General features: G+C 38.2%; 1 protein-coding gene across 3 annotated transcripts; it reads right to left on the bottom strand.

The window, feature by feature from the left end:
* Positions 1-3,255: 3,255 nt before the first annotated feature.
* COPS4 (COP9 signalosome subunit 4) lies at positions 3,256-59,128 on the bottom strand. Of its 3 annotated transcripts, XM_037154818.2 has the most exons (10): positions 58,843-59,125; positions 41,476-41,555; positions 35,045-35,196; positions 34,160-34,263; positions 29,715-29,868; positions 29,403-29,553; positions 21,272-21,442; positions 12,437-12,552; positions 11,132-11,216; positions 3,258-3,760 (listed from the first exon to the last, which is right to left on the bottom strand). In XM_037154818.2, the coding sequence occupies exons 1-10, from the start codon at positions 58,914-58,916 to the stop codon at positions 3,627-3,629; spliced, it is 1,221 nt and encodes a 406-aa protein (XP_037010713.1). In that variant the 5' UTR covers positions 58,917-59,125; the 3' UTR covers positions 3,258-3,626. The 3 variants fall into 3 exon arrangements, with proteins under 3 accessions (XP_037010715.1, XP_037010714.1, XP_037010713.1); XM_037154820.2 differs by lacking the exon at positions 11,132-11,216 and having other exon boundaries at positions 3,256-3,760; positions 58,843-59,128; XM_037154819.2 differs by lacking the exons at positions 11,132-11,216; positions 12,437-12,552 and having other exon boundaries at positions 3,257-3,760; positions 58,843-59,128.
* Positions 59,129-60,228: the final 1,100 nt, after the last annotated feature.

Raw genomic sequence — 60,228 nt, 5'->3', positions numbered from 1 at the left:
TTATTTCTCCTTCATTTTTGAATAATTTTGCTGGATAAAATCCTTTATTGAAGGGGTTTTTATCACCATCTTAAGTATTTCCACTCTGTTCTTGTTTGCATGATTATTCTGTTCAAATAATCCAATATAATACTCATCCATGCTCCTCTGTAAGTAAGGTGTTTTACCCTCCATGGCTTAAGATTTTCTCTTCATCTTTGGTTTCTGCAGTTTGAATATGATATGCTTAGGTGTAGATTTTTTGGTATTTATAATACACAGTATTTTCCAAGCATCCTAGATTTATGCTTTGGTGTCTCTCATTTTGGAAAATTGTCAGCATTTACTATTTCAAATATTTCTTCTGTTCCATTTTTTTTCCCTCTCCTTCTGGTATTCCCATTATATCTGTTGTTATACTTCATATATAATTGTCCTATATTTCTTGGATATTCATCTTTTTCTTTAAATATGTTTATTGATTTTAAAGTAAGAGGAAGAGGGGAGAGAGAGAGAGACAACAATGTGGGAGAGAAACATCGACTGGTTGCCTCCTGTATGCACCCTGACCAGAGATTGAAACTGCAACCTAGATATGTGCCCTAACCGAAAATCAGCCTTCAAACATTTGGTGTACAGGATGACCCTCCAACCAACTGAGCCACACTGGGCAGGGCTCATGGTTCCCTCTTGTATGTGCCTAGATGATGGATCAGACCCATAACCCAGGCATGTGCCCCATCCAGAATAAAACCCACAGTCCTTTGGCTATGGGACAGCACTCCTACCATCTGAGCTACAATGGCCAGGGCTGTTCCTTCTTTTTTTTTTTTCCTATTTGTATTAAGTTTAGGAAGTTTCTCTTTTTAAAAATTTTATGAGAGCTTATTTTGGTTTTAGGAACCAATGTCACACCAATAAATTCAATTTAAAAAAAAAGTTTATTTGAGTCAAGTTTTTGAGGACATGCTCAGAAGCAAGATCTCAACAGACTGAGAAAATGTCGAAAGAAGTATCCAAACTTTTGGCATCTCTGGGCCACATTGGAAGAAGAAAAGTTGTCCTGGCCATATATTAAACACAGAAACAATAATGAAAACTGATGAGCAAAAAAAAAAAGGTTTTAAGTAAACTTACAACTTTTTTGTTAGGCCACATTCATAGCCATCCTGGGCCACCTGAGGTCTGTGGGCCATGGGTTGGACATCCTACAAATGGCAGTTTTGAGTTCCTTTTATGCACTTAGAATTAAAGGAGAAAACATAAGGAAGATACATGAAATCCATTGGTGGTAGATTAAAGAAGCAGGAGAAAGCAAAGTGTGGAAATCTCTAGAACTGAATAAAGAGGAAATGGAGAAACTCACACTTTTTTTACAGTGGCAGATAAGGATCGTTATTAACATCTATAATACACAGACATGGTGTGGGGGTACCGGTGGGGAGGTGGGGAACAAGATAATGGTGCATTCTGTGGTCTGGTGCTCTGGTGGTTTTTACACTCTGGTGCCTGCAGTTTTGCCTTCAAGAGGTCTGGAAAAGAAAACATCCTGACATCTCAAAGATACGTTATCTTAGATGTAGGGAAGTTTCTATTCACGTATCTTCAAGCTCACTGATCTTTCCTCAGGCATATCCGGTCTAATGATGCTCAAAAGCATCTCCATTTCTGTTGTGGTGATTTTTTAGTTGGAGCATCACCTTTTAATTCTTAGTTTTCATCTCTCTGCTTATATTACTCACCTGTTCTTGAATGTTGTCTACTTTTTCCATTAGAGTCTTTAGCAGATCAAGTTGTTTTAATCCCCTGAGCTAATAATTCCAACATCCCTGCCATAGCTGACTCTGGTTTTGATGCTTAATTTGTCTCTTCAGATTGTCTTATGCTTTGTAATTCTTTTGGATTAAAGCCAGACATAATGTATCAAGTAATAGAAACTGAGGTAACTAGGCTTTAGTATAAGGTTTCATATTAATCTGCGTAGTTGTGCTGCACTTAATGTTTGCTACAGCTGTTAAGTGGTGTTCTTGTTTCCTCTATTTCCCTTTTTTTCCCTTCTTTGTTGTGTTGTTTCTCTAAGAAATCTTACTTAAAAGGTTTTGCAGCTCTGTCATAACCCACTGACTATGCTCTACAGGGTAAGTACTCTATAATCTTATGATTATACTTCTATTTTAACTTTTTTGTCTTCAGCTGAGGACATTTTTTTTCATTGTTTTTTTAGAGAGAGAGGAAGAAACATTGATGAGAGAGAGCAGCATTGATTGGTTGCCTCCTGCACAAGCCCAGACCAGAAATTGAATCCATACCTTTTAGTTGCAGGATAACAGTTCCAACCAACTGAATCAGCCACACAGGCCAGGGCTATACCTCTATTTTTTGTTTTTATTTGTTCTGAGTCCCTGGGCTGAGACCTTCAAAAGTGTTTCCTAGCCTTTTGCCTCCTGTTGATGTGATGCAGAAATGCTAATGGGGCCTGGACTTATCTAACCACCTTTTCCCTAGGTCAGATAAGGCTCTGAGAAAGTAGTTTCCCTTACAGCCTTTATCATGGAACATGATCTGAGTGTATTTCAAAAGAGTTACTTTCTTCTCCCCTGCTCTAAAACACAGAGGAATCCCTAATCTTAATCATGAGAACTTATGTGGTTTCTGAGGGTAAATTCTAGAAAGTATGGGGACTTCTCCAAGAGTGGGCCCTTGGGGTTTTAACTGTTAAGCTAGTTTATAGTAGGCTTCCTCCGGTAATCTGTCAGTTACCATTTCACTGTTCACCCCAGTTACTGGCTCAAGTAGATTCTATTTCTAGAAAGATAATTGCTACTGTGATTCTATTTGCCTGTCTCTCTGGTTTTCGGAGAAGTGCTTTGCTCTGTGACCTCAATTCTCTGGTATAGCTAACAAAAGCCATTGACTTTCAGCCTATTCAGCTATCTTCATATTGTGTGGAGTGATCATTTGCAAGCTCTTTATGTGCTGGAGCTGAAACTGATAGTCGCCCACAAACTTTTTTGAAAGTCTTTTCCCAATTTCTCTATAAAGTTAGGGTGAAATAATCCTCTCTGAGGAGTCTTCCTTGATCTTTCTCTGCTAAATGTGCTGATACTTCGTACAACTATTATAGAAGTATTATGCTTATTATCTATTGGCTTAGTGATTGAGAATTCCTAGAGAAAAGGCATAATGGCTTATCTTTGCATTTCTAGAATAAGGTATAATTATCTGCTTAACTGAAAGGAAAAAGGAAGAAAAACCACTGCTCTCTAATTAAAAACAAAGTACTACTTTAATTTGGCTCACTTCTCCATTTATTAGAATAACCACATTTGGAGAGGCACAAAGCACTTAAGTTTTACATGACTACAAAGTTATCACAAATCCCAAACTTTTTAGCCACAGATATTTTCACTTACTCTGTTTAAAGTAAAAACTTTCAAAACATCTGAGTTAGCTTGATACGCAGAGACCCTGAATGTATGGGAACTACATATTTTTAAATGTTTGTATGTCCTGCTCTAATAATGTCTTCTTTAAGAGGAATCCAGCATAAAAGGGATTGAAATAGATATGCAAATATTTTAGAGATAGTGAAATTAATCTGTATAACATGGAAAAAGGCGTAGTGTGCACAGAAGTTCTGCAAGGAGTCACTGAGCCATCTGGGCTTCCATGGCTTGTGCTGTCCATTCTGGTGCTGTCTGACTAATTTTCTCCAAAAGGTTATTCACTTGGAAGCAAAGTGATTGGATCTGTTTGTCCCATGTTGGCAGGGCTTCTCGAGCTAAAAAAAAACAAAACCAGAAATAATATAAAAAACTGCAATTACTCCTTTGTATTCGCAGCAAATATAACTTAAAAAATAAATATAGAAATATTACCTTTTTAAAGAGTTTACTCCAAAAATCTTGGCTAATAAAATTAAGCTAATAAGCTAAAAGTTAAGAAAACTACTTAAATCACTGGCACAAAATGATTTAAAATAAAAATGTGTACACATAATTATTATTCATGAAAACTAAATAAAACCAACCTCAACCACCACAATAAAGATAGCTTCAGTGAAGCTATCACCAATGACTCGTAAGACACTGCCATCTACTGGGGAAAGTAAATCTAATATATATTCCAGGATGCCTCGCCTTGACTCTCAAGAATATTTTAATATTTAAACCCAAAGCAAACAACAAATAACAACTCATCATGAATCTGGTCTCTATACAAGCAATATCCAGTTAGAAATGAAAATTACAGAGGAGGGTTCCATATAAAATAATGGAACTTTACAAAAAATGGGCACAGAATCAATGAAGAATGAACTGTAAATCTTCATCAAGAACATAAAATAACTTAACATAAAATAACTTGCCCTAGCTGGTATGGTTCAGTGGATTGAGCACCAGCCTGTGAACCAAAGTGTCATTGGTTTGATTCCCAGTCAAGGCACATGCCTGGGTTGCAGGCCAGGTCCCCAGTAGGGGGCGCTCAAGAGACAACCACACATTGATGCTTCTCTCCCTCTCTGTCTGCCCCTTCCCTTTTCCAAAAATAAGTAAATAAAATCTTTTTTATTTATAAATTTATCTTTATAAACTTAAAAAAGGTTTATTGGTCCTTTTCAATTGATATGTAAATTTAAAGAGATTGCAAAGACAATCATCCTTTTATTTGTTTTACTTTCTAAGCAGGACAATATTATAATTTTGAAAATAAAAAACACTGGCAGGATTTTGACATATCTATACAATGCAATATTATCCAGGCTTAAAAAGGAATGAAATACTGACCACATGCTACAACATGAATGGAACTTGGAAACATCACGTTAAATGAGAGAAGCCAAAGGGTCGCGTATTGTATTATTCCAATTATATGAAATATCCAGATTTGGTAAATCCATAGAGACAGAATACAGACTAGTGGTTGCCAGGGGCTGGGGAGAGGGAGGAATGAAGAGGAACTGCTAAATGGGCATGGGATTTCCCTTTGGAGAGATGAAAATGTTTTGGAACTAGGCAAAGACAGTGGTTACACACACTGTGAACATACTGTGAACCTGAATTGTTCACTTTAAAATGATTAATTTTAAGTTATGTGTACTGTAACTTGATTAAAAAAAATAGTAGTGACAAGTTAAGAGTTGCTTTATGAATAGTAAAATTTACGGTAACTTTATTACCATAACGATACTTGCATAATTGGCTATCTATCCTTTAAAAAACAACCAGATCACAGCTTAAAATTATACACAAAAATGAGCTATAGACAGATTAAATTTCTAAATATAAAGCAATAAAAAAACATTATAAGAATTTTAGAAAAATATTAGTTTTGCCCCAAGGTTTAGGAGACCTTCTTAATCAATACGGGAAACTCAAAAAGCCATAAAATGAAAAACAGACATATTTGGCTATAAGACATTTTTTTTAAATGTGTTTATGGTATGCTATTGCCTTATAGAAACACAATTGACAGAACAAGAAAAATATCTGTAACACATATAATGAACACAGTTAAAATTATCATTAAACCAAAAGTTACGGCAAACTGATTTTGGGAGAGGAGTGGGAGGAAGAAGACATGAAAAAGTAACATCAATTAACAGAAGAGAAAATACTAATGGCCAATACATGGAATGATAGTAAATTTTTCACCAGTGTCAAAGAAATGCACAATAAAACAAGAATACACTGATTTGCAAAATACAAAAGAGGAATAATACCTAACTGTTGAAGATGCCATTTTCTCATAGTGGTGGAAGTATAAATGGCTACATCACTCCAGAAAGCAAATAACAGCTATTAAGAATCAAAATACATATATCCTTTGACACAACAAAGGATACAACTTTTTAGACACTTCTACAGAACTAAGTGTACCAATATACAAAGATATCCACAAGAAAACCAAGTAAATGTCCATCAACAGATGAATAGTTGAAATCCATTAAATACTATACATATATTAAAATAAATGAGACATATCTACTGACTTAAAAATATGTCCAAGGTACATTAACTTTTAAAAATAATTTGCAGAACAGTATTTACTTTAAAATACAATGCAACTTAAAAAAAAATCTCTGTATGGCCCCTGGCTGGTATAGCTCAGTGGATTGAGTGCGGGTCTGCGAACCAAAGGACTGCAAACCAAAGGACTGCGATTCGATTCCCAGTCAGGGAACATGCCTGGGTTGCAGGCCAGTTCCCAGTGGGGGACACACGAGAGGCAACCAACCATACATTGATATTTCTCTCCCTCTCTCCTTCCCTTCCCCTCTAAGACAAATAAATAATAATAAAAAGTTCTTTTAAAAAAATGTATGTTTTTACTCATCTGTATAAGCATGTAGAAAGACATACAAGACTGTAGACTAATATTAGTTATGTCAGTGAGCTGAGATAGAGGAATATAAGTAGAAGTAAAAATATCTTATTAATTCTTCCTTTATTTTTTTTATTTTTTAAAAGATTTTATTTATCTTTAGAGGGGAAGGGAAGGAGAGAGGGAGAGAAATATCAATGTTTGGTTGCCTATCATGCATCCCCCGCTGGGAAGAGGCCTGCAACCCAGGCATGTGCACTGACTAGGAATCGAACCGTGATACTCTGGTTTGCAGGCCCACACTCAATCCACTGAGCTACACCAGCCAGGTATTTATTTTTATAATGCTTTATTTGTTACAATGAGCATATATATCATTGTACTTTTTTAATCTAAGAAAATTAGAAAAATATTCCATATTCTAACAAGTTGGTATACATTAAGTTGTCTATTCATTTGGTGACTGGTTAGAGAGACTGTGGAAAGGAGTGAATACTTCAAAATATTTGATGTGGGAAAGAATTTACAACACTGGGGAAGAAAGCAAAAAGACCTGTTCACTTGTATTGGAAAGAGAAAGCTGTAAGAAAAAATATAGACAACCTCTTGGAGACTTTGTAGAACTTTGTTCTATAAGCAATAGGAAGCCATTCATTAGAGTGTCAAGAAACAGAGTAACAATTTAATAATTCTTTTAATTTTTTTGTTTGCATTTTTAAAAGATCATAATCACTCTGGCTGTACTAGGGCAACTACATTAGAAAGGAGCAATTATAGACATGAGGAAAAAAATGTTAGGAGCTTTTTCCCCCTCATATCTATATCTTTTCTCATAACCTTATTTCTTAAGCCCAGAAGTGGTTATGGGGATTCAGAATAAGCTGGTGAGAGTAAGAAATGAAGGAAAGTTTGTGGGTTTCATTCAGATACACCTAGGAGATAAAACTGAAAGAATTCTGGCCAACAAAGAAGAGGAAAGGTGAAGGTGAAGGAATGCTGGAGAAAGTGAACAATGTGGTTTCTGGATGGCTGGTGGGTTGTTTCGTTGCTGTGGGAGGCAGGCAGAAAGGAGACAGAATGAATTCATTTGGGGATGTGTTCGTGCTGAGCTGCCCATGATGCAATCAGATATGAAATGCCTGGAAATCAATTAGAACCACTGCATGTGGGACTCAAAAGAGAGATTTACTCTAGAAAAGTATATGCAAGTAATGCCTGCATAGGGATGGTAACTGAATCAATGGGAATAGATAAGACTGCCTAGGGAAACAGTACAGTGAGAAGAAAAGGCCAAGAAGCCCCAAGTAACCTCAATATTTAAATTTAAAGGGCTTATATAATCTACTATAAAGATGACTAGGAAGAACACCTGGAGGAGTAGGAAAGAAATCAGGAAGAGATGGAGATGAAGGACAGGACAAAAATCGAGATGATGGGGTTGGGGAGAGAGGCATCAAAAGGGAGTAAATGATCAACTCTAATATGTTTAAAAGTCAAGATGAGCCTGAAAGGTAAAAGAATTTTTGTTAAAACCCAAGTATGTTTAAAACTGATGAAAGAGCCCTGGCTGGTATGGCTCAGTGGACTGAGTGCTGACCTGCAAACCAAGGGGTTGCTGGTTTGATTACCAGTCAGGACACATGCCTGGGTTGCAGGCCAGGTCCCCAGTAGGGAGAGCATGAGAGGCAACCACAAACATTGATGTTTCCCTCTCTTCCACCCTTCCTCTCTCTCTAAAAATAAGTAAAAATCTAAAAAAACAAAACGGCAACAAAAAACATGCCAACTGATGGAAAGAAGCCAACAGAAAAAGGATGAAAACAAAAAATAACTGCTAAGCTCAGGTTCCTAAAAATGTTTGTTTAGAAAGGAGGAATAATGGCAGAAGAAGAGAAGAGATACAAACCACAAGTGGAAAATTGGAAAGAGGCTCTGGCCAGTGTAGCTCAGTAGACTGAGCATTGGCCTGCAAAGCAAAGGGTTGCTGGTTTGATTCCCAGTCAGGGCACTTGCCAGGGTTGCAGGTCAGGTCCCCAGTAGGGGGCACTCAAGAGGCAACCATACATTAATATTTCTTTCCCTGTCTCCTTTCCTTCCCCTCTGTCTAAAAATAAATAAATAAAATCTTTTTAAAACAATATATGTTATTGATTATGCCATTACAGTTGTTCTATTTCCCCCTTCATTTCCCTCCACCCTGAACACCCCCTCTCCCACCATTTCCCCCTTTAGTTTATGTCCACATGTCTCAAGTTCTTTAGATTCTATATTTCCCCTACTATTCTTATCACCCCATCTATTTTCTACCTACCATCCATGCTACTTATTCTCTGTACCTTCTCCCTCCTTCTCCTCCTCCCACTCCCGTTGCTAACCCTCCATGTGATCCTCATTTCTGTGGTTTGGCTCCTGATCTAGCTGTCCTGTTAGTTTGCTTTTGTTTTAGGTGTGGTTGTTAATAACTGTGAGTTTGCTGTCCTTTCACTGTTCATCTTTTTTTAATCTTCTTTTTCTTAGATAAGTCCCTTTAACATTTCATATAATAAGGGCTTAGTGATGATGAACTCCTTGAATTTGATCTTATTTGAGAATCACTTTATCTGCCTTTCCATTCTAAATTAAAGCTTAAGCTTTGCTGGATAGATCAGTCTTGGTTGTAGGTCTTTGGATTTCATGACTTGGAATACTTCTTTCCAGCCCCTTCTTGCCTGTAAGGTCTCTTCTGAGACATCTGCTGACAGTCTGATGGGGACTCCTTTGTAGGTGACTGTCCCCTTAGCTCTTGCTGCTTCTAGGATTCTCTCCTTCATTTTAACCTTGGCTAATGTAATGATGATGTGCCTTGGTGTGTTTCTTCTTGGGTCCAACTTCTTTGGGACTCTCTGAGCTTCATGGATTTCCTGGAAGTCCATTTCCTTTGCCACATTGGGGAAGTTCTCCTTTATTATTTGTTCAAATAAGTTTTCCACTCGTGGCTCTTCCTCTTCCCCTTCTGGTACCCCTATAATTCGGATGTTGGAACGTTTAAAGATGTCCTGGAGGTTCCTAAGCCTCTCCTCATTTTTTTGAATTCTTGTTTCTTCATATTTTTCTGTTTGGTCATATTTTTCTTCCTTCTGGTCCACTCCCTTGATTTGAATCCCAGTTTCCTTTCCATTACTATTGGTTTCCTGTGCATTTCCCTTCATTTCAATTAGTTTAGCCTTCATATGTTCCTCTAATTTGTGACTAAAATCAACCAGTTCTGTGAGCATCCTGATCACCAGTGTTTTGAACTGTGCATCTGAAAGTTTGGCTATGTCTTGGTCACTTGGAGTTATTGGCTCTGGGGCTTTGAGTTCTTCTTGAGCCATGTTTTGCTCTGTTCATGCCTGTTACCTTTGAGGAGCGGAGCTTTAAGTGCTCACCAGTGTGGGGCCACCCAGGTCGCTGGGTTGTGACACTGTATGTGGGGGCAATGGCAGTCCCCTCTGCTGCTTCCCGCCACTGGGGCCTGCATGGTCAGTCTCACTGCTCACTCCTTTGCCTGGTGTATCTGTGCGGGAATGTGTGACTGAGGTCAACCTGTCGACTTGGGCCCTCACTGGGTCCACCTGTTGCTACCCCACGCCTGGGGTCCAACCACGGCTGCCTGCACGCCTGAGTTGGTCAGACAGATCTTTCCTTCCCAACCCTGCTCACCTGCTGGCTCTGCCCCTCTCACCAGTCTGGCTGAAGGGTTGTTGTTGGACTTCCGTATAGTTCAATTTTCTGTCTTTTGTTTGCATTTTTGTTACTAAAACTTTGTTGTCTTTAAACTTGGTTGTGCAAGGAGGCACAGTGTTTCCACCTACGCCTCTATCTTGGCTGGAAAAATAAATTAAAATCTTAAAAAAAAAAAAAAAGAAAAAAAGCTGGAACAGGAGACAAAAACCATCTCCAGGACAACATGAAGGAAGAAAAAGACAGAATTAGATTTATATTTAACATTTATAAGTTTATTAATCTTATGAATCTGATAAAGAAGATAATCTTACACGGACAGCTTTTTTTCTTCTGTGAAATATGAAACAAGGGCATCTGCTGAGATGAAAGAGGAAGCGGCAGAGACTTAAGAAAAATGAAATCTGATATAATCATTGCAGAGTAGGAAAAAGAATAGAGTAAAAAATATAACAAGAATCCCAGGTAGTGTTGAGGACCCTTGAGCTCGAATTGGCAGTGGTAGTCAATTTGTCTGGTGTTCTGACTCTTCGACATCAGTTAGCTACTCAAGTATAGGCCTGGGAAAGATGGAGAATAGGTCCGTTCAAGGTAAAGTTTTGCTGGACAGCCAGAACAGGACAGACAAGTGTTTTAGGGCATGTGCAAAAGAGTAATGAAATAATGAGTCAGAATCCAAGCTGGATAAGAAGAATGTTAAAGATAAAAAAGGGCTGGGCTAACTGAAAGAAGGTAAAAGGGTCAACAGACGAGAGGCTGCAATCCAATCAGGCAAGAGTTGAAGGGCAAATAACTGAGACATACCTCTAGAAAGAGAGGAAAATGGTTATGGTCAGGGTGGGTTATTTCAAATTAAAATTTTACAGGTGGGTTTTGGGCACAGCAAAGTCCATAATGTAAATGACATAGGAATAGAGAGGCTGAGGAGGTATTAGAAAATGAGAAATGAAAGAGATCTACTTACCTGCCTGCCTCCATTAGAAATATATTTTAAATTATTTATTTCAGTAATAAGCCTATTCCAGTAGTAAGATTCTAAGTCCAAGGAAATTGTTCAACATGTTTTAGTCACAAATGTATAACACCTCACTGATATTTCATTAGGACAGAAACAAGCAAAACTTCTTACTTTCAAAATGAACTATTCCATCAATCTGATCAATAAATCCATTCATTCGTCCTTCTGTTATCATTTGTGATGCTATCTTTTCTGCCTGTTTAAATAAAAAATAAATTCATTCTCAGACACTTTATTTACCTTATCTAACACATCATATTTGATAAGACAATTGAAAGCTCTTGGTTTAAATAACCATCACTCAGCTTACAAATGTATTTATCTGCCATTCATTACAAGAGTAAATTTTATAAATCTTCCTATTATATCACCTCAATTCTTTCTGGGAACAATCCATTATCATTATTTTAAATTAACTGGCATATATTTTGCTTGTGAGATTTTGAACAAGTACTAGCCTTCTGACCAATTTATATCTCTGCTTAAAATTAAATTAACAACTGTTTTTCTCGCTGGGACCCTCACCTCAAAAAAAATCCTAGTTTTTCTTATTTTATTTTATTTCATTTCAATTTTCACAGCATTTATCACCCAAAAACTCTTTAAGAAAGTAGTATTTCTGCCCTGGATGGTGTGGCTCAGTGGATTGAGCACTGGCCTGTGAACCAAAACACTGCAGTTTTGATTCCCAATCAGGGCACATGCATGGGTTTTGGGCCAGGTCCTCAGTTAGGGGTGTGTAAGAGGCAACCAATCAATGTTTCTCTCCCTCTCTTTCTCCCTTCCTTCCCCCTCTCTAAAAGTGAATAAACAAAAAAACTTTTTTAAATATAAAATTAAGAGAATGTTTTGTAAGTGATACTGGAAATACCATCTCAATACTATTGCTACTTTGTCTGGATTTGTACACAGCCAACTAAAACCGCTGTGGTTACAAAGAATGAAATTAATTCTCTAATAACTCAGTCAACTTTTTAGGTTAAATCAAACACAGAAGTTACAACATGGTGTATTACCATAGTCATTCTCTCAAAGAGAAGAAATATTTAACCAATCTAAGGGCAGAAAATAGAAGTAATAGGCATCTATCAAAATCTTTAGTTAGTCATAAATCAGAAACAACTATGAAATTTCAAGACTCTAAGCAAGGATATTCTCATGAAATGGTTATTATAATCTGGAAACCTTTTAAAATTTTGATTCTATGTCACTTTATCATAAAATATAAACAAAAACAAGGACAATTCCACTATAGTACTATTTTAACATTCGAATAATTTATTTCCATTTATCTCAGGCTTTTTATGTGTATTTTTGTTGCAGTTGCCAATATCTAACAATTATATATTTTATTTTCTCATTACATCAATAATTTAGTCTCTTAATTTCCCTTTTATTTATTGGAAACAAGAATACCTTAGCAGCAGGGATCTCTAAAAGAGCTCCAAGTTCTTCAAAGGTAATATTATTATATAATTTGCTTGCAGACAACAAATTGTGCTCAATTACAGCTCTATCCAAGATGCTAGAACCTTAAATAAATATAAATAAGACAGTCATAAGTTTGAAACTAGTTTTATACTCTTAAAAAATGTACCCTTTTTTCTGAAAATTTCTAAGCAGTTAATAAATCATAATCATTGTTATTCCCATAAAAACTTTATTTTTCTTAAGATTTATTTATTTTTAGAGAAAAGAGAAGGGAGAAAGAGAGGAAGAGGAACATCCATATGTGAGAGATACATCAACTGGCTGCCTCTTGGACACCCCGCAATTGGAGACCCAGCCCGAAACCCAGGCATGTGCCCAGACTGGGAATCAAGTTCGCGACCCTTTGGTTCACAGGCTGGCACTCAAGCCACTGAGCTACACCAGCCAGGGACCATCAAAACGTTAAACATAACTCAAGTGCCTTATTTGATACAGCTTGAACAATATGCAATTAAATATAAATAACATATTTGGAAAATGAGTGATTGGCAAGTAAATACTAACTAGCTGAATTGATTTAACCTTTGGAGTTTGAAGGTCTGCTACCTTAGGCTAGCTAGCAGATTTATAACTTTTCTTGCTATAAGCTAACTCTTATTAACAAACAGCAGCAAAAACAATCATGCAACCTGTTCTGTAAGCTTAATAAAGTCAATACATATCGCTCAATAGAAATATCTCTATTCTTTTGGGCATTCCACTTTTCATATTTTCTTATTCTAAAGCAAATGTGAAAAATGTGCAGAATGTAGAAAAAGCTAACCCTTCATGTATAGCATCTTCCCTTAAATGAGGTAATACAGGGCCTGATGAAGTTCTGGACCTAAGGCCCCATCCTGAAGATGTTAGACTGCTGGGTTCACCCAATTCTTTTTTCTTTCTTTACAGTTTTATTGATATTTAATTGATATATAACATGGTGTTAGTTTAAGGTGCACAGCATAAGTTAATATAGTTGTATGTTGCAAAATAATTACCATAATAATTTTTGGTAAGATCCATCACCTTACCTAGTTACAGATTTTTTTCTTATGATGTGAACTTTTAAAATCTATTCTCTTAGCACCTTTAAAATATAATTACCTAAATATATGGGAAAATGTGAGAGATTTGATATTGTTAAGATACTAATACTCCCCAAATTGTTCTACAGAGTCAATGTAATCCCTATCAAAAATCCAGCTGGCATCTTCGCAAAAATTGACATGCTGATCTTAAAATTCACATGGAAATTCAAGGGATCAAGAGGAGAAAAAAAACAATCTTCAAAAAGAGCAAACTTGGAAGACACACTTCTTGATTTTAAAACTTACTACAAAGATACAGCATCCAAGCCATTGTGGTTCTGGCATGAGCACAGGCATACAGAATAGTGGAACAGAACTTAGAATACAGAATAATCTCTCACATTTAGTGTCACCTGATTGTCAACAAGTATGCTAAGACAATTAATTCAATGGAAAAGCAAAAGTCTTTTAAAAAATATTGCTGCAATAAACTGGATATCCATATAAAGTGAGACCTTATCTTATACCATATATAAACATTAACTCAAAATGAATCAAAAACCTAATATAAGAGTAACAACTAGAAAACTTATAGAAGAAAACAGAATCTTCATGACCTTGGATTAGGCAATGGTTTCTTAGATACAACACTGAAAGCACAAGCAACAGAAGAAAAAAAACAGTTAAGTTAGACTTCAAAATTTAAAACTTTTGTGTTTCAAAAGACACCATCAAAAAAAAAACACAGTGAGAGAATTTTAAATCATTTATCTGATAAGGATCAGATCTAGAATATATAAAGAATTCTTACAATTCAGTAATAAAAGGACAAATAATCAAATTTAAAAGTAGGCAAATGATCTGAATAGAATTTCTCTAAAGATACACAAAAAGGTGCTCAACAACATCAGCACTGAAGGAAATGCAAATCAATACCACTTCATACCCAGCAGGATGGGTAATTAAAAAACATAGATAATAACAAGTGTGGGAGAGAATACGAAAAACTGAAACCCTCGGACACTGATGGCAGTAACATAAAATGGAGCAGCCACTTTGGGAAACAGTCTGGCAGCTCCTCAGAAGACTAAACAGAGTCACCATTACCCCTAGCTCTACTCCTAAGTATATACTCAAAAAAATTAAAACCCTATGGCCATACAAAGACTTTTATATAAATGTTTATAGCAGCATTATTAATAGACAATAAGGTAAAAAGTAACCTAAATATCTATCAACTGATAAAGAAATGAAATGTAATATATTCATATAATAGAATATTACTTGGCAATAAAAGGGAATGAAGAACTGATGTATACTACAACAGATAAACCTTGAAAACATCATGCTAAATAAAAGAATTCAGTCACAAAAGGCCATGCATATGAGGAGGGACCCAAAAAACCGGAATTATCTCCTGGAGGGGGGGCCCCTTGTAGTACAGGCTTCCCCTGCTAGGTGAATGTTGTGGTAACACATCTGTATCAGTGTACCAACTGGCATTGTTGTGAGAGGCTGCATTCAGCTTCACTGAATTTTCTTTTAAACACTCTTTCAATGTGTTTGCCCATTTCATGATGGATGATTTACAAGCTCACATGCCCATACCATGTGCGGAGTTGAGTGTTCAGCAGTTTTTGGCTAAAACCAGCATGACTCCATGCCCCACCCTTCCTATTCACACAATCTTCCCCAGAACGACTTAATTTTACTTCTTTTTGTTTCCCCAATGAGAAAGGTCCTCAAGGGAAACATTTTGCCCATGTGTAAGAGATGAAACAAAAAAAAGCAGAAGAACTAAAAGGGCATCAAAATAGACAAGTTCAAAAACTGTTTTGAGCAGTGGAAACAAGTCTTAATAGGTGTACTCTCAATAGATTGAGAGTACTTTGAAGCTGCCTAAAGTTTAAACATGAAAATATACAAAATTTTTAATAAATAGATTGGGGTTTTTTTTGGGGGGGTCCTCCCTCATATACATGATGCCATTTATGTGAAATATCCAAAATAGGCAGGTCCATTCAGTGGAAAGTATATAAGGGGAAAAAGGGGGAGGGATTTTGAGGAACAAGTATGAAAGACACAGAGATGAGGACTGGCGGGGGGGGGGGATGGGAGGGAGGGGGGAGACCAGGCGGGGGAGTGGGGTGGGATGGGAGAAATAGATTTTAAAAAATGTACTTGAAAAGTAACTAAATAAAATTTAATATTAAAAAAAAAAAGAAAGTATATTACTAGTAATGTTCCACAACTCTGGGAATATAATATGTCTCAAGATTGCTAAACTAAACCAATACAAAATAATAATGAAGGCAAAAAAAAGATTGCTAGCCCAGAGTTGTAACAACAGTAAATAAAAATGTCCAAGAAAAATAAACAAGAAAAACAATAGGATCTCAAATGAAAGAGGAAGAAAAAACATCTGCCATATTTCTATAGTCCCATGTGACATATTTGAGAATCATTTCCATTCTCAGAATCTAGTGAGTATCCCTTTTTTTTAAAAAAAATTATCTAATTACTTACATTTTTTCTCTTTTTATGGCTGGAAAGCTCAAAGTCAAGTTGGAAGCTCAACTATATCAATTATGAAAACTTTTTTTTATTTATCTAGCTTTTAACTTTTTTGTCAGACAACTTCTTACAAAAAGAATTTAAAGCTGCCTAAAAGAATGTACAAAAGAGCCCTTAAAAGTAAAAAAGAGGTGATGAACACACACTGCAATATACAAATGATATAATATTGTACACTTAAACCTTACATAATCTTATTAACCAATGTCACCCCCAATAAATTTAACAATTTAAAAAACAAGAAATCTAGAATTCCGCAAAGATGGATGCATAGGTGGAGACGCCGTGCTTTCCCACACAACCAAGTTTAGAGACAATTAAATATTAGCAACAGAAAACACAGCCAGAACACAGAAAACTGAACTTTTCAGAAGTCGGATAACAAATTCTTCAGCCTGACCGGTAAGAGGGGCGAAAGCAGCAGCTGGCAGAGCGGGGTAGCACAGGAAAACTCGGTCAGACAGACTCAGGCGTGCAGAACACAGGCGCAGGGTTGGACCTAGTGAGAGACACAACGAGCGACCGCAGGGAAACAGCAAGGGAGAAGGGCTGCGGGTTGACCCATTCCTACGCTGACAGAAAAGTGAGGGAGTGGGCGATTGGACGGGACCCAGCGGGTCCCGCCTCCATTTCCCTGCTCTGACCCCGCCTCCACATACAGCATCACAACCCAGCAACCTGGGAGTCCAAGGCTCCGCTCCTCATACTTAACTGGCATGAACACACCAAAAATGGCTCAAGAAGATCTCAAAGCCCCAGAGCCTATAAATTTAAGCGATGAAGAAATAGAAAAACTCTCAGATGCACAGTTTAAAACATTGGTGATCAGGATCCTCACAAAACTGGTTGATTATAGCCACAAATTAGAGAAACATAGGAAGGCGAAACTAATTGAAATGAATGGAACTGCACAGGAAACCAACAGCGATGAAAAGGAAACTGGGACTCAAATCCCCCCAATGAAAAGGAAACTGGGTCTCAAATCAAAGGAGTGGACCAGAAGAAAGCAAATAATGGCCAAACAGAAAAGAGTGAAGAAGCAAGAATTCAAAAAAATGAGGAGAGTCTTAGGAACCTCCAGGACATCTTTAAACGCTCCAACATCTGAATTATAGGGGTACCAGAAGGGGAAGAGGCACAGCCACCAGTGGAAAATTTATTTCAACAAATAATAAAGGAGAATTTCCCTAATCTGGCAAAGGAAATAGACTTCCAGGAAATCCAGGAAGCTCAGAGAGTCCCAAAGAAGTTGGACCCAAGAAGAAACACACCAAGGCACATCATAATTACATTAGCCAAGATTAAAATGAAGGAGAGAATCCTAGAAGCAGCAAGAGATAAGGGGACAGTCACCTACAAAGGAGTTCCCATCAGACTGTCAGCTGATTTCTCATTAGACACCTTACACCCAAGAAGGGGCTAGAAAGAGGTATTCCAAGTCATGAAATCCAAAGACCTACAACCAAGATTGCTCTATCCAGCAAAGCTTTCATTTAGAATGGAAGGACAGATAAAGTGATTCTCAGATAAGATCAAATTTAAGGAGTTCATCATCATCAAGCCCTTATTGTGTGAAATGTTAAAGGGACTTACCTAAGAAAAAGAAGTTTAAAAAACATGAACAGTGAAAGGACAGCAAACTCACAGTTATTAAAAACCACACCTAAAACAAAAGCAAACTGAAAGGACAGCTAGATCAGGGGTGGAAACATAGAAATGAAGATCTCAAGGAGGGTTAGCAACAGGGGAGTGGGAAAAGGAGAAGGGGGGAGAAGGTACAGAAAATAAGTAGCATAGACAGTAGACAGAAAATAGATGGGGGGGGCAAGAATAGTATGGGAAATATAGAATCTAAAGAACTTGAGACGCATGGTCATAAACTAAAGGGGGGGGGGGTAATGGTGGGGACAGGGGGTAGGGTGGAGGGGAATGAAGGGGGGAATAGAACAACTGTAATGGCATTATCAATAAAAATTAAAAAAACCAAGAAATTTAAATTTAAAAAAACAACAGTAGCAATGACCAAAAAACACACACTATTTATAGGAGGATTACAAGTTAATTTTAAACTTTTTAGCAGCCAACCTAATTAAGAATACCAATCAGTTTATCAACTCAGAGCGTCTTTAAATAAGACAAAAATCCAAGCTCAGGAGAATTACAACTAATTCTAAAACAGGAATTTTCCCTCAGGACTGCATGAAGAATAACCTACAGAAAAATATATATCCTTTAGCCAGAAAGATAGAAATCAAATGGTTTCTTGCCCTGACTGGTGGAATTTACTGGTTGGGCATCGTTCTGCAAAGTGAAAGGTCTCTGGTTCAATTCCCAGTCAGGGCACATGCCTGGGTTGTGGATTCAGTCCTTGGTGTAGTGCATATAAGAGACAACCAATTAATGTTTCTCATGTTAATGTTTCTCTCCATCTCTTCTTCCCTCCTTTCCCCTCTCTAAAAATAAACATATAAAATCTTTAAAAACAAAAAAGATCAACTGGTTTCCTTCTTTGTTTTTTTTTTCTGTAGAGAATTTTTATTAAGAGTTTATTTGAGCCAAAATGATGACATATGCAAGGGAGCAAGATATCAAGTACTCTTACTGGTTACCTTCTTAAAGTAAAATTAAATTACAGAAATTCAACAGAAGGTCAATGGAATCTCTTCAATGATCTGGATTAACTCAGGGAGTAAGATTGGGTAAAGAGTATACCTTTCAGCCAAATCTTACAAAAATGACTTACTACAGATAAATTCTCTTTAACAGGAAAAAAGTAAATCCAAAGCAGTGAATTTAACAGATCTCCATGTTTATTTTAATTTCTTCTACATTTCTGAGTCTATATCTATATTTTTATAATGTTATTGTTATAAGCTACTTTAAAACCTATAACTCGTTATGAATAAGCATCTATTAAGATTTTTTCCTTTTTTAAATATATTTTATTGATTATGCCATTACAGTTGTTCTATTCCCCCCTTCATTCACCTCCACCCTGAACACCCCCTCCCCCACCATCCCCCCTTTAGTCTATGACCAGATGTCTGAAGTTATTTAGATTGTATATTTCCCATACTATTCTTGCCCTTTCCCCCATTTTCTACCTACCATCTATGCTACTTATTTTCTGTACCTTCTCCCTCCTTCTCCTTCTCCCACTCCCCTTTTGCTAATCCTCCATGTGATCTTCATTTCTATGGTTCACTCCTGATCTAGCTGTCCTCTTAGTTTGCTTTTGTTTTTAGGTGTGGTTGTTAATAACTGTGAGTTTGCTGTCCTTTCACTGTTCATCTTGTTTATCTTCTTTTTCTTAGGTAAGTCCCTTTAACATTTCATATAATAAGGGCTGGGTGATGATGAACTCCTTGAATTTGATCTTATCTGAGAAGCACTTTATCTGTCCTTCCATTCTAAATGAAAGCTTTGCTGGATAGAGCAATCTTGGTTGTAGGTTTTTGGATTTCATGACTTGGAACATTTCTTTCCATCTCCTTCTTGCCTGTAAGGTCTCTTCTGAGACATCTGCTGACAGTCTGATGGGGACTCCTTTGTAGGTGACTGTCCCCTTATCTCTTGCTGCTTCTAGGATTCTCTCCTTCATTTTAATCTTGGCTAATATAATGATGATGTGCCTTGGTGTGTTCCTTCTTGGGTCCAACTTCTTTGGGACTCTCTGAGCTTCCTGGATTTCCTGGAAGTCCATTTCCTTTGCCACATTGGGGAAGTTCTCCTTTATTATTTGTTCAAATAAGTTTTCCACTCGTGGCTCTTCCTCTTCTTCTTCTGGTACACCTATAATTCGGATGTTGGGACATTTAAAGATGTCCTGGAGGTTCCTAAGCCTCTCCTCATTTTTTTGAATTCTTGTTTCTTCATCCTTTTCTGTTTGATCATTTTTTTCTTCCTTCTGGTCCACTCCCTTGATTTGAATCCCAGTTTCCTTTCCATTACTATTGGTTTCCTGTGCATTTCCCTTCATTTCAATTAGTTTAGCCTTCATATGTTCCTCTAATTTGTGACTAAAGTCAACCAGTTCTGTCTGTCAGCATCCTGATCACCAGTGTTTTGAACTGTGCATCTGAAAGTTTGGCTATGTCTTGGTCACTTAGAGTTATTGGCTCTGGGACTTTGAGCTGTTCTTCTGGAGCCATAATGTTTTCCTCTTTTTGCACCTGTTAGGTATGAGTGGTGGAGCCTTAAGTGTTCACCAGGGAGGGGACACCCAGGCCACTGGGTTGTGACACTGTATGTGGGGGTGGGGTCAGAGAGGGACAATAGTGGTCCCCGCTGTTGCTTCCCACTGCTGGGGCTTGCTCAGTCTGTCTGAGTCACACTGTTCGCTTTGCCAGTTATCTGCGTGCGCATGTGTGACTGCGGTCAGCCCTCAGTGCCACTTCCTGCTGCTACTCCACACCTGGGATCTGCCCACTGCCTGTGTGCTTGAGTTGCGTGCCCTGGTCGGTCCGATGGATCTTTCCTACCCGACCCTGCTCTGCTGCTGGCTCTGCCCCTCTTACCAGTTTGGCTGAATGGTTCGTTGTTGTCAGACTTTCGTATAGTTCAATTTTCTGTGGTTTGGCTGCATTTTTGTTGCTAAAACTTTGTTGTTTTTAAGACTTGGTTGTGAGAGAAGGCAGAGTGCTTCTACCTACTTCCCCATCTTGGCAGAAGTCCCTATTAAAAATTTCTTTCCTGGCAAACACTGTCTAACTTAAGCAAGCACATTGCTTAGCATGGAAACATGACACCAAGTTCTGTTCTTATTGGAAGCAATTTCACCCTGAATAATCTTAGTTAAGCTACTGTGCCAAATTTTGCTATATATCTAATATTAGGCCGGATAATTATTAAGCAAACTAATGTTTAAGACTAATTTAGGTACTTACCAAATGGTTTAAGTTTTTTAAAAAAACAGGCACAATAAGCCTGGTCCATAATTCTACTTCCCTTACAGTTTCCCAAAAATACGTAATTCCACAAAATGCTTTCCAATAGGGCTATTTTTATACTTTAAACGCCTGTCTGTGCATGATACTCAGCTTCAGTCAATATGCTTTTTTAAATCAAGTGTTAAGTTAAAATGTTACAGAAAGATACCAAGATGCTTAAAATTAAAATGCTTTCCACTAGCATGTACCTAAATATTCACTACCACATACTTCTAAGATATGATCATTACCATCAGCTGTAGTTGCTTTCTGGTGAGGCATCAGCATGGCAGCAAATTCCTGAAGTTGATTTCCTCTGATGATCCTATCCAGGTACATTTTCTCTAGGATCCCATAAGCAGCAAGTTGCTGGCACCTTTCATCCTTAAAAAGAGTAGCTAGCATTCGAGAACGCTGTTGTCCTAAGGAAAACAAATGAAAATGAACATCAAATATTCTCACAATCTATTTCATCAATGAAAAACAATCTTTCTTATGACCCCATTTTGCCTACTAAAATAAACAATTTTCATTATTTGTGGCAGTTTTATAAAGTTGAGCCCAACACTAAATTAGTGAATACTGCTATTCCTACGGGAAATACGGGGTTAGGTTCCTATGAGCTTCTGGTCACATGTTTGTCAGCTAATCATTATGCAGCCTTGTTTTATGTTACTAATACCTGAATGACACTTATCTAATACATGCATTTTCTCTATCAGGCACATCACGGACTTCCTTCTCCTCAGAACACAAGAGCGGTACACTTCAGCACTATGTTTATGGGCCACTTTAAGCATCAAACTCACCATCAAAAAGCACAAAATTGTGAAAGATACACTATTAGCAGCCAAAAAAAAGGAACTTTACAGTATGAAAGTGAAACCAAGAAAGCAGAGCACTGCCTTATTCAACTCCAGCTGAAAACACACATTGGGGTGATTCAAATCTTTTCCTTCTCTGTGAGTATTTGCAAATGATGTAAAAAGCACCAATGCTGATTTTGGGGTGACGAATAAATTTTAGCAAGTAGGGAAATTCACAAACAGGTATAATGAGAAACAATGGTATACTTATTTGTGATGAATAGGATATACACCAAAATCCTACAAGTGGTTCAAATTATAGCTAATTGTTATTTTCTTCTCACTTATTTGTATTTCTACAATGAACATGCATTTCTTTGGCAGTAATAAAACAATTTATAAAAAATGAACAAATATTTCTCTAATGGGAAGCAACATTCATAAGTTCAATTTCGATTTTCAAGGATCTCCATTTTTTAAAACTTTTACTGACTTTTTAAATTTATTAATTTTAGAGAGAGAGGAAGAGGGGGAGAAAAAGAGAGAAAGAGAGAGAGAGAAACAATGATTTTGTTGTTCCAATTACTGATGCATTTACTGGTTGCTTCTAATGCCCTGACTAGGAATCAAACCTGCAACTGTGACATATTGGGATGACACACTAACCAACTGAGCTACCCATCCAGGGCTCAAGGATCTTTAAATGGTGAAAAATTACATGACAACTGATGACATTAAAAAACTGAAAGGGTACAATGAACAAATTTTGTTTTTAAATACGCTTTTAGTTCTGTATTCTGAAAGGGCCTAACACAACAACATCCAGTGGCAATGAGCATATCTACCACCCTGATCTTGGTATGCCCATTAAAAGAAACTAGTGATCCTTGAAAAATAGCTGATTCCAAGTCTGAGGCAGGAAAAATACAAGATAAGCCTAAAGCATCTTTTTATGCTGCAATGCAGGCAAGTATTCCAAGATTAATGGGGCCATGTAAAAAAGACAGTATTTGGTCATATTGGGACAACTTTGAGCATCAAAAAGGACGATAATTAAATAACACACTGAATAAATAAAAAACAAAGTCAAATATACATAAATGTTCATAGCAGTACTATTCCTAACAGCCAATAAGAAACTACCCGAAGACAATAGGATAAATTGTGGCATATTCACACAGTGAAAATGAAGAAGCTATTGTTTTTATTTTATTTATTTAAATTTAAATAAAAAAAAAGAACCTAGTGTGTGTGGGTGGGGGGTGGGGGGTGTGTTGGTAAGACGGATTGGGGGTGGGGGGGGAAGGGAATATTTTTGTAAAAAAACCACAAAATTTTTTTTAAAAAAAAAAAAAAATTTTTAAAAGGGGTTTTTTTTTTTAATTGATTTTTTTCCCCACTTTGCATGCCTGAACATTAATCTAATCATTTTTGACTTCCACTTTAGAGGAAGTAATTGGGATTAAGGAATGAATAAAAAATATCAAACAAATCTAAGAATGAAGAACATTCCATACAACTTCAAAAAATCAGTACTTTTTTTAAGTGAGAAAACTATACAATGTTGTATGTTAATTATATTGTATCTCAGTAAACTTGTGTTGAGGGTGAGGAATCTATTCTAGACTAAAAAAATCTGAAGAGTTAAAAGATGATCAACAAATACCACACATGAATTTGTTCCTTGTTTAGCAGAAAAAAGGCAGGTATAAAACATATTCCTGAGACAATTAGGACAGTGACAGACCAAATGGTAAATTCTACACTGGAATCATCATTAATTTTTTAAGAGATGATAATGGTATTACACTTATGTTAAAAAACGTTCTTATTCTTAGGAGATGCATGATAATATATAAGAAGGGGGACTTCCACCAAGATGGAGGCGTAGGTGGGAACACTTTTCGTCCTTGCACAACCAAATCTAAAAACAACAAAGTTTTAACAACAATAAACACAACCAAACCACACAGAAAATCAAATACGGAGTCTGAAACAACGGACCACTCAGCTAAACCCGTGAGAAGGGCGAAACCAGCAGCGGAAGTCGGGCAAAAAAGATCCGGGCAGTACACAGGCAGCCGGGGGCAGGGATCCCAGGTGCAGGCTTGCTACGGGTAGAACCCAGGGAAGGGGCGCTGCTGGCTGTCTGCTGGCTGTCTGCGGTCTGTCGCGCATTTGCAAGCAGATAAACCAGTGAAGAGGCGAGCGTTGAGACAGATCTCACAGGCCCCAGCGACTGGCGCAGGGTGGCAGACTCGCATATTTGCGCTGAAATAAGCGGGCGGGGGTGAGCGGTGAGGTGGACTGGACAGGCGGAGAGGACTGCCATTGCTCCCTCCCTGACCCTGCCCCCACATACAGCATCACAAACCTGCGACCTGGGTGGCCCCGTCCCGGGAAACACCAAGGCACCTCTCCTCGTACCTAACAGGGCACGAACAGATCAAAACATGGCTCAAGAACAACTCAGAACCCCAGAGCCAATAAATCTAAGCAATGAAGAAATAGCCAAATTTTCAGATGCACAGTTCAAAACACTGGTGATCAGGATGCTCACAGAACTGGTTGATTTTAGTCAAAAATTAGAGGAACATATGAAGGCTAAACTAATTGAAATGAAGGGAAATGCACAGGAAACCAATAGTAATGGAAAGGAAACTGGGACTTAAATCAAGGGAGTGTACCAGAAAGAGGAAAAAAATGACCAAACAGAAAAGGATGAAGAAACAAGAATTCAAAAAAATGAGGAGAGGCTTAGGAACCTCCAGGACATCTTTAAACGTTCCAACATTCGAATTATAGGGGTACCAGAAGGGGAAGAGGAAGAGCCACGAGTGGAAAACTTATTTGAACAAATAATAAAGGAGAACTTCCCCAATGTGGCAAAGGAAATGGACTTCCAGGAAATCCATGAAGCTCAGAGAGTCCCAAAGAAGTTGGACCCAAGGAGGAACACACCAAGGCACATCATCATTACATTAGCCAAGATTAAAATGAAGGAGAGAATTCTAGAAGCAGCAAGAGATAAGGGAACAGTCACCTACAAAGGAGTCCCCATCAGACTGTCAGCAGATGTCTCAGAAGAGACCTTACAGGCAAGAAGGGGCTGGAAAGAAATGTTCCAAGTCATGAAATCCAAAAACCTACAACCAAGATTGCTCTATCCAGCAAAGTTTTCATTTAGAATAGAAGGACAGATAAAGTGCTTCTCAGGTAAGATCAAATTCAAGGAGTTCATCATCACCCAGCCCTTACTATATGAAATGTTAAAGGGACTTACCTAAGAAAAAGAAAATAAACAAGATGAACAGTGAAAGGACAGCAAACTCACAGTTATTAACAACCACACCTAAAACAAAAGCAAACTAAGAGGACAGCTAGATCAGGAGTGAACTATAGAAATGAAGATCACATGGAGGGTTAGCAACAGGGAGTGGGAGAAGGAGGGAGAAGGTACAGAAAATAAGTAGCATAGACAGTAGATAGAAAATAGATAGGGGGAGGGTAAGAATAGTAGGGGAAATATAGAATCTAAAGAACTTGAGACATGTGTTCATGAACTAAAGGGGGGAGAATGGTGGGGGAGGGGTGTGCAGGGTGGAGGGGAATGGAGGAGGGGAAATAGAACAAATGTAATGGCATAATCAATACAAAAAGTTAAAAATATATATAAGAAGGGAAGGTCATAATGGTTCACAAGTAACTTTAAAGTGATGTATCAAAAACATGTGTGTGTGTGTGTGAGAGAGAAAACAAACATGATAAGAATTCAGAAAAAAACTGGAAAAAGAGTAATAAAGGGAGAGTATGTCTACTAGATAACGAAACATGTTATGAAGCTATAGTAATTCAAAGAACATAATACCAGTATGTTCATAAACAGGCTAATTAAAGAAACAATACTATGGCTAGAAATCTACTATAATGTGCTTCAAATCAACAGGGGCAAAAAGATGGATTGTTCAATAAAGGATGTTAGGTCAAACAACTAGCCTTTTAAGAAAAAAAGTTAATTTCCTTATCTCATCCCTGCCACTAAAACAAATCGAAATGAATTAGGATTTACAGATAAATTTAAGTAAGAAGTAGACAAAACTAATCTATTACTAGTGATTACTCTTTAGGGGCAAGAGCTGGAGGCAGTGACTAGAAGGAAGGATGAAGATAAAAAAATCAAACCCTAAATTTAGCAGAAATGCTCAAAGGGTGTCCTTAAGACCTTTCAAGGGATCAGTGAGATTAACACTTTCTTTATAACACAAAGACACCCTTTGCCTTTTCCACTAGTTTGACACCTGCACTACTGGTACAAAGGCATCGGTGGCTAGCTAAAACTACTGGCACCACAGCACCAATCAAGGCAGTGGCATGGGTGCCCAAAACATATTGTGTCACACACTCAATAGTCAAAACAGAAATATAGTTTCACTTTAAAGTGTCCTGGCAGTAGTAAAAATTTATTTATATTAAATCTAGATAGTTGAAAATGTGTCTTTTTAACATTTGTGTGACAAAATGGAAAATGCACATAAAGCAGTTCTGCTGCAAAAGGAAGTGCAATGGTTGCCGCCAGGAAACACTGCGAGCTGAACTAGTCTTCTTCTTCATGGAACACCATTTACATAAATTAATGACTGACAAGTTACAGCTTTTCAGATGTGGGTATTTGGAAGACATATTCTTAAAAATGAGCAAAGTGGGCCTGTCACTATAATCAACAATATTTGTTGTCCCTGATACCATTCAAGTTTTCAGCAAAACAATAGGAATTTTTGAAAACTTCAATCTGCCACCATGAGCTTGACAGCTTTCCAATAATTAAAGGTTTTTCTGATGAAATCAGTGGTAATATATTTAAATATTTTTTTATATTGTATAACAAAGTAAGTATATCAATATTTGGAAGCTCTGAGTAACTCGGTAAACCACTATTTTCCAAACAACCAATATATAACGGTGTAAAATCTTACATGTGTAAAATACACATTCAAAGTGCAAGACAGACCCTGAGTGGTGTGGCTCAGTTGGTTGGGCTTCCTCCTGCAAAGTGAAAGGTTGCCAGCTTGATGCTCTATCAGGGCACATGCCTGGGTTCTGGGTTCAGTACTGGTTGGGGTGCCTGTGAGAGGCAAACGATTGATGGTTCTCTCTCTCTTTCCCTTCCTCCCCCTCTCTAAAAATAAATAAATAAATAAAATCTTTAAAAAAACAGGCAAGACAGATCAAGACTTGATCCTAACAGAGTGCAAAAAGTTCAATGTTATGGTTTCAGATGCCACATTACAACTAACCTGTAAGAAACTATACTACATGTCTAGTTAACATCAAAGTTATCAAAGAATAATATCCACAATTATCTGAAAAAGCAATTAAATATGCCTATTTTTTCCAACTACATGTCCAAGGCTAGATTTTCTTCATTTACTTCCACTAAAACAACATATAACAAATAGGTTGAGCACAAAAATACCTTTAAGAATTCAGTTTTGTCTTTTAAACTAGACATTGAAAAGATTGTTTAAAATTAAAACAATTCCATTCTCCTAACATTTTTTGGTCTGGAAAATATGGCTATTTATTAAAATATGTCATTTATGTTTCTATACAATTGATCTATTATTACTACTTTGAGTAAATTAGTATTTTAAATTTCTCATTTCAATTTCTAATACAGCAATCAACAGATATCACCTACATAAACAAAAGTGCTCTAGTGTAAAAAGGGTCCTGAGACCAGATGATTTGAGAACCTAAAGTACTGAAAGAAAATATGTGGAAATATAAAATATGTCAATTTCAGAATAGGAAAGATTTTTCCAAGCAAGTCAACAAAACCCAGAGACCATTAAAAAAAGATTAATATACTTAACATTATAAAAATTTAAAGTCTCTGCAAAACAAAAATTCCATATACGAAGCCAAAAAAGAGGACAATAAATTGGGAAGAAAATTTGTTAAATTTCTTATAGAAATGAAGAGGTGGGTTTTTTTTTTTTAGATTTTATTGATTTATTTTCAGAGAGAGGGAGAGAGGGAGAGAAAGAGAGGGGGAACATAGCTCAATTGCCTCTCCCATGCCCCCAACTAGGGTCTTGGCCCACAATCCAGGCATGTGCACTCATGGGGAACTGAACCAGTGACTTTTTTGCTTTGTGGGATGATGCCCAACTCACTGAGCCAAGCTGGTCAGAATTTTGTAAGTCACCAAGAAAAGAACAAAAACTCAAAAAGAAATTACTAATGGGCATAAATAGTTAATTCACTAAAAAAAAAATTTTCATCAATAATGATTTTATAACATGAAATAATGCTCAAAAACATTCAAGGTAAATTAAACACAAATTAAAATTAGGATGAAATACAATCATCTACCAGATTAGCAAGCATAAATATATGTGGTAATACACATATAAGGAATCAAGTACACACAGACGTTGTTGTTTGGAGTATAAATTAAAGGGCAACATAGAATTTCTGTCAAATTTTAAATGTATATACCCGCGGACTCAAGAATTAACCTATACATTTACTCATATATGTGCATAATCCTGATAGCACTGTTTGTAACTCACTAAATTACAAAAAGCCAAACAACAGAAAATCAAAAAGAAGAGCTATATGTATTGACATACAAACACCACTATGATGTATAAGTACATAAATGAGCAAGCTGCAAAAGTGTGTATATCACTTTTACATAGAAGGAAATATAAGAAACTGGTAATTATTGTTCAGAACAAGATGTAGTACCATTTTATATATTGTCTTTTCAGTAACAAAAATATGATTACTGCTTCATACAGAAAATGTGTAGTCTAACCATGTCATTCGGCTCTCAACTAAACATAATTCAAGAATAAACATTCTAAAATGATTTAGAAGAGTATGGCTTAGAATTATCAGCATTATTCTCAATGCCCCTTCTGCTTTGTAAGTTGAGTGATTTTATGCTACAATTTAGAAAAAAAAGAACAGTTCATTATTGGCATTTATTGAAAAAGAGGATAAATGCCAGGCCTAAAACTAAGGCTTGAAGATTAAAAAAAATCTTGATGCTGGCTAGGTAGCTCAGTTGGTTAGAGGATTGTCCCACTATGCCGAGACTGACTGCAGGTTTGATTACCCAGTCAGGGCATATATATAAGAAAAAATAAATGTATAAATAAGTGGAACAACAAAATTTCTCTCTCTCTCTCTCCCCCTAAAATCAATACATTTTCAAAAATCCCTAAACCAATGCATTAATTATCCTATCAGCTATCTATAGATTTTAATTTTTTAACACCCTCTGTGTAATTTTCACTTAATTTGGTATCCATTTTTTTAGTGATATTTTAGGAGAACTAAACGTCACATTATCTCTTAATTATTCCTAATACCTGTGGGTAATAGAGCATAATTAAAAAAATTTACGTTGGTAATCCATTTTTATTGCTGTTTCTGTTTAAGTGTTTAAACTAAATATACCATAACTGCATTAATAAGACATCCCCTTGCTAAATCCTCAGGTAGTAATAAGCCTAAAATATTAAGCAAATTACAGTCGTTCATTAACCATAAATGACATGTTTACCTGCTGACGCTAAGATGGTACAGTGCAAAGCATGTTTTAAGGCCTCTAGTCTTTCACTTTCATGCACTATTGTCTTGTAAGAGAGCTCGTTGTACCTTTGTGCAGCTTCAATAAACTTTCTTCTGTAATCAAGAACACGTGCATAGCATACCTATAGAAGGGAAAAGGTTTCAATTGGGGGGGAATTAAAAAGCAAAAGCAAAAAATAAGGAGAATTTCTAATATATAATAGTATTTATGACATTCTAGAGCATCTTAGTATAGGAGGATTCTCCAATACAAAATTAATTCCAAATCAGCTTAGCTGCTTACCTTATAATGTATCTGTAACTGTTCGTTGGTTGATTCATTCTGAAGCAATGATGCTCGATTTATGTAAGCTTCTGCCTGGACTGGATCATCATCCTCTAGATATAGCCTAGCAATCTTCAGGTACGTCTCCAGTTTATAATCCACATTGTACTGTCTAGGATATAACAGAAAAAGAAAGAATAACTAATTCTTTTATCAAGAAATGATTGGGGTGGAAAAAATAAGTTATCTTTTCTATATCTATTGTGTTAATACAATGAAATAAAAAACTTTTTAATGCATTATACACAAAAGCTAAGAAATATTTCCAAATTGAGTTTTATAGAATTTTTATCATCATTGTTCATGTTACATTTTATCTTCTAATTGTCAGGTAATCTCACAAGTCAATGATCTTACAAGTAAAAGTGCCCAGTTCAGGGATATATATATATAAATATATATCACTGATGAGATGATAAATAAGTACTACCATACGGGGGAAAAAATGGCAACGTGTTCTCTAACCACCTTTGACTCCTTTAAATTATACTCCTTTATTTATAGTGGGTACTCTTCACTCATTATACAGGTGGGACAAAAGTAGGTTTACAGTTGTGAGGATGTGAAACAAGTTTATTCTTGTGTTTTTATTTAATTACTGTATTTTCCACACAAACAACTTTAAAATTCCTTTTGCCCTACCCTGTGTTTTACCTCTAGAAAATAAATCCCAAGATAATAATCATGGATGTGCACATATATGTATATACATGGATATTCATTTGTAAAATGAATATCCATAAGTATCTGTAATAGGAAAAAATAGAAATCACCAATGATATTTATAGTAATCAACTGAGTTGTGGTATGTAAAGATGGTAGAATACTATATAGTTATTATAACAATCACTATGTGGTAATAGTCATCATGTATTTTTGCTAAGTGAAAAACTAGATAAAATACAATTAAAATATATTTCTTCATACATATATCAAAATAATAGCAATTATCTCTGAGTGGTAAGATTACAAGCAGTTTTCATTTCTTCTTTATCACAGTGCTCATAAGATTACAAGCAGTTTTCATTTCTTCTCTATCACAGTGCTCATAAGATTACAAGCAGTTTTCATTTCTTCTTTATCACAGTACTCATATTTTATGCAGAAAATATATAACTGAGGACCCTACATAATCCAAAAAAACCACACATAATTCAAGATTAATCCTCACAGAAAAATTAATCCCATTTACCAGCAAAGTCCTGGTAAATGGGATTAATTTAAATAGAGAAGAGAATTATATATTACTCAGTTCTCTTCTCTATCTATATTCCCTGCCTTAGAGCTCTCATCCAATCTAATAGCTTTAAATTCCACCTATACATATCCATAACTCCCAAATGTGTATCTCTAGTCCAGACTTTTCTCATAAACTCCAGACTAACATATTCAACTCTCTACTATATATATTTCCAGTTGGTTTTCACATGCATGAAACAAAACTTTTCATCCTCCCTCAAAACATATTCTTCACCAGTCAGTAGATGGCAACTCCATTTTTCCAGTTGTTTAGACCAAAAATTAGGACTTATCTTCATTCTTTTTCTTACACTCCATTATCCAGCCATCAGGAAATCCTTAGCACTACCTTAAAAACATATCCAGAATCCAAAATTTTTCAAAATCTCCATTTCATCCGCAGTAGTCCATAAAGCCTCCTAACTAATGCCCCTATTTCTATCATTGCATGCCTACAGTTTATTCTCAACTCAGTCATCCGAATAAGTCTTAAAAATACAAGTCAGATCATGTCAGTCTTCTGTTTAAAAAAAAAATGTTCCGGACTTCTGCCAAGATGGAGGTGTAGGTGGAAACAATGTGCCTTCTCACACAACCAAGCTTAAAGACAACAAAGTTTTAGTAACAAACAATGCAGCCAAAACACAGAAAATTGAACTATACAGAAATTAGAAAACAACGAACTGTTCAGCCACACCGGTGTGAGGGGCGGAGCAAGCAGCCAGGGTTGGGAAGGAAAGATCCTCCGACCCAGGCTCCCAGGCTCGCAGGCAGCCGGGGGCGGATCCCAGGTGTGGGGTAGCAACAGGTGGACCCAGTGAGGGCGCAAGTCGGCAGGCTGACCTCGGTCACACATTAGCGCACAGATAAACCAGCAAAGGACTGAGCAGTGAAATAGACCTCGCAGGCCCCAGTGGCAGGAAGCAGCAGAGGGGATCACTATTGCCCCTCTTTGACCCCGCCCCCACATACAGCATTACAACCCAGCAACTGAGTTGCCCCACCCTGGTGGACGCATAGGGCTCTGCCCCTCATATGTAATAGGCGCAAACAGACCACAACATTATGGCTCAAGAACAACTCAAAGCCCCAGAGCCATTAACTCAAAGAGACCAAGAAATAGCCAACCTATCAGATGCAAAGTTCAAAACACTGGTGATCAGTATGTTCACACAACTGGTTGATTTTAGTCACAAATTAGAGGAACATATGAAGGCTAAACTAATTGAAATGAAGGGAAATGCACAAGAAACCAATAGTGATGGAAAGGAAACTGGGACTCAATCAAGGGAGTGGACCAGAAAGAGGAAAAAAATGACCAAACAGAAAAGGATAAAGAAACAAGAATTCAAAAAAATGAGGAGAGGCTTAGGAACCCCCAGGACATCTTTAACGTTCCAACATCCGAATTATAGGGGTACCAGAAGGGGAAGAGGAACAGCCACAAGTGGAAAATTTATTTCAACAAATAATAAAGGAGAACTTCCCCAATCTGGCAAAGGAAAGAGACTTCTAGGAAATCCAGGAAGCTCAGAGTCCTAAAGAAGTCTTGAAGGAACACAACAAGGCACATCATCATTACATTAGCCAAGATTAAAATGAAGGAGAGAATCCTAGAAGCAGCAAGAGATAAGGGGGCAGTCACCTATAAAGGAGTTCCCATTAGACTGTCAGCGGATTTCTCAAAAGAGACCTTACACGCAAGAAGGGGCTGGAAAGAGGTATTCCAAGTCATGAAATCCAAAGACCTACATCCAAGATGACTCTATCCAGCAAAGCTTTCATTTAGAATGGAAGGACAGATAAAGTGATTCTCAGATAAGATCAAATTCAAGGAGTTCATCATCACCAAGCCCTGATTATGTGAAATGTTAAAGGGACTTATCTAAGAAAAAGAAGATAAAAAATATGAACAGTGAAAGGACAACAAACTCACAGTTATTAACAACCACACCTAAAACAAAAGCAAACTAAGCAAGACAACTAGATCAGGAACAGAACCATAGAAATGGAGATCTCATGGAGAGTTAGCAACAGGGGAATGGGAGGAGAAGGCGAGAGAAGGTACAGAAAATAAGTAGCATAGATGGTAGGTAGAAAATAGATAGGGGGGAGGGCAAGAATAGTATGGGAAATATATAATCTAAAGAACTTGAGACACGTGGTCATAAACTAAAGGGGAGAATGGTGGGAGAGGGGTGTTCAGGGTGGAGGGGAATGAAGGGAGGGAATAGAACTGTAATGGCATAATCAATAAAATATATTTTTTAAAAATGTCCCAATGGCTCCACCTCATTTTACTTAAAGAAAATCTAAAAGCCTTACACTGGCTTACAGGACCCAACATAATCTGGTCCCTAGTATTCTGATCTCATCCTCCACTGCCCTCTCCTTTATTCACTCCATTATGCCCATAATGGTCTCCTTGTTCTTCTTCTTCTTCTTCTTTTTTAAGATTTTATTTATTTATTTTTAGAGGGGAAGGGAAGGAGAGAAACATCAATGTGTGGCTGCCTCTCACTCGCCCCCAACTGGAAACCTGGCCCACAACTCAAGCATGTGCCCTGACTGAAAATCAAAACTACAACCCCTTGCTTCATAGGCCCACTGAGCCACAGCCAAGGAACAAGGCCCAGCCAGGATCCTTGTTCTTCTTAAAACACTCCAAGCATGCTCCCATTTTAGAGCCTTCACACTAGCCATCTTCTCTAAGAGGATCTATAAATACTGTTCCCTCAGAGAGCTCACAGCCACTCCCTTACCTCCTTCAAAAGTCTGAGAAGGTGGTAACGGTGTCATCTTACCACTCCATCACCCTATTTAATGATACAACCTCTCCCCCACTTTGCCCCTTACTTTTTCTCCATAGCCCTTATCACCTTCTAACATATTGCAAAATTTACTTCTTAAATTGTTTATCATCTGTTTCCAACACTAGAATGTAAGAAAAAGCCAAAAACAAACAAATATACATATCCTTTGTGTGTTAGGTGTATATATCTATATCTATATCTATGTATATATCTATACATATAATATATATACATACAAGTATGTAGGTATACATGCATAGCTATACATATATACACATATGTATTTATACCTATATATAAGTATATAGAGAGAGATATACATATCTATCCAATATCCACTATTTACTATACTTTTGTCCTGTTTCCAAAGGAATTCCCACCAACACTTGAGCTGCATTTCTCCAATCTTCTTCTTTCTCATATATGGATGCAAGATGCTGTCTTATGGAAGCAACCTGAAATAGTAGGTATATGTGTTATATCAACTGACATCAGTTAATTAATTATATAAAATAAATAAATAAGTTTATCTATTATGCAACAATGCTCTAATTCAACATATCAAGCTGGCAAGTATAAACAGTAAAAATTTATCTAGACCACCCAAATTTTTCTATGAATTTTGTAACAGAATAGCAAAATAGTAAACTGAAATAACACACCATTACAATGCGGATTATAGAAATACCTTAGTTTATTAAGTTTTGCTTTTATGTCACTGCACAGATAATGCGGCAGTTTTCCTGTTATCAGCATTATTAACTATTTAACTGATTTTTAAAAATTGTCTGTAAAGTAATATTTGATATATGAAATCAAATTGTAATTAATAACCAAACGCCAGACAGTTACACCCTAATATTTATTTTATTACATATTGTAAAATGCTGTTTAGCAGTTTTGATAAAATGAAACTAAATTATAATCTCCTTTAAAAATTTAGTATCTCTCTCCCTGGCTGGTGTGGCTCAGTGGATTGAGCACGAGACTGTGAACCAAAGTGTCACTGGTTTGATTCCCAGTCAGGGTGCAGGGCTGGGTTGCGGGCCAGGTACCCAGTATAGGTTGCTCAAGTGGAAGCCACACACTGATGTTTCTCTCCCTCTCTTTCTCCCTCCCTTCCCCTCTTTAAAAATAAATAGATAAAATCTTTAAAAATAAATCAATAAAAATGTAGTATCTCTCAAAATAATTGTTGCTTTTTCAAGTTAAAAAATCACTGCTCCAGATTTTTACCTGCTCTTCAAATGAAATGACTCTGGGCTGGATCTTTTCCAGGGTGAAGTGATAGATTTCTTTGGCTGTGCTATCAGGCAAGTTGGGAAGATGGGTGCAAAAATCAGTCAGCAACTGTCGAGAGATCACGAGGCTGACATTCTCGTTTACCACTTGTTAATAAAAAAGAAAGATAAAAACATGAATAATTTATAAAATTTTTATTAAGCAATCAATCTTTACCTAAAATTAATACTAAAAGCAATATATATTAGTGCAACCTACAATGCATTATTCCTGGATTTTTAAAATAAGTTTTCCTTATACCTAATTATTTGATTACATAATAAGAAACTATCATAACTTTTCTAAGAAACTGAAATAGTTGGCAAAAAGTTTTAACAGCTGGGAATTTATATTATTCTTTTCTTTATTTTTATACAAAGCAAAGGCACAGAAACACTTATATTTTTATTTATGTCCTTACATCTCATCTAACTACAAAAAAATTTAAAGAAGAAAGCAGTGAAATAATTTCATGAAATTTAAATAAAGCAAGTAGTGACAGTTACTACCACTTTCCAATAAAAGCAACAAAAATGAAGTTACTTAAGCACTAAATGTACTGACTTAATACATAAAATAATGTACTTTATAACATTATTTATAAACATTTGTGAGGTTATTATTACACGATTAAGAAAAACTTCTGTAGCCACACTGCTTCCACCACTCCTGATTGTACACCCTCAGACAAGAAACTTCCCCATGCTTCTGTTTCCCCATCTGTAAAATGTGGACAAGATTGTTGTGAAGTTTAAATGCAGTAAACATAAAGCACTTTGAGTAGCACCTGGCACGTAGCATTCAACAACTATTATTATTAATACAATTATTACAACTGTTTAAATGCATCATGCTTGTGAACCATGCCGAACTGTCTTAAATTAGCAGTTACTATGAAAACACTATGATGGTTCAAGAAATGTTCAGTTGAAATAAAAAATTTTTAAAATTTTTTTAAATTTTATTTTTATTGATTATGCTGTTACAGTTGTTCTATTCCCCCCTTCATTCCCCTCCACCCTAGCCACCCGTCCCCACCATTACCCCCCTTTAGTTTATGACTATGTGTCTCAAGTTCTTTAGATTCTATATTTCCCATACTATTCTTGTCCCCCCCATCTATTTTCTATCTACTGTCTATGCTACTTATTTTCTGTACCTTCTCCCCCCTTCTCCTCCTCCCACTCCCCTGTTGCTAACCCTCCTTGAGATCTTCATTTCTATGTTTCCACTCCTGATCTAGCTGTCCTTTTAGTTTGCTTTTCTTTTAGGTGTGGTTGTTAATAACTGTGAGTTTGCTGTCCTTTCACTGTTCATGTTTTTTAAACTTCTTTTTCTTAGTAAGTCCCTTTAACATTTCATATAACAAGGGCTTGGTGATGATGAACTCCTTGAATTTGATCTTATCTGAGAATCACTTTATCTGTCCTTCCATTCTAAATGAAAGCTTTGCTGGATAGAGCAATCTTGGTTGTAGGTCTTTGGATTTCATGACTTGGAATACCTCTTTCCAGCCCCTTCTTGCCTGTAAGGTCTCTTTTGAGAAATCTGCTGATAGTCTGATGGGGACTCCTTTGTAGGTGACTGTCCCCTTATCTCTTGCTGCTTCTAGGATTCTCTCCTTCATTTTAATCTTGGCTAATGTAATGATGATGTGCCTTGGTGTGCTTCTTCTTGGGTCCAACTTCTTTGGGACTCTCTGAGCTTCCTGGATTTCCTGGGAGTCTATTTCCTTTGCCAGATTGGGGAAATTCTCCTTTATTATTTGTTCAAATAAGTTTTCCACTGGTGGCTGTGCCTTTCCCCCTTCTGGTACCCCTATAATTCGGATGTTGGAGCGTTTAAAGATGTCCTGGAGGTTCCTAAGACTCTCCTCATTTTTTTTGAATTCTTGCTTCTTCACTCTTTTCTGTTTGGCCATTATTTGCTTTCTTCTGGTCCACTCCATCAATTTGAGTCCCAGTTTCCTTTTCATCGCTATTAGTTTCCTGTGCAATTCCATTCATTTCAATCAGTTTCGCCTTCATATGTTTGTCTAATTTGTGGCTATAATCAGCCAGTTCTGTGAGGATCCTGATCACCAGTGTTTTAAACTGTGCGTCTGAGAGTTTTGCTATTTCTTCATCGCTTAGATTTATAGGCTCTGGGGCTTTGAGATCTTCTTGAGCCATTTTTGGTCTGTTCCCACCCATTAAGTACAGGAGGGGAGCCTTGGACTCCCAGGTCACTGGGTTGTGACTCGGGAAGTGGGGGCGTGGTCAGAGCAGGGAAATGGCGACCTCCTCTGCTGTTTCTCGCCGGTGGGTGAGGAGCAGAGACTTAGGTGGTTCACCGGGGCGGGGCCACTCAGGTTGCTGGGTTATGATGCTGTATGTGGAGGCGGGGTCAGAGCTGGGAAATGGCGGCGCCCTGTGCTGCTGCTAGCCGTGGGGCCTGCTCAGTCCCGTAGTCTCACCGCCCACTCCCTTGCTTGTCTATCTGCGCAGGAAAGCGCGACCACAGTCAACCCGCAGCTCTGCTCCCTCCCTGTTTCCCCGAGGTCGCTCCCTGAGTTGCCCACCAGGTCCAACCCTGCGCCTGGGTTCCACGCGCCTGAGTCCATCTGACCAAGTTTTCCTGTGCAACCCCGCTCTGCCAGCTGCTGGTTTTGCCCCTTTTACCGGTCAGGCTGAAGAACTGGTTGTTATCAGACTTCCGAGAAGTTCAATTTTCTGTGTTCCGGCTGTGTTTTCTGTTGCTATTATTTAGTTGTCTCTAAACTTGGTTGTGTGAGGAAGCACGGCGTCTCCAGCTATGCCTCCATCTTGTCGGAAGTCTCGAAATAAATGATTTTAACACAAGAGTGTTTTTGTTGATGGTTCTTGGATTCAAGTTTACATAAAGGTCAAAGTTTACAAAAAGCACTATTCTTTTGCTACTTCTGTGCAATGTTCTCAATAAAGCCAGTCTTGACAGTTTTTCTGAAGCCAGTTCTTCTCACATCTCAAGTCCCAATTTTTTGAGGCAGTAACTTATAGGCCTTATAATTAATCAGTTTATATTCATTGGAATTCTTTTTTAAATACTGGTTATGACTTAGAAAACAGTTTCATTGTATGGTCTATTGGATCAATAAGTGTTAGAAAGAAATTACTACATAAACTAGCACTTCTCAGAGAAATATAAGTATTATAAACAAAGACTGTAAGTCGGAAAAGTTAGTTTCCAGTCAGGGCTCTGCCACTCGCTAACTGAACGTCCTTGGGAAATTCTTGAGACTCATTTTACAATATACAAGAATATCTATTATCAATACTATATAGTCACACAGTTATTAAAAAGAACGTGTGGGATAGATATAAAAAGCATCTATAAATTATAAAGTACTATCAAGTATCACTGATACTATTTTTTCGTTCTTTTTTCCTCCTTCTATCTTTGATGTTAATTCAGTATCTACTCAAGCCTAGATTTTTTTCCTTGAAGATTTCTCTTTTCTTTTTTTAAACACATTTTATTGATTATGCTCTTACAGCTGTCCCATTTCTCCACCTTTATTCCCTTCTGCCCTGCACACCCTCTCCCATCTACATTCCCCCACTTTAGTTCATGTCCATGTGTCACAAGTTCATTAGCTTCTACATTCCCCATACTATTATTGCCCTTTCCCCTATCTATTTTCTTTTTTTTTTTAAATAACCATCAGCACTCTTTTTTTTTTTTAAAGATTTTATTTATTTATCTTTAGAGGGGAAGGGAAGGAGAGAGGGAGAGAAACATCAATGTATGGTTGCCTTTCGTGCGTCCCCTGCTGGGAACTGGCCTGCAGGGAACCTGCCTGCAACCCTGGTATGTGCCCTGACTGGGAATCGAACCGCGATTGTCTGGTTCGCAGGCCCGTGCTCAATCCACTGAGCTACACCAGCCAGGGCTTCCCCTATCTATTTTCTACCTACCATCTATGCTACTTATTCTCTGTACCTTTTCCTCCCTCTCCTCCTCCCATTCCCCTGTTGCTAACCTTCCACGTGATCTCTATTTCTGTGGTTCTGTTCCTGTTCTAGTTGTTTGCTTAGTTTGTTTTAGGGGTTTTTTCACGTTCAGGTGTGAATAGCTGTGAGTATGTTGTCATTTTACTGTTCATAGTTTTGATCTTCTTTTTCTTAGATAAGTTCTTTTAACATTTCATATAACAGGGGCTTGGTGATGATGAACTCCCTGAATTTGATCTTATCTGACAAGCACTTTATCTGTCCTGCCATTCTAAATGAAAGCTTTGCTGGATGGAGCAATCTTGGATGTAGGACCTTGCCTTTCATGACTTGGAATACTTCTTTCCAGCCTCTTCTTGCCTGCAAGGTTTCTTTTGAAAAATCAACTGATGGTATAATGGGAACACCTTTATAAGTAATTCTCTCCTTTTCTTTTGCTGCTTCTAAGATTCTCTCCTTATCTTTAATCTTGGGTAATGTAATTATGATGTACATTGGTGTGCTCCTCCTGGGGTCCAACTTCTTTTGGAGACTCTGAGCTTCCTGTACTTCATGAAAATCTATTTCCTTTGCCAGACTGGGGAAGTTCTCCATTAATTTTTCAAATAAGTTTTCCATTTCTTGCTCTTCCTCTTCTCCTTCTGGCAACCCTATGATTCAGATGTTGGAATGTTTAAAGAGGTCCTGGAGTTTCCTAAGCTTCAACTCATTTTTCTGAATTCTTGTTTCTTCATTATGTTCTAGTTGGATGTTTATTTCTTCCTTCTGCTCCAAACCGTTGATTTGAGGTCAGTTTCCTTTCCATCACTGTTGGTTCCCTGTACATTTTCCTTTATTTCATTTTTCATAGCCTTCACTTTTTCCTCTAATTTGGGAGCATATTCAACCAATTCTGTGAGCATCCTGATTACCAATGTTTTGAACTGTGCATCTGATAGGCTGGCTATCTCTTCATCAATTAATTGTATTTTTTCTGGAGCTCTGATCTGTTCTTCCATTTGGGCCATTTTCGGGGGAAGGGGGTCTCCGGGTACCTGTTACATAGTAAGGGGAGGAGCCTGAGGCGTTCACCGGGTAAGGGTGAACCCACTTCGCTGCATTGTGATGCTGTATGCAAGAGAGGGGTCCAAGAGGGAACAGTGCTGCCCGCTCTGCTCTCTGCTGGTTTTCACTCACTTCCCCTGCTACCCACAATCAAACTGGGCCCTTCTGATGCTGATTCCCAGGTGGGTGGGCTTCTGTACATTCTAGGACCCTGTGGGTCTCTCCAATGAACTCTTCAGTGAGGCTGGGAATTTCACCTGCTGCCACCTCAACTCCCACAGGTGTTTTCAGTCAGAGGCTTTGAGGCTTTATTTCCCTGCACTGAAACCCTGTGTTCCGAGGTCTATCTCCCTCCCCAACAGTTCCTCTCTGTTTATATGCACCTGACTGTGGAAATGCCCAGTCTGCAAGCCACAGCCTCTCCTGGTCTTCCAGCTGCAGCCTTGCTGCGAGTCCTCTCTACCTGGCTGCCCATCTCCACCCCTCCTACTGTCTGGACGAATGTTTCTTCTTTAACCCCTTGGTTGACAGACTTCCATACGGTTCAATTTTCTGTCAGTTGTTTGTTTTTAAATTTTTTGTTCTACTTCTTTTGGTTGTGCAAGGAAGCACAGTGTGTCTACCTATGCCTCCATCTTGGCCAGAAGTCCGAGCCTGGATTTTGAGTAATTTTCTAGATAACTGAAGTCAGGGAGTGGGGGACAGTGTCTTAAAGACTGAATATTTTTAGTTCCTATTCAAAAGGAATGATCTTAACAATAATAACAGTTCACATTTATATAGCACTTATTATATGCCAGGTACTCATTCTGAGTACTTTATAATGTATAGTAACTCATTTAATCTCCCAACGATTTTACAAGGTATGTACCATCTCCTCACTTTATAGATAAGAAAAGGAAGCACGGCACAATGAGGTTAAATAACTTAACCAACATGACATAGCTAATAAAATAGTGGACTGGGACTTAAATTCAGACTATTTTTGTCTTTATTCTATATTGTTCCCCATCAGTCACTATTATCGGAAACTATATAAAATCTTACTTGGGAATGTAACTCTGAAGACAATTCATGACAAATATCAAGTTGTAAATAGTTTAAATTCTGAAATAAACCCATCGATTTCAACGTGGAATGTGGGGCAAAAGTAGATTTAGTTGTTTCTATGGAAAATAAAAGTTATAAATAATAATAAAAGTATAAACTATGTGTTGCATACTCAAAACTAAACCTCCTTTTGTCTCACCCTGTATATTAAATTTAATCTAATACACTTATATTGATGATTTGATATAAAACAAGGCTTAAGCAAGCTTTATAGTCCTATTCAGTAATACAAAGCAAACATGGAATTTTCATTCCACTTACTTGCTTCCACAAAAGCTTTCAAAGCTTCTAGCTGTTCTGCCCCAGATAGCTGAATGGCTTTTTCCAGGATCTGACGATACCTAAAATGATAAATAAAAATGTTCAGAGGCCACTATATATTCTAATGTTAACTTTAACGTTTATTCATTTCTATTTACCCTGGCCTCTTTCGTAGTGCTCTCATTCTGTATTTCTTAGTAGTTTACCACAGATTTTTTTTTTCTTTTCAAGTTTTAGTCCATGACAAGAATCTATTAAGTTACTGGATCTAAGATATCACTTTTGAAAGTTTGTTTTGAATTAAAACTAAAAAGTCAGTCTATAATTCTAAGATGCCACTTCTAGTTTGCTTTACCATACACTATAACTTTTAAAAAGTTTTCAAGCCCATCATGAGAAAAGGTAAATCTATAACTTCCTAGACCCAAGGTGCCACTTTTGCGTGAAAGCTGTAGTTTTGAATTTAAACTAAAAAGCCAATTCCCTTTCAAATGCCTTAAAAGATAAGCCCTTATTTTCTTTAATTATGTATAATACAGACACACAAGAACATTACTCAAGGAGACCCAGAACCCCTTCCTCTTGTGGATCTAATGAATCTAAGGGTCCAAACAATAGAATAATGCCAACTAGGCAATGAAATTCAATATCAGAAACAGAATGTCTTCGTGTACAAAATTAACTCCACCAAGCCAAATACATTCATACAATACCATTTATGCTGTCATTAGTGCCTATTAATTCTTTACTTGCATTCAGTTCTAATAACTATTCTGCCTAATTTTCATGACCATTTAAGATTCAAATTACCATTCTTAAAAAGATGGCGGAAATGCTAAATACAGAAACAGTGATAACTATTAAGCAATGGCAAATTCCTTCCTACAATAAAAATTCCATGAGGGCAGAAATTGTTCTTTGTTTTGATCACTGCTATATCTACAAAACCTGGAAAACTACCTGACACATCAAAAGCACTCAAATATTCAACAGTACTGGTAACGTTTTATTGGTTTATTTCATTTTATTTGTTCGTAAGTACATGACTATATACTATTTTTACTTCTTTTATTTGTTTTAATCATAATAATAAAAGCATTAGTTAATGCATTTTACAAACCTAATAGCATTGCAATTATTCAGAATGTCATCCAGAATATAGTTAAGAAATAAAGAATTCACAAATAGGATTCAAATTCATTCAAGTTTATGATTTGTATTTTGTACAGCATATCCTCAAGCTACCATTCATCATTTATTGATTCTCAATTCACACAATATTGTTATAATTTTGACTATGATTTCCCAAAACAACAATGAACCAAACTGACTTTGTAAGACAGCAGGTATAGTGACAGAAAAGATAGCAAACTCCAAAACATATGAACTATTCTATGAAAGCAAGGAACTACTATTAAATTTTAAAATAAAAAATGTTACTGTAGAAATTGCTACATCTGGACTCCAAGGTGGAGACTTAGGTGGACACACTGTGCCTCCTCACACAACCAAAAAATAAGGAAAACAAAAACTTAGAAACAAAAAAAAACAATGGACAGAAAATTGAACTGTACAGCAGACAACCATTCATCCAGATTGTAGGAGGGGTGGTGTCAGGGGCCAGAAGAGCGGGACTGGCGCACAGGCAGTGGCTAGCAGACCCAGGGTGCTAAGGAGCAGACCCAGTGAGGTGCGCAAGGCAGCCAGCAAACTGAGTTCACACATTCCCATGCAGATAAACCAGGCGAAAATGGGTACTAAGGCAGACTGCACAACCCAGGACCCCAGCACTGGGAAATAAAACCTAAAAGAACTGGTAGAAAACACTTGTGGGGGTTGAGGTGCCGGGAGAGGCGCCAAGGAGAATTTGTTGGAGAGATCCACAGGGTCCTAGAATGTACACAAGCCCACCCACCTGGGAACAAGGACCAGAAGGGTCCAGTTTACTTGTGGTAAGTACCAGAGGGGACTGAAATCCGAGAGAGAGCAGAGCAAGTGCCACTGTTCCCTCTCTGACCCCGTCCCCACATACAGCATCACACCCCAGCCATGGGGGCGTTGCCCCACCCAGTTGAACACCTAAGGCTCCGCCCCTAACTACATAACAAGCAGGACAAGACCAAGAAAAAAAAGGCTCCAATGCAAGAACAAATCAAAGCCCCAGACCCAATACATCTAAGCAACAAAAAGATAGCCAACCTATCAGATGCACAGTTCAAAACACTGGTAATCAGGATGCTCACAGAACTGGTTGATTTTGGTCACAAATTAGATTTAAAAAATGAAGGCTACAGTAAGTGAAATGAAGCAAAATGCACAGGGTACCAATAGTGATGGAAAGAAAACTGGAACTCAAATCAATGAAGTGGACCAGAAAGAAGAAATAATCATCCAAATAGAAAAGAATGAAGAAACAAGAATTCAAAAAAATGAGGAGAGGCTCAGGAACCTCCAGGACATCTTTAAACATTCCAACATCCAAATTATAGGAGTACCAGAAAGGGTAGAGGAACAGCGACAAGTGAAAAACTTATCTAAACAAATAATAAAGGAGAACTTCACCAATCTGGCAAAGGATATAGACTTCCAGGAAATCCAGGAAGCTCAGAGAGTCCTAAAGAAGTTGGACCCAAGGAGGAACACACAAATGCACATCATCATTACATTAGCCAAGATTAAAATGAAGGAGAGAATTCTAGAAGCAGCAAGAGATAAGGGGACAATCAACTACAAAGGAGTTCCCATCAGACTGTCAGCTGATTTTTTTTCTGCCTCATTTTTTAAAATTTAATCATTGTTCAAGTACAGTTTTCTGTCTTTTACTCTCATCCCAGCCCACCCCCCAGTGCTCCCCACCTCCCTCCCATTTCCCGCCCCACCTTAGTTTTTGTCCATGTGTCCTTTATACTTGTTCCTGTGAATAAAAGAGACTGCAGGCAAGAAAGGGCTAGAAAGAAGTATTCCAAGTCATTAAAGTCAAGGACCTATACCCAAAATTGCTCTATCCAGCAAAGCTTTGATTTAGAATGGAAGGGCAGATAAAGTGCTTCTCAGATAAGGTCAAGTTCAAGGAGTTCATCATCACCAAGCCGTTATTGTATGAAATGTTAAAGAGACTTATCTAAGAAAAAAAGATAAAAAATATGAATATGAACAGTGAAAGGACAGCAAAAACAATTATTAACAACCACACCTAAAAGAAAAGCAAACCAAGCAAACAACTAGAACAAGAACAGAATCACAGAAATGGAAATCACATGGAGGGTTAGCAACAGGGAGTGAGAGGAGGAGAGAGGGGGAAAAGGTACAGAGAATAAGTAGCATAGATGGTAGGTAGAAAATAGACAGGGGGAATGCAGAAATGTAGAAGCTAAAGAACTTATCACACATGAACATAAACTAAAGTAAGGGAGTGTAGGTGGGAGCAGGTGTGCAGGGTGGAGGGGGGAAATGGGACAAATGTAATAGCATAATTAATAAAATATATTAAATAAATAAATAAAATTGCTACATTTGAGGCATAAAATTCAGATATCGATCTCATACTCTCACACTCACACACACACACACACACACACACACACACAATGTTCTCCATAAATGTATTTATACCCTTTCCTTTTTGCCCAGGGAACATTTTAAGTTAATATAATCAATGGTTTATTTTTTTTAATTGGCTATTTTTTTAAATTAGAAGATTTTGCATATTTATTTCTAAGAGACAGGGAGGAAGAAAGAGAGAGAAACATGAATTTATGGTTGCTTCTCACATGTCCCCACCTGGCCTGCAACTCGGGCATGTGCCCTGACTGGAAATTGATCCAGCGACCTTTTGGTTTGCAGGCCGGGGCTCAATCCACTGAGCCACAAAAGCCAGGGCTGATTGGCTTGTTTTTCATATTCATTTAAATAAAAGGTTATGGCTGAACTCTTATTCTTACATCCTCATAGATTATTTTGTACTAATATTATAATATTCAAAGATGACAATGTCTTACTTAGTGAAATTCGATGATTAACCTGTTTCAACACATGGTTTCATAACTCATAAAGCAACTAATGTGTAGTAGGAATACACGAAAATAAATTTAAAAACTGACCCCGGCAGGATGGCTCAGTTGGTTGAAGCATCCTCCTGGGCACAAAATGGGGGGAGGGGAATTGGGTACTTAGTTGGGTTGCGGTTTGTTATGGGGGGATCATGTTGCTCTCTCACGTTCATGTTTCTCCCTCTCCCCCATTCTCTCTTTCTCGTTCTCTCTCTCTCTCTCCAGCCCTCCCCCAAGAAATCAGAGGGCATAAACTCCAGTGAGAATTTAAGCAATAAAAATTAAAAATGAAGTGATGAAAAGCTTTATATCAACAAATTATAGGATGGAAGCGTAGGTGGGAACACTGTACCTCCTCCCACAACCAAATTTAAGGACAACAAAGATTTAGAAACAAAAACACAATCAAAACAGACAGAAAACTGAACTGTACCGAAGTCCGACAAAAACAAACCATTCATCCAGACTGGTAAGAGGGGCAGTGTTGGCAGCTGGTGGAGAAGAGTTGTGGCACGGAAAACTTGTGGCTCCCAGACCAACTCAGGTGCGCAGGCAGCGGTTGGCAGATCCCAGGTGTGGGGTGGCAATGGGTAAAGCCAGTGAGGGTACAAGGCGGCTGACTGACCGCAGTCACACATTGAAGCGCAGATAAACCAGGTGAAAAAACGGACCGTGAGACAGACCACATGACACAGGGCCCCAGCGCTGGGAAATAAACCTAAAAGCACCAATTGAAAAATCTTTCAGGGGTTAAGGTGCCAAGAGAGGCTCCCAGCCTTACAGGAGTTTGTTGGACAGACCCACAGGGTCCTAGAATGTACACAAGCCCACCCACCTGGGAACCAGCACCAGAAGGGCCCAATTGGCTTGTGGGAAGCGGCAGAGGGGACTGAAATCAGAGAGAGCGTGGAACAAACGCCATTTCTCCCTCTCTGACCCCATCCACCGTCACAACCCAGTGACTCTGTAGACCTGCCACAGTCAACACCTAAGCTTTTGCACCTAGTATGTAACAGATGCAAACACACCAAAACATTATGGCTCAAGAGGAAGAACAAGTCAAAGCCCCAGACCCAATACATCTAAGCAACAAAAAGATAGCCAACCTATCAGATGCACAGTTCAAAACACTGGTAATCAGGATGCTCACAGAACTGGTTGATTTTAATCACCAATTAGATGAAAATATGAAGGCTACAGTAAGTGAAATGAAGCAAAATGCACAGGGTACCAATAGTGATGGAAAGAAACTGGGACTCAAATCAATGGAATGGACCAGAAGGAAGAAAAAAATGACCAAACAGAAAAGGATGAAGAAACAAGAATTCAAAAAAATGAGGAGAGGCTTAGGAACCTCCAGGACATCTTTAAACATTCCAACATCCAAATTACAGGGGTACCAGTAGGGGAAGACGAAGAGTAACAAGTGGAAAACTTATTTCAACAAATAATAAAAGAGAACTTCACCAATCTGGCAAAGGCAATAGACTTCCGGGAAATCCAGGAAGCTCAGAGAGTCCCAAAGAAGTTGGACCCAAGAAGAAAAAAACCAAGGCATACCATAATTACATTACCCAAGATTTAAATGAAGCACAGAATCCTAGAAGCAGCAAGAGATAGGGGGACAGTCACCTACAAAGAAGTGCACATCAGACTGTCAGCGGATTTCTCAAAAGAGATCTTACAGGGAAGAAGGGGCTAGAAAGAAGTATTCCAAGCCATTAAAGTCAAGGACCTATACCCAACATTGCTCTATCCAGCACAGCTTTCATTTAGAATGGAAGGGCAGATAAAGTGCTTCACAGATAAGGTCAAATTCAAGGAGTTCATCATCACCAAGCCGTTATTGTATGAAATGTTAGAGAGACTTATCTAAGAAAAAAAAGATAAAAAATATGAATAATACGAACAGTGAAAGGACAGCAAACACAATTATTAACAACCACACCTAAAACAAAAGCAAACTAAGCAAACAACTAGAACAGGAACAGAACCATAGAAATGGAGATCACATGGAGGGTTAGCAACAGGGGAATGGGAGGAGGAGAGGGAGGAAAAGGTACAGAGAGTAAGTAGCATAGATGGTAGGTAGAAAATAGACAGGGGAGAGGGCAAGATTAGTATGGGAAATGTAGAAGCTAAAGAACTTATGACACATGGACATGAACTAAAGAGGGGAGAATAGGAGGAAAGAGGTGTACAGGGTGGAGGGGAACAAAGCGGGGGAAAATGGGACAACTGTAATGGCATAATCAATAAAATATATTAAAAAATAAAAGTAATACAGACAAAAAACCCCAAATTATATAATTTGTCAGGGTCTTAGAAATTGCCTACTCAAACTCTTGACTTTTACAGATTAAGGTACAGAGCTGGGGCTAGATGCTGCCTTGCCTTTTCTCTACCATGTAAATTCTAGTATCTAAGACCAGAACTTACTTTTTCACAATAAAAATAAGGAATGACTAATAAACTGTGTATGTAAGAGATTTAAATAGCCATTTAATATTGCCATAAAAAATTACCCAGAAACGCTAATTGAGCACCTAGGCCTTTGAAGATGCTATATAAGATTCTGTGTATGACACTACATATTTTATGTAACCTAGTCTTTTAAGATCTTATAGCTGGGAAAGTAAAAGAAAAAATCAAATAATATATCAAAAGTATTATATTATAATAAAACAAAAACAAGTTACAATAAAACTGAATAGTGTAAGAAACATAAGTAAGGAGGTAACATTTTAATTCAAAAGAGAATAAAAACAAAATGGGTTAGATTAGTCAGAGAAAATTTTAAGAAAAATAATAGTAGTTTTTTATTGAGCACTCAGTATGTACTCAGTGGAAAAGATGGAAAAGCAATTGACACTAAGAACATGGCAAGTACCAAATATTTTTTCCTTAAAAAATATTATGGAGGACTTCCGCCAAGATGGAGGCATAGGTGGAGACGCCGTGCTTCCTCACACAACCAAGTTTAGAGACAACTACATAATAGCAACAGAAAACACAGCCAGAACACACAAAATTGAACTTTTCGGAAGTCTGATAACAACAAATTCTTCAGCCGGACCGGTAAGAGGGGCGAAATCAGCAGCTGGAGGAGCAGGGTTGCACAGGAAAACTCGGTCACACGGACTCAGGCGCGCGGAATCCAGGCGCAGGGTTGGACCTGGTGGGCAACTCAGCGAGCGACCTCGGGGAAACAGGGAGGGAGCAGGGCTGCGGGTTGACTGTGGTCTCGCATCCGTGCGTGGGTAGACAAGTGAAGGAGTGGGCAATTGGACGGGACCCAGCAGGCCCCAGTGGCGAGCAACAGCAGAAGGGGCCGCCATTTCCCTGCTCTGACCACGCCCCCACATCCAGCATCACAACCCAGCAACCTGGGAGTCCAAGGCTCCCCTCCTCGTACTTAACGGGCGTGAACAGAACAAAAATGGCTCAAGAAGATCTCAAAGCCCCAGAGTCTATAAATCTAAGCGATGAAGAAATAGCAAAACTCTCAGACACACAGTTTAAAACACTGGTGATCAGGATCCTCACAGAACTGGTTGATTATAGCCACAAATTAGATATACATATGAAGGCGAAACTAATTGAAATGAATGGAATTACACAGGAAATCAATAGCGATGAAAAGGAAAATGGGTCTCAAATCAATGGAGTGGACCAGAAGAAAGCAAATAATGGCCAAACAGAAAAGAGTGAAGAAGCAAGAATTCAAAAAAAAAAATGAGGAGAGTCTTAGGAACCTCCAGGACATCTTTAAACGTTCCAACATCCTGAATTATAGGGGTACCAGAAGGGGGAAAGGCACAGCCACCAGTGGAAAACTTATTTCAACAAATAATAAAGGAGAATTTCCCCAATCTGGCAAAGAAAACAGACTTCCAGGAAATCCAGGAAGCTCAGAGAGTCCCAAAGAAGTTGGACCCAAGAAGAAAAAAACCAAGGCATACCATAATTACATTACCCAAGATTTAAATGAAGGACAGAATCCTAGAAGCAGCAAGAGATAGGGGGACAGTCACCTACAAAGGAGTTCCCATCAGACTATCAGCAGATTTCTCAAAAGACACCTTACACGCAAGAAGGGGCTAGAAAGAGGTATTCCAAGTCATGAAATCCAAAGACCTACAACCAAGATTGCTCTATCCAGCAAAGCTTTCATTTAGAATGGAAGGACAAAGTGCTTCTCAGATAAGATCAAATTCAAGGAGTTCATCATCACCAAGCCCTTGTTATATGAAATGCTAAAGGGACTTATCTAAGAAAAAGAAGTTTAAAAAACATGAACAGTGAAAGGACAGCAAACTCACAGTTATTAAAAACCACACCTAAAACAAAAGCAAACTAAAAGGACAGCTAGATCAGGAGTGGAAACATAGAAATGAAGATCTCAAGAAGGGTTAGCAACAGGGGAGTGGGAGGAGGAGAAGGGGGGAGAAGGTACAGAAAATAAGTAGCATAGACAGTAGATAGAAAATAGATGGGGGGGCAAGAATAGTATGGGAAATACAGAATCTAAAGAACTTGAGACACATGGTCATAAACTAAAGGGGGGTAATGGTGGGGAGGGAAGGTAGAGTGAAGGGGAATGAAGGGGGGAATAGAACAACTGTAATAGCATAATCAATAAAAATAAATAAATAATTTTTAAAAAGACACACAAAAAATATTAATGGAGGAAAATAAATTTCATTAATTAAGGCACCTTGCACTGTCCTATCCATTTATCAACAAATGTTTGTTGAGCATTTATTATGTATATGTATCTGAGCTCAAGTACAGTAAGTTAATTCATGGTTTCTTAGCACTTGAAAGGGATCTGGAAGTAAATAAAACATACAAATGAAAATGTACCCCAGTCACTATGTAAGGCCAAAATGAGTAAAATGGGCATGTATTAATAGAACGTTCATTTACAGTAATGGTGAGCTAGATGATTAGACCAACCCTATCTTAGATAGATAGATAGATAAATAGATAGATAGATAGATAGATAGATAGATAGATAGATGATAGATAAAGTTTTAAAAAGCATAAAGTCCTAACAGAGAGAGAAAATAGGTGAGAATAAGAGCATAAGACGATGAATAACAGCTTCTGCCTTAAAACATTTGCCGACTCTGAAAAGACAGCTGAGAGATAGAGGCATTTTTGGTAGAGGCGGGGATGGGTTCTGCTTTGGGACATTCTGCCATCTGCTAGAAAAATTGAGAAGCAAGTTGTGATTTCTAGCAGACTAACAGAGCTGGAAGAACAGGGATTTCAGTTCCTTGCCCGCCAAAGAATAAAATACTAACACTTTGGAAGTAAGGTTGCAAAATCTATTCCAAGGATCAGCAAAGTAAAGCAAAAAATTCTGAAGTCTAAGTCCTAGAACTGCTAGCACCCTCAGGTACCTGGCAGAAAGAAATGAAAATTTTCTCTGAAAGGTAACATCCTAGGCCTCCTACAGTTTCTGAAAATACACTTTTAGATAATTTGCTCAACAAACAAAGATTATACACATGACAATATGAGCTAAAATCAACAAAAACAACAGACAAGATACTCCAGACAGTGGAGTATCGGAGAGACCATAATACAATCATGTATATGGAGATAAAGACAAGCTTTAAATTCAGCAAGAAACCAGGAATCATAAAAAGTGTCATTTGAGCCCTGGCTGGTGTAGCTCAGTGGATTGAGTGCTGACCTGCAAACCAAAGGATCACCGGTTCAATCCCCAGTTGGGGCACATGCCTGGGTTGCATGCCAGGTCCCCAGTGGGGAGAACGAGAGGCAATTACATAATCTAAAAATAAATAAATAAAATCTTTTTTTAAAGTGTCATTTGAAAAAAGAACCACCAAAACCTATAAAACTACAAATGTACTATAACCAAACTTAAAACCTCAATGGAGGGCTTTTTTTTTGGCCAAAATTTTATTTATTTTCAGAGAAAGGGGAAGGAGAAAGAGAGGGAGAGCAATATCAATGTGTGGTTGCTTCTCGTCTGCCCCCTACTGGGGGCCTGGCCCACAACCCAGGCATGTGCCCTGGCTGGGAATCAAACTGGTGACCCTTTGGTTTGCAGACCAGCACTCACTCAATCCACCTAGGTACACCAGACAGGGCTCAATGGAGTTCTTAATGGCACAAGTGAAGAGCCGACAAGCTAGAAGGCAGATCAGAAGAGCTTAAATGGTAAGTTTAGAAGACAGAGTAAGAGACACAGAGGTCACAGTAAGAGAACATAATGGGTTTCAGTCGAGTCCTAGAGAAGAAAATGGAATAGAAAAGAGACAACATATAAAGAGATATAGCTGAGACGTCTAGTTAAGCTGGTGGTATAGGCGGACATTGCTCACCTCCACACAACCACAACAAAATTTCAAATAAAATAGAACAACCATCGCTCAGAACTAACACAAATCGAGTTGAATGGAAGTGTGACAACTACAGAATTAAAGAAACTACATCCATCCAGACTGGTAGGAGGGGCACAGATGCAGAAGGGGCTGGTCCCACATTCACATGTGGTGGATAAAAATTCGGGAGGGATATCTCGGGAGCCAGGAGTCCCACCCAGCCCCACACCAGGCCCTCCAGCCCAGGGTTCCAGTGCCAGGAAGATAAGTCCCCACAACTTCTGGCTGCAAAACATTAAGTCAGTGGAAGAAACTGCTAGAGCCCCAAGCAGTTCTTCTTAAACACCCCACACACAGGACTCACCTACTCAGACTCACTCCCTCTGGGCCCTAGCATGGGAGAGGTGGCTTGAGGGGCACCAATGTTATGCAGGGGGAGGCTGAGGTGTGTGGCATCAAGGCAAGCAGAAGCCACTGTCCCTTTTCTGGGCCCTCTCCCCACAGAGCCAGCAGACTGGTGACATATCTAAGATTCAATCAACCTGGCTAACACTGTTTGACCAGCCTTGGCTGGTCATCAGAGACTCCGCCCCACTGAACTTATGGGCCTACCCAAGTTGCTTTTCCATGTGAATGGCTGGGCTTGGCTCAAGCTTTGTAACTTCCTAAATCCTACCAGCAAACAAACCACAGCTGGCTTCAGGACCAGAACAGGACAGGACCAGAACAGGACCACAGCTGGCTTCAGGACCAGTGAGCCCCAGGACCAGAACTAGCAGCCTAGATTCACAGCTTGGCTTTGCTTGGAAATCCCCAAGCACAGGCCAAGTAGCAGCCATCTCAGATTCCTTTATAACTCAGGTAGGGTGGCCCCAGGCTAAACACAGGTGGCGGCAGCTGATCTTGGCCTGCAGCACCTGGGAAACCCTAGGGCCAGCGCACCCAGTGGACAGCTATAGACCACACTGGAGCACCACCACCTGGTCCTACACAGCTGATCCTCCGTGGAAGGTAGAGGTTGGTGGTCAATGGTCACAGCCAATCCTTGCAGTTTACTGGCCTAGGTAAATCCCTCCCATTGATCTGCCAACAGCAATCAAGGCTCAATGACAAGAAGAGGGTGTACTCAGCACACACAAAGCATGCACCTCAAGTACCCAGCTTTGGTGATGGGGAAGCTGTGCCACTGGAGTCTATAGGACACCTACTACATTAGGCCATACTACCAAGACATGACAGAGTCAAAGCACCTCTACCTAATACACAGAAACAAACTGTTGGCAGGGAGGCTGCCAAAATGAATATAATAAGAAATATGGCCCAAATGAAAGGACAGATCACAAATCCAGAAAAACAGCTAAACAAAATGGAGATAAGCAATCTATTAGATGCAGAGTTTAAAACACTGTTTATAAGGATGCTCAAGGAACTTAGTGAGGACCTCAAAAGCAGAAAAAAGATTCAGTCAGAAATGAAAGATAGACAAATTAAAATAATGAATAATTTACAGGAAAACAATAGTAGAATGGATGAAGCCAAGAATCAAATCAACAATTGGGAAGATAAGGAAGCAAAAAACAACCAATTAGCACAATAAGAAGAAAAAATAATTAAAAAAATGAGAATCATGTAAGCAGCTTGTGGGACAACTTTAAGCAATCCAACATTCATTTCATAGGGGTACCAGGAGGACAAGAGAAAGAGCAATAAATTGGAAATCTATCGGAAAACAATGAAAAAAAACTTCCCTAATTTGGTGAAGGAAAAAAACATGCAAGTTTAGGAAGCACAGAGAGTCCCAAACAAGATGGATACAAAAAAGCCCACTCCAAGACACATCCTAATTAAAATGCCAAAGGATGAAGATAAAGAGATGGGGGGAGGAGATGGGTGAGAGGTGAGGGGATTAAGAAGTACAAATAGAATGTTACAGAATAGTCATGGGGATGTAAAGTACAGTATAGGAAAGGGAATAGCCAAAAAACCTACACACATGACCCATGGACAAGAACAATGGTGGGGGGATTGCCTGAGGGAGAGGGGGGTCCTGGGTGGAGGAGAGCAAAAGGAGAAAACATCAGGACAATTGTAATAGCATAATCAATAAAATATAAGTTTTTAAAAAATAAAGAGATATAGCTGAAAACTTCTCAGAACAATGAAAGAAGCCGACCTATTGTTTTTTTTTAAGATTTTATTTATTTATCTTTAGAGGGGAAGGAGAGAGGGAGAGAAACGTCAATGTAAGGTTGCCTCTAGTACTTCCCCTGCTGGGAAATAGCCTGCAGGGAACTGGCCTGCAACCCAGGCATGTGCCCCAACTGGGAATTGAACCTTGATCCTCTGCTTCGCAGGCCTGCGCTCAATCCACTGAGCTATACAAGCCAGGACAGAAGCCAACCTATTGATTCAAGAAATAAAATGAAACTCAACCAGGATAATGTGGTGGAGCATTTACAGCAAGAGGCCACAATTCTTTTACTGTATCTATCTATGTCCCTTTGCAATATGACTTTGCAAAGTTTCACAACAAGAGGTAGTATATTTCCCCACCCTTTGATCTGGGCTAGTTTTGACCAATAGACTACAACAGAAGTGTCTATTCTGAAACTAAACCTCGGTAGGCCTTATATATGTTTTTATCTCTTGGAACCCTACTGTTGCCACATGAACAAGGTCAGGCTAACCCACTGAATAATGAAATATGTAGCTCAGTCACCTCCACTGCCCCAGCCAACACACAGAAGCAGAGATGCCTACCTGACCTGCAGTTGACTACAGGCACATGTGGGAACCCATGTGGAACCAAGACCATGTGGAACCAAGACCACGTGGAACAGAGAAGAAACATCATCTGGGCCCAGCCCAAACTGGCAACCAACAGAATTATGAACTAAGTAAATGATTGTTGTTTTAAGCCACCAAGTTTTGCAGAGGTTTTCTTCACAGCAAAAGCTAACTGACACAGATAAGTAAAAACATACCCACATAGATAGGTCATAATGAAGTTGCCAATAATTAGAAGACAAAAATCTTAAAAACAGATGTTAACATAATTTTTAAGGAGAAAGAAATAATTTCCTAATGAGGTTTGTCTTTAAGCATTCTAAAGATTTCGACTTTGTGTTAAGTGGGAAAAAAATGGGGGAAAGACAGGCATTCTAGGCACCAAAAATGAAAAAAATCACTATCTGAAATGTAGTTCAGTTTGGTGAAAACAATATAAGACCAAAATGTAGATATGTTTAGACTTAAGGGATATGAGCCAAGCAAGTTGTATTCTGGCTTCACCACTAGCTATGTGACCTTGGAGCAAGGTATTTCACCTCAGTACTTCAGTTTTCACATATGTAATATAAATAATATTACTTTCTAAGGATTATGAAATATTTAAGTAAAGTTGCTCTAGGTACAGAGTGAACACCAGATGTTAGAGAACTTCACTCTTAGGATGGGAACCACTAAAACTGCTGGGTGCAGGAATAACAAAAAACTAGAGAATCTGAGTTAGAAGGGGCCTTTAAGGTTATACAGTCTATTCTCTGAGGGGTGTGTGTGTGTGTGCCTGTGTGTATCCTCCATTGTTGAAATTTTATTTCATTCTAATCCAAAATCTACCTCTGCAAGGCAGAAGAGTTTATCTTCTTCCAAACAGCTTTTCTAATAATCAAAGGCAGCTAAAACACTTGTCATTGCTTTCCTTTCTCCAACCTAATTGCTTATAAAACAAAATGTTTAAATATTTAATTCATTAATTTTTTTAGAGAGGAAAGAGAGGGGAGAAGAAACACTGATTTGCTGTTCCACTTATTATGCATTCATTGGTTGACTTTTATGAGTGCCCTGGCTGGGGATCAAACCCACAACCTCAGCATATCAGGACAACAAGCTAACCAACTAAGCTACACAGCCAGGGCTAAAATGAAATGTTTAGACCCCAAAGATCCAATATCTCCCTCTGTACCCTCCGTAAGCCAGAACTGGAAAGAAAAGAAAAACATAAAAGGTTCTATTTGTACAGGATTAACTCAAAAGATACCTAGAATCCATACCTCTTAATGACAAAGGTAAAAAATATATGTATAGGATGCCATAGGGCCTAAGAAAAAAGCAACTAACCCGGTCCTATGTGGGCAGGGGTATGAGTGTATATTGGTGGTTGTTCAGAGAAGGGTTTAGGAAAAAACAACATATGAACTGAGTTTTGAAAAAACCAAGTAGATTTTAGCTAAGTGAATAATACAAGGCTGTCATAACAGTTATCTATTCAAATGTTCCCTCTCAAGGAGCTCCTCCTCTTCTAAAGCTTTGTATAAGAAAACAAACACAATGCATATATGTACAAAAGCAGTGTAGAAATTTGCAAAAATGCTTTTCATATAGCCAATTATCACTATCAATTATCAAAACTATCAATCGACACTGCTGTGTTAATTCATAGTTATGGGAAAACATTTTTAATTGAAGTTTTGGCAAGAAAAGCAGTATAGGTTAAAAATGTGCTTTTAAAGTAGACAAACTTGGATTCAAATTTAAGCTCTAAACTTTTGTAGAATTCACTGAATCAATATTTATTGGCCCTGGCCAGGTAGCTCAGATGCTTAGAGCATAACCCCAGTACATGGAAGTTGCAGGTTCAAGGTTTGATCCTCAGTCAGGGTACATAAAAGAATCAAGCAATGAATTCATAAATAAGTGGAACAACAAATCGATCGCTATCTCTCTCAAGCCAATAAATAAATAAATATACATATATTTATTGAAAACTACTCTTTTAGATATCCTGTTTATTGCTGGGAACACAGTATCAATATTTTAGAAACATTTTCTCCATTGTTCCTTAATATGAAACCCTTTGTTACTAAGCTTCTAATGTAAACCCGGAAACTACTGATATATTTCAAGAGTGTTTCTATCATAAAGCATGTAGCTGGAGGAACTGTTTTGTTATGAGAATAAATATATTGACACATTCTTGCTCAGATAGGACCAGATATATAGCTGCAGGCAAGGCCAAGCCTTTATTCAGAAAGCATTGGCTATCAGTTATCAAGCACATTATTTCATTTAATCTTCACAATAATCCCGTGAGGTAGATTGTTACAGTAATGGCCTCCAATGAATTGTGCCTCCCTCTGACCACGTGCCTTTGCAGTGTAACTTGGCCACTCCTTCCATAAAGATGTAAACTCATTTCCCCTCCCCTTAATCTGGGCTGGTGTTGTGACTTACTTTGACCAGTACTTGAGAACTGATGTGAGACTTCCAAGTCTAGCTTATGAGGTCTCAAAGTTTCCACTCTCACCCTCTCGGTTTTGTAAGAAAGCCTCAGCTAAAGTACTGAATGAGAGACCATGTGGGGAGAGAGACCCAACCAGAGATGTACGGGTATCCATTTTAGCCCAACAGCCCCACCTAAATTGCCAGCTAACTGCACTTGAATGAGTGAGCCCAGACAACATCAGCAAACCACCCCAGTTCACCCAAAAACTCCTGAAAAAAAAATAGTTGTTTTACAACTAAGTTTTTGGGTTGTTACACAGCAATAACTGAAGCACCCAATTATATAGGCACTATTATTTATCTGCAATTCAGAGCTGAAGAAGTAAATGCTTAAGTTTCAGATATCTGCAAATAAATGAAAACTATACCTCTTCTGATAACTAATGTACTTATTTTCTTCAATAAAACATAAAGGAAAGCAAACTTGGGGCAAAATCTAAGTTAGTTTTACTTTCATCCAAACCTATAAAAAAAAGTATATGCAAAAAGTACTGAGCTATGAAGGCACAGTCAAGTCATTTTCCAACCCAAAGAATAACTCAGTATGTAGTTAATAACTGTTTAATAATAATAGTAACAAAGATAATCTTATGGCACATTGTTAAGTGTCAGGTACTGTTCTGTGTGATGTGTGATATAAGTGTATATACACACAGATTTTGTCCCTGTCAATAAGAAGTCATCTAATTATCTCCAGTTTCCTGAGGGGAAAATTGCCACAGAAAGTAAAGTCTAAGATACGGAGCAAAACTTCTCACTGATAAAAGTATATTACATTTACCACCAAAGAAAGGGCTGCACAGCTATATAAATTAGAGTTTCAATGCCCAGGTAAGAGCAGGCATATACCATTAATACAGATCAAGTGATCCCAGCTGTCAGGATGTAAATATTGGGATGAATATGAGAAGCATATTGTACACAGAATGCATGTTCATTATAAAGGAACAGCACTGTGAAATCTACAAAGAGAAATGGACAATATCTACAGCTACCTATGATTAACACTGTTGACAGGCACATGTCACAATTTTAACTCGGAGTGGACCTAAAACTTCTACGTAAATTGCGACAAAACTGCCAAACAATAATACAGATACCTGTTCCATTCATCCTGACTCATATCATGAGGGCATCAGCCCATGTGCTTCAGAGTTGGTGGTGGACAGTACACAAGGACCCAAATTAACATCGTCCAAGTGGTTCTGGACGACATGATACCGGCTATACCTCCTCAACCCCCAACAGTCTCAAGAAACGATTTCCCTAAAACACTATGCATCGAGGTTCCAAAATCTAAATTTCCCTCAATTAAGAAGAAAAAAAAAAGAGATACACAATTCGGTGTGAGAGGCCAGCCAGCGATAAGAAGTGCCACCAGGGAAGGCTGAGAAGGCCGTGGGTGGGAGCAGTCGTCCCCTAGAACGCGTTTCCAGAATCGTAGGAGACGAGCAAGGATGCCATCGAGAGCTGAACAAGTTGCCAGTCACCGCAGGTCTGTGTCCCCTAAGGGCTCCCTGCGTAAGGTCCCCTCCAGCTTTTGCCTCCACAACCGCAATCAGGCCCGCCCCCTTGATCCGCAGGCCGGCTACACACATCCGAAAGCCGCCAGCAAGCCAAGGAAAACAACTCTGTGGCTTCCCTCCTCACCTCCCGTAGACCTCGGAAATACTCACTTGCCCGCCAGATCTTTGTGAGAGCCGCTCGAATTCATGAGCTGGGCCAAATCCTGTCGCACAGCTGCCGCCATCTTCCCTCCAGCTCAGCCAAGGATGAAGGCCTCAGAACCAAAAAGAAAACCAGAGTAGTCCTCCAGAGCGCAGCCAGAGGGAACCGGAGGTGCCACAGAGTAGCGTCTGCGTGGGCCAGAGCGCCGAGTGTGTGAGCATGCGCTTGGTCCGCGCTTAGGGTTGAGTAACGCGAAGCTCCACCTTTGAAGTCCGAGCCCCGCGCAGGCCTCTCCCACAGGCTCCAACTCCTACGCTCCCACTTCAGATTGGCGGATAAACTCCAAGGGAGTGGGTCATTTGTGCAACTCTAATAAGTTCCGGGTAAGCAAAAAAAAAAAACAAAAAAACGATGGCCTTTTCATTAAGTTCCGTGTCTCACGTATATGATTTACTCTTCTTGTTCATTTAAAACAGCTTTTAAACTGCCTATGGTTAAGAACGAATTGTTTTTATTGTCAGTTTATCAAAGACAGGTACTTTTGTACAGCACGGTTTTAAAGGTCCACATTCCCTCTCGTATTCTGCACCCTGTTTATGGGTTGATTGTAAATCTCAATTTGTCCAAGACAGTGTCATTGTTGTCCAGAAGTAATTATAGATAACACGCCCTCTCACTCTGGAAACTGTACTATTTGGAAGAAAAGTTATGCATTCATTCTATCTTTTCATGTAATTATATTCATTATTTATATAGCCTTATAAATTTTCTTTCTGAAAATAAATAAATGTAAATTTTTATCCTTTCTTGTTTTCACAAATGGTAACACTCCATATCATTATTCTAATCTTGATTTTTCACTTATTCTGGATATTTTACCATGTAAATGCAAAGATCTTCCTCGTTCTGATTTAGAGATAGAGAGTATTACCTAAAATGAAAGGATGCCATAGTTTATTTAATCCTTAGAGCTAGACATTTCGGTTGTTTTTAATCAATCAACCAATACTCAATGAATAACCTTGTACATACATCATTTTATATGTGTATAGGTAGAATACATCCCAAGAAGAAAGTCAAAGGGGAGATTTACTTACAATTTTTAAAGATCCCACCAAATTGCATATTATAAGAATGGTACAATTTTGCCTTTCTACCAGCAATATGTAGGAGTGCAATTTTTTTACAGCCTTGGCTACAAAGGACATAAAACTTTTAAATTTTTTCCATCTTGATATGCAAAAAGTAACACGTTCTCTCTAAGACTGGAAATTTGGTTTCCAACTGGGCAAGCTTCCCCCACCAAGAAAAAATGATGGTTTTAGGGATATCATCAGCAATCTCTACTACTCTGTCCTTCTGACACCTAAATATCTGTGTGTATCCTTCTTTGT

This window comes from Artibeus jamaicensis, unplaced genomic scaffold (assembly GCF_021234435.1).
Source record: "Artibeus jamaicensis isolate MK-2021 breed Jamaican fruit bat unplaced genomic scaffold, CSHL_Jam_final contig_452, whole genome shotgun sequence".
In the NCBI taxonomy this organism is placed as follows: Eukaryota; Metazoa; Chordata; class Mammalia; order Chiroptera; family Phyllostomidae; genus Artibeus; species Artibeus jamaicensis.
The sequence above is the reverse complement of the archived record's forward strand: the minus strand, read 5'-3'. Positions and strand labels throughout refer to the sequence as shown.

What these genes read in the sequence shown, in the direction of transcription:
- COPS4 (XM_037154818.2), bottom strand. Translation starts at nt 58,916, where the DNA reads ATGGCGGCAGCTGTGCGACAGGATTTGGCCCAGCTCATGAATTCGAGC. An exon ending in GAAAGCAACTACAGCTGATG is followed by an intron (nt 12,553 to 21,271) that starts GTAATGATCATA and finishes TATTTATTTAAG; the next exon opens with GTTCTAGCATCTTGGATAGA. An exon ending in TGGAATAGTTCATTTTGAAA is followed by an intron (nt 3,761 to 11,131) that starts GTAAGAAGTTTT and finishes GTTTTTTTTTAG; the next exon opens with CTCGAGAAGCCCTGCCAACA.